This window comes from Convolutriloba macropyga, chromosome 10 (assembly GCF_964194025.1).
Source record: "Convolutriloba macropyga chromosome 10, txConMacr16.3, whole genome shotgun sequence".
Lineage (NCBI taxonomy): Eukaryota > Metazoa > Xenacoelomorpha > Acoela > Convolutidae > Convolutriloba > Convolutriloba macropyga.
In genome coordinates, this window is record NC_134477.1 from 49,240,920 (window position 1) to 49,313,008 (window position 72,089).

The following is a 72,089-nucleotide window of genomic DNA, read 5'->3' on the forward strand; positions in this document are numbered from 1 at the left end:
TTTTTGGATATTCTCATAAGACCAAAAGAGATCTTGATTAAATTCTCTTGAGGAAATGTCCCAAATTTTGTTTACCAAAAATGTCAAATCCAAGCAGCGCGTCAATGGAATCAAATAAATTCCATTTTTTTAAATTTTATTCATTCAGTTATCAGTGGTAATTGACAGAGTTAAAATCAGAAATTGTTCTTACCTTAGATCATGGGCTTTTTCGGATAAATTATTTCTTATGATTTTTTATCCAGTACTGTAGAGAATACTAAGACAAATCTTCAATGGAACAAATTTTCATAGACCATTTTTTCCTCAACCACGCAGTCTCAATTTAAATAAAGGAGTCAACTGTTTACAGATCGGGCTTTTGTTTGGCTTAATTTTAGTAAGGTCAGTGCTTTTTGCAATTATATTCAGTTTCACTCGCAGAAGCTTTATTGTGAAGCAAGCTGTCCTAAGTTGCAAGGCAAATGATGTTAGTTTTTTTGCATCAATTTGTCTGATGAAAAACACTTCGTCTCGAAAGAGTTTTTTTTCACGAACAGTTGGAGGCATTTTGATTATTGTTTTAGGAAAAAAATGCCTAGAACTCTAGAAAACCCAAAAAAGAATGAAAAGTTGTAATCAGTTTAGAGTTATTCTCACCAATTTGCTTCTTAATAAAAAAATGATCAAACGACAAATTTAACGACAAGAATTCTCATTGTTCTAGAATATAAGTTTTTTGTTATGTATAGCTTTTCAGTTCTCAGAACTTCGCCTCAAATATTAATATGAAAATTATGATAATTATGATTCATGATAACTAATTATGATAACCACTTATTATAACACTAATTATGATAATTACTGACAACTCAGATTGATTTTTTGGACTTTCTTTTAATGTATGGGACCTAACTCTACAATTATAAAGTCCTAAATTAACTAATTTTTCTTTTGGCAATTTTCTCAAAAGTTTATACAAAAGGAAATCGACAAAAATGTATCAGGATTTTTCACAATTTTGTCCCGCCTCTTGTACGGCAATCTAAGAGCCTGTTTTGCGTGCCAAAATTAGTTTTTGATCCTTTAAACGTTACTTGTTCCCCGCTCAGTGAATATTCAGCCTCTATTCAGTTGAATATCTGGTACTCCTTTTAGTTTCGTCAAAAAACTTGTTTCATCATCAGCTTCATAGAAAAAATTTGCGTTTCGTCTTTTTAATAGTTGTTTCAGTTCCCATTCTTACAATCTAAATTATTGTCTGAAACTTACTTGTATCATTCATGATGTGCTCTAAAATTCAATTGGACTACAGTTTCGTATTTTTCATAATTTGTGTTTGAGTTAATGTGAAAACTTTATTTGCTGACTCTGTTTGTTCAAATTTCTATTAATCTTTTTTCGTATAATTTAATCAAAATCTTAACTTATTTTGGATTACTCTAGGTTAAAATTTAGCGCATTGGTCTAGCAAAGATTTTTCTTGGAAATACCGCCTCGTGAAAAAATATTGTTTCCAAACCTTTCATATGGCAGTTGCGTGGCTTTTATTTTCAATTTCCAAAAGTTTTTGAAATTTTCTCAGAGAAAAAAACCGTTTTTATTTCCCATACCTTTTTTGTTTGCAAAAAATAATATACACATGCTTTAATTTCCTCCAATATTATAACGATGGTTCAAAAACTTTTATCAGTTTCGAACTTTCTGTAACAAAATTTCATTCTGACGACTGATTTAATTTGGCACGCGTTGATAACTCTTTGAGGTAAAAATGACAACCACTGATAAAATTAAAATTAACGCTAAAAAATTGTTGCTTCGCCATTGCGAAAAATTTACTTTTGATTAGTATATAGGTGGCTGTTCCGGAAAAAAAACAATATCAGAAATAACAATCTAAAGAATTGACAACACAAAGCCTGAGAGTCAACCTCATTAAAAAAACATTGAAAGTGAGCATAGCACATTCATCAGCGGCAATGCCAAAGAGAACAACTTTTAGAGTTAGATATGTATAAAAAAATACTAAGATTCCCACGTCTCATTATTTTCGAGAAATAGTGTGATCAATTTTCTGGAAACAGATAAATGCATTTTACGTAAAAGTTTTGCAGTATGGGATCTATGGCAAAAACAAAACATCCGCAGTACTAATAGAAAGTACAACAGATAAATATTGACCTCTTAGAAAGAAAAAATAGCACGCCAAAATAAGGAAAATTTAGTTTTAATAAGATAATTAAATAGTGCAATAATAATTGCATTCAAACATGCAACTGCACAGATTTAGACCTCAATATATGAAAAGACATTACAACTATAAAGGCCTACAAAAAGAACGATTCACACACGGCCCAGCAGCTAGTTAAAGTTGAGATAAAGTCCTTTCATTGGTACAGCTAATGTCTTTTTATAACAAGTTACGGTTGAGCACCGTCTTTTCATGGGTCAAGCTTGGTCATTTCATGAGTCAAAAACTACAATTTTTGGGATTGTTTTCAGCTTTTTTTCGATAATTCTTGCTCTTGTTGTTGCATGTATCTACTGGCAACACGCAATTAGCGTTGCAACAGGTATTTAGCTTCAAAAAAGTTGCAAGAGTTTTGTCAGAATCTTTTTAAAAGAAGATAAATTTTCTATTGCATGAAGGATATTATGCCATTATAATCCACTGAATTGAACTAAGAATCTAAACCTAATTAATCGTTTTTCAATAAAACATTAGGTATATTAAAAAATTGTAACGGTCAATTCCGTTGACAACATTATATTCAATAGCCGTTTCTCAACGTGCTTTTCAACGTAGATGTAAAAACTGTGTGCTCAGTTTGAACATTTGGGTTCAAACTAAAGCTGAGCATTATTTTCGATTATGCAAGAATTCTGACCGGATTCCTTAATCGTACACCTTCTCACACACATTCTTGATAGAATAGTTCTAGCTTTGATTAAAATTAAGTTGGGGGCTACACTATCTCATGATGACCGGGGAGCTCTACCGAGAAGACCCAAAGTCTACTCCTGGAGAAATTCTCGAGACATAGCGTGAAAAGGTAAGTGAAAATGATTTAACGTAATCTATATTAGATTCGAGGCTAAATTCACTCAGCCACTAACAAAGCATTAAACTGCGGTGGTTGTTCCCCTGTTTCTTAAACAACGTTTTCAAAAATTTGAAAATGTTTTCAGTCCCTTAAACACGCTGGATGGTCGCAGATCACACAATCAGTTTGGGATTTCATAGCGAAGTGTCCACAAGAATTTATTTCAAACTTTCACCAAAAATGCATTAACTTGCAACATTAATCGATTAATTTCATCAAGAAGTTATTTGCAATGATTTCTTTCTTCATGTTCGATTGTTGAGAGCTTGAAGGAATGCTTCGTTTTTAATTTGCTGCTCATAAAGAATCTGAATAATTTTATTCCGTAGAATGCGATCTTGAGGTGATCCAGATTGAGCTAGTTCATCCAGTTTGGCTAAAATGGCTTCATAAGCAGCTCCCTCGGAGAATGGACTTCTGGCATCGGCTGATTTCTGGACTGCGATGAACGCCAGGATTAAAACGATTGCAAAATTTTGCATAATCAACGAAGAAAACAGGTTCAGTTAACCTTTCACAGTGAATATGTTTAAAAGAATCGCAAATTCAAAATTAGAGTTCAATATGACTTCTGTTAAAAAAAATTTGCTTGCTTCAAAATTGAAATTAAAACATCTGGGCATTAAATTATTATTGTATAGCTCAATTAGCGTTCTGTGGGGATAACGTCCTTAGGAAAACTATCATTGAAAAAGTTTCAATTTGAAAATGACTCTCAAACATTTGAAGTGACAATAACCTGTTATCTTAAAAAGGCATTGAACTTTATGCTTGGTCTGTTTTGACGTCAATCAGTACATCAAGCCAGTGAAAGCAACATAGCAACATAAATAATTTCCATAAATCAACCCTTTTCCGCTTTAAATGCAAAAATGTTGTTAAAACTAAAAAAAGTTCAACGATAGTGTCACACAGAAGGCTATGTACGTTACATTTAGAACGCATCACCTCCTAATTGTGCTAATGTTTGCAATATTTTGTAATTTTTGAAAATACTGTCAAAGTAGAAAAGGAATGCTTGTGCCCTGTGGAAATATATTTGACTCAAACAACGTCTTTATAATTCCAAGAAAAGTGGCTCAAACTATTCCAACAAATGGGGCAATATTTGATTGAAGCCAGAGATTCTTCAGGTCATATTTTTGGTGTAAACAACCTTAATTTCAATCGTTTTTCATTAAGGTTTTTAAAAACCAAGCATACCGAAGATTGCAACTACGTTTTTGCTTTTGTTTATTCGTGGCCTCGTAAAACCCCACTAACGATCAAACGGTGCAAAATATTGGAATTGGGGTCATAATCGCAGGAACAATAATTCATCTGTTTTTCGATATATTTTTTCCAGTGAGCATGCGGCGAATGCGATGAAGCTTAGGTTTTGAATTTTTTTTTAAATTAGTAATGCTTTTGTAAATTTTTCTCGTGTATGTTGCTGGAATCAGGTTTTGAGAAACCTCAAACAGTATTTAGCCGCCAACACTGCAGGTTATAGGGGTTCCTACTGTTGACAACTTGCCCGTACATCAAGTCAACTCGAAAAGACTAACTTTTAAATCTGGCAAAATTAATCACTATAGGCTAAAGTCGAAAAAATCTGCATGAAAAGCGATTAGAAATTACTTATTTCTGAAAAATCTCCTTTTTGAAAAGTGATCATTAATTGTTCCTTATTTTTACCTCAGCTGTTTAAACTCTTTTTCTAACAAAACTTGATAATGTTACGTTGTTAGAAACTTTATTTAGAATTAAAACACTTTCCAGTCCGTTGTTTATGTCTTGTTGTTGGAAGGCCCGTAGATTGTACAATTTTAATTGCTGTTATGTTAGGGAATTTCATTGCTACTATTTGATCCAAATTCCGGCCGTAACATAAATAAGGTACCATTTAACTGTACGTCACTTACACCGAAGGCTTGAAAAATAAATTACGGAAAGAGAGGGGTCAAACAGACTGCTTTTATTCAAAAAGTATGATAGAAAACATATAATTGGTTTAGTTTTAAAATTTCCCCAGAGCTAATATAAACACAGCTAAAACGGAAACAGTTTTTCGAATTGAAATTGTCGGATTGGGTTTACAATTACAACTAGCTTTCAAAATGGATTGGTCACACTAAGGCACAATAGACGCTAAATAGACAAAACTAATCTGCCAAAATTTTTCTCACATACCTAATTGTGGAACATGGTGACAAAAGTTGTCACCAGATTCAACAAAAAAAAGCATTTTGTGGAATTTGTGCTAATTTAGTACAATTTCCATTTGGTAGGGGCGCTAGTCGGTAATATAATAGTGATCTGATACATTTTGAGTATTAAGTTTTAAATTTTACTAAAAAAAAATTTCGGGCATCCAGTCTGAGCTCCTCATTGAAGCAAAATGGCGGATGCAAAGATCAATTCAATTCTTTTTCATGAAGCAACGGTGGGACCTCTTTGCAAGTGCAGAAGCAATTTGGAGAAATTGAGCTTCTGAGCTAACAAAATTAGAGAAAAATAAAAATGAATATTTAAGAAAAAGTTGTAGCTGATAAATTGACGTAAGATAAGAAACTATTAGTGATTTTGTTTTCTTAATGTTACGAAAAATGAAGACAGTGAAAATTTTAAGTTGGCCTTAAAAATGCATTATCAACTATGAATATTAGTTTTCAATCCAATTTTACATTTTTTTTGTCAAATCAACGGAGACATAAATATAAGAAATTATTGTCACTAGATATTTTCGAGTAACTTTTGAAATTCCAAAATCTTCATCGATATTTTCTCCTAGAACAGTAAATGACTAATCTAGGAACGCTACACGTGCTGATTGACCTAGGATTAAAATCAGAAAATTCCGACGTCAGAACTCTAAGTACCCTTCAGCCAATAAATCGTGTTATCCATTCACCCAGGTCTAGACCTCGACTCATGAAAAGACAATGCTCGACAAAAATGTGCTATGAAAAGACCATATAGGACTCATTTGAGCTATGAAAAGACTTTAGCTGGACTTTAAGGCATTCTGGACTTTAGCTCGACTCAGATTTTTTGCAAAAGACTTTAGCTGGACCCTAAATTTTACAAAAGACTTTGGCTTGACCCAAAGTTTGTGCTGGACTTAAGCTCGACACAATGTTTGAAAACAAAGTCGAGTTAAAGTCTTTTCATGGGTCCATCATTAGTCTTTTCATGGGTCCATCATTAGTCTTTTCATAAGTCTGTTTTTCTGCCATTAACGTTTTGCGTGCAATATTGCATATAACGTAGTCAGCATATGTGATCATGCACCTTTTAAGGAAAACAAACTGAATAGCGCCGAAATTTTTTCATGGCTAATGGGACTAGGACCAATATTCTTAAGCTAGCTGGTTTCATTGAATCAAGTAATGTGGTAATATACTCGATCTGAAAAAACTCTTTAACTTAAGAATTGACAAAATTCTTAAGGCTTTTGGCAGATTTCCAACTGATTCTTAAGTTGGACTGCTCTGGTGCAAAACTATTTAGTCTTGCTCCGGTTCTGCTTCTGTATGTACAGAAGCAGGAAACAAATAAAAAATTTGAATATTGAAAAAAAAACAGACTTATGAAAAGACTAATGGTGGACCCATGAAAAGACCTTAACTCGACTTTGCTGGTTATTAAAAGACTAATGCTGGACCCATGAAAAGACCTTAGCTGGACTTTCTTCGTTATGAAAAGACTTTAGCTCGACCCATGAAAAGATATTAGCTCGACTTTTACTAGGAACCTCGACCGTGTAATTATAGTCAATATTGCCCCCCCCCCCCTACTAGACTTTTAAAGTCTTTTCATAAGTCGAGGTCTAGGCCTGGGCACTGTTTGATATAACATTAATTATTTTTTATCTTTGTGGGTGTACTAAATGATTCAGTTGCAATATTACCAGCTGATAAAAACCTGTAATCACTTTTTTATTATACCTCAATCAACTACGCGGATTATTAGCAAATTTTTGTGAAAGTTGCTTTTTATCTTTTTCGTTCTCAGATGAGTTGTAATAAAATGAGGTGAGAATAATGAGTTAGTTTTTTTTGCCAATTTAGAAGTCATTGTTTCAAATTCTGTCAACATCTCGATATTTTCATGAGGCAAGATCTCGTCGTCTAGGGAACACGTGTTTCAGTTCAAAAGATTCGGTGATGAAGTTTGCATGATTACGGCATGATGAGTTGAATGATTACAGCACTTCCTGCTCCGACCCGATATAGGATATATTTAGATATGCTCAACTGTGTTTATTTTGTTTAGTCACAATAAATGCATCGTAAAGAGTTGTGAGTGTTATCAAAAGAAGGCCTGTACAGCGTTGAGTAAGAAGTATTCAAGAATTTTTTGAATTCCGTTTTTTCTAAACCGTTATCGAAATCTCAAATTTTGTGAACATTCGAATGATATCTGTTGTTTTTGGTCAATTTTTCCGTAGTTTTTGCGCAACATTTTCTCGACTTTGCTGAAACTTGTACAATTTATTAGCAACAGCGTTTCTGGTTTTGCCATTAAACACAGAGGAGAGCTTCAAAATTATTGATTCAAAATTTTTAGTTTGAGTTTCCATTTTCAAATTTTAGCTTTAGTCCAAATTGTTTCAATTTGCCGGAAGTGGACAACAAAGAAAATTGTACATTGACAACTTGCAGAAAATTGACTTTCGCTATTTATAAGAAAGTTCGGGTATAAAAATTTTGCCGGTTTATCGCCAACTTGAAGCCTTTATTAACCAAAATGAATCATTTATTTTTGATATATTGAATTTATGTTGCCAAATTACCTATTCGACTAATTGGAACAAGCACTTGTCATTATAAAACTCGCCGCAATATCATGTCTAGTTCAATCAGGGCTCAGAACGCGCAGCAATTTCAAAAAAGTTCTGATTCTATTGGGGCGATTTCTATTTAAAAAAAGGCAATTTTTCAATTTTTTCTCTATGTTAAACACTAAAAAACTTTCCTATCACTTTCAATTATTTACAGCACAGATAACTGTTAAATTGAGGACACTTGATAATCTTTTGTTTTTGAGAGGAAAGTTTAGGGATCTTCCGCTCCGACGATTTTTTCGTAAATCTTAAGTATCTTCTCCTTCCTCTTGTGTTTTTCCCGCATTTGTTGTTCTTTTTGAAACATCATTAGTGAGTTTGTTTGTTTTTCTTTTGATTTTTTGAGCTTTTTCAATCATTTTTTTTTCAATATTGTATATCTGATTTTGAGGACGTATAAGATTCATAAAGTGGAGCAATTTGTTAGTAGAATTAGGATAATTTTTTTGTTTAATTTCTGATATTTTTTTTGCTCCTTTTGTCTCTTATTCCCAAAGTTTTCTGCTAGATTTCATGTTAGTTGTTCTTTAGACATTGGCTAAAGAAATTTATGTTTTGCAGTCAAATGAAAGAAGAAATTAGAGCAAATAGTCATAAATTTTTGTCATTTTTCTCTCAAATTCTCAATTTTTTCAATTATTTTGATACCTTTTTAGCCTTTCGAGCCATTAATTGCTTTCATACTTAAAATTTGGAAATACAAACTGTGTTGAAAAGGTATTAATATTGTGGCCTCCTTTGCTCACCTCCGATAGGTTTATCACAAGTTTTGTTGAACGCAAAGTTTTCTGTTCTCACATCTGAAATATTTGAAAATCAACCCCTGGTCTCAAAAAACTTAAAAACCGAAACCTAAACCGCAAGTCAAGTGAAATAGTAATTAATTTTCCCTCCAGTACCTTTGATTGTATTTCAATTTAAAGTTTTGTGCAGTTGTTTTTTAACAATCTAAAATTTAACAATTCGTAACTATTCGACATAGTTGAAATAGAATCTCAAAGTTTCAAATTTTTTCAATATCTAATTATTGAATTTAATTTCAATATGTAATTTTTCCTCCTAAATCATCTATTTTTTGATGAATTATTATTGCCTATCACCCATTAAGTTTATACCAAGTCCCAGATCACGCCATTTTTTTCATGCTGTTCATTTCACAAGCAGACAAAACACATAATATTCAGTGAATTTACAGAAATGGAATTCATTATATTCAGACCAAGTATAAAATTGCACTCCGAATTTCACAATGAAATGGTTTATCAGTGCCTTGATCAGAGAAAATCAGAATGAATTCTTCATGATTCAATACCGAAATATAATGAGACTCTGATTTGATATCTGGTTTGAATGGTAAAGTTCAACTCAAGGACTCAAATTGTGCAAAAATATGACGATTTTTATCAAAACGTTTCCAATCACAACGGTCAAGTTATTATATGGAAGAAAATTTTTCTCAAAATAATTTTTATTCATATAATAATGACGAACAGACAATATTTTCCAACACTTCCCCAATTAAACAATCTGCTGCATTATCCAAATTCATTTTAGAAGTTTCAGATTTATACGTTATTCTAATCTCAAAACATATTGCAATTAAACTATTCATGGCTGCTGTTTGACGGCTGAAGTTGTGAATGCCGTTGCAAATGGGGAATTGTTCAGTTGTATTTTTTTTCAAAGTCGTCCGCTCAGCATTTGTTCGACTGCCTCTGATTGTTGCGCATGTGCATACATTATCTCCATAATCTGATTTGCTTCCGCAATATCTTCGGGGTTTTGAGACTGCAGCAATTCGTAATATCTGGCGAGGAGCATTTCATAATATTCTGCCGAATATCTCTCCTCTGCGAAGACTTGCGCTGCAAAAAGCACAGCTAGCACAGCTATAATGGCAAACTTCTGCATTTTGGACTAGAAAAGAGGTCTGGTTTTTTTTATATTGGTTGAGATGGAATAGATTCAGTGCTAAAATTTAGTGTTGCGAATGATTGTTTGGATTACGTTTGTGGTATTTATATCGAAAACGCATGTGTGCCATAATTAGCTCAATTAGCTTAAATGTCAACATGGCGATAACGCCACGTGCATTGTAATAATTATTTAGAGTTTAGAGTGTCACTCAAACTTTTAGTTGAAATTCAATTTAGTTGAACATTCAATTCAAGAAATTTGACTGGTTGACAGCTCAGCTTGTGACAGAACAGTTTGTGGTTAATTTCCATTAAATCTTTTGATCTTTCCCTGTCTTAAATCAAAAAATATATTATAAATATCCCATACATAGGCTCTTTATATAAAGGTCCTAAAATAATTTGGCCAAAAAAGTAGAGGAACACTATTAAGAAGAAAAACAAAATATTTCAGTTTTCTTCGGCCGTTTCTCTGAACTGATTGTTTTCTATACTTGCTCGTCAAGAGTATCAAGGTTGCTTGTTCAGATCCAGTTTTGGTAAGCAAAATAATAAAATCTAATTTTGAGGTACTATATTTTTTTGGTGAGTTACTATGATTTCAAAAGAAGAAAGAAGATTTTATAGCCTTTTCATTTCTTTCTTCTTTTTATCAGAAGATGAACTTAATAACTTTTCAATTTACACGGTTTAATTTTTTTGTTGGTGAATAGGGGATTTTTTTAAATTACAGAAAAATAAAAAAACTATAATTTTTGTCAAGAAGAGCTTTAATGGCTGCGTTTTGTAACAATTAATTGTATCAGTACTATTTTTATTATTTCTTTGCTTCCAGTTTTTGAACTCATTTCTCTTTCTCTTTGTTTTCTCCCACGCGAAGGCAAAAAGTTAATTTTTGACAAAAGCATGAAAATCCGCCTCGGATGTTTATTTCCTCATTTTTTGAAAAATTTTTTGGATCATCAACCGAAGCTGATTAAGTTTCAAGTTAAAAGACAATTTTTAATAATATGAAAACAAAAATCGCGAGTCAACTGAAGCGAGTAAGCGTAAGTGAGAGGCTAAGTTATAGAAATAAAAGTTTTAGACTGGTTAGGTTCTGGACCGATGATATTGTGTCTGGGTTCCAGCTCAGAATTAGACCCTATTGATTGAAGGAGGCTGAGATTTGGGTCAAAGGTCGCGTTGTTTGAGGGGGCGTTCGTTTCCGATTGGCTCAAATTTTTCCGTTCTTAGTCGCTAACAATGATGAATTAGATGTTCCATGGAGCCGGGTATCAGACACACCCACAGACACACCCGTTTCTTTTTCTGATGTAACAACTACTTTCTCTGGATCAACCATGCCATTAAACTAGATTACTCGTCTGAGTTCATGTGTTTTATATTCATCGATCGTTAAAATTCGCCTAACTCCTATTGTTTTGTTTATCTTATTCGAAATTTTTGCTTAAGTTTGGGTCAATTTTTGGCAAAATATGAAACATTTGTAAACAATAATCTCGTTGGTTTTACGTTTAAGGATAAAATAAATTAAATGAAATTGGATCTGGCACAACTTTTAGCTACATTTGTGAAAATTCAGCCGTTTTCTTTTTTTTCATAAAAATTGGCATCAAAAAAGCGTTTTTGGCCAAACTTGTCCAGTTTTATCGGTGGTGCAGACATAAAAACCACTGACCAAATTCATCAATTAGTTTAATTTGGGCTATTTTATCTCTGGTTTCTAAAAAAAAAGTTCTGAAAAACACTTCTGCTGTTTTTCACTAAATTAAAACGATGAATTGTTTAATGTATTTTTGAAATATTAAGATGTTCATTTGCCAAAAAATAGGGTTTGTTGAAAGCCGGAACAATTGGGTTTGTTGAGAGCCGAACGGCAATAGCAACGCCAGTTTTGGTCTAATTGTTAATTTTTGCATTGAAAATGGATGCGGATTGGATTTATAGTCCGTCCTTTTCGAGTTTTCTTCTGCATTTTTTTCACCCCCTAAGAAGAAGGAAAAGCATTTTGATTTCAAGTTTGATTTAATAAGATGTCCCTATATGTTCCAATAAGTTCCAATATTGTGTTTTTTGACTACAAGTCATTGTTTGTATGGCTTCGATAAAATGATTTCGTAAATTTTCAATCACTTCATGAGATGAGCCACTAAATGAAGTAATTTTGTAGTGAACAGTTGAAGAAGTTAAATGCCGTTTTTTCACACGTTAGAGAAGAACTGCTTTGGCTGGATATATTTTAAAACTGATCTTCTGCAACATTAAAGTTCGTTTTTGAAAAAAAAGACATGCTGCTAACATGGAACTGATTAAAAGAATGTAGAGTGCCAAACTGTTTTTCTGCTTTCATTTCAACGTTAAAATCTGATGCTCTTAAGTCAACCTACTGGCGTTGGATGTAGATATGAATATTGTGGTTAGATGATAGTGATTTGACAGTTGTGGCTTTGGCGTTGTTGGAGTTAATTGTTGTAGTGGTCGTGTTTGTGGCCGTCCTATTAGTGACTAGTATCAGCCCAAAAAGCACACAATGAAAAAAGTAGCCGGAAAAATTGACAAAAAAGCATACTAAAAAATTGCAAAAGAGGGGGATTTAAAATAGGGAGGCATGGATATTATGTGAGTGAGAGCAAAAAAATGAAAGAGTTACTTCTGAAAGATTTAAATTTTTCTAGCAAACGTCCCTTTCTTCGAAACTGAGGGTGTTGGAGAAATAAATATCACAGTTTGACAAAAAAATAGCACTCAACTTGCTGGATATTTACCGTTTTCCAACATCAAAATTAAAGTTTTCTCTGTTCGAATTTTCTTGAAATCAACGTTATCTGACAATACCTATTTCATTGTGAGCTGAAAATTAGAGAAAAAAAATTTTGTCATAGTGCATTTTTTTATTTCTGACACGAAGATATTTTATATCAAAGCTCCAATTAAGCAATAAGGCAGATTTTAAAATTTCAATCAAAACTTCAGCTGAGCAATATTTTTTAAATATTTTTGAATCTTTAACAGTTAGTTTTCAAACATTAACATCAAAAGGTTTCAGATTTACTTCAATTTAATTTTTGTTTTCAATGTAAGAAAAAATATTTTCTCAAAATAAAAACCTTTAATTTAAAATGAGCAGAAATTTTTTTGCAAGTGAAAAACAACAGTGTTCTGCTAAAAACCACTCTACGAATGATTTGTAAAAACAAACGTCATAGAAGTTGTTTTGTAGACAAATGCTGTTTTTGTCTCTATTTAGACCGAAAATTTCACTTCAATTTTATTTTTGTTTTAAATGTAAAAAAAAGACGTTTTCTTATAATCAGAATCTTTAATTTCAAATGAGCAGGTTTTCTCGCTTGTGAAAAATATCTGTGTTGTGCAAAAAGCCACTCTACGATTGATTTGTAGTAGAGCAGCAGAGAGGATGAAAACTGGTTCAATTAATGATCAAGTTTTCTTTCCAGAATTGCACTTTATGAAATGTAAAAAAACTTCTTGGAAGTTATTTTGTTTACAAAAGGTTTTTTGTCTTTATTTCGACAGAATATTTGCTTCAAATGTTGAATCACTTTTTGAAGACATGCGGAAATTTTATCATTCGAACATTCAGAAAAAGGAATTCGACTTGTAAGATGAGCATAAGCAGTAAGTAGTGACGAAACAAGTGGAATTCAACTTGCGATCGAGGTTGTTTATTTTTTTTAATTCAAAACCAACCATGGTTTTCTGTTTTTTGGGGACCAAAAAAGTGGCGAAAATTTGGATGTCGACAAAATCCAATAAAATGACTTAACGCCGATTTATGGAAGCAAATTGAAGGTATTTTTTGCCTGCTTGGTGCCGCCCTTTCTTCTTCCAAAAGAACTTCTTGCAAGTTCTCGCGAAAATCGTCTATTAAGAAGTTTACTCTTTCAAAACTCTTTCAAAACAATTTATTATTGCAAGATTTTGTCAAAAAAGTTTACTCTTGCAAGATTGTAACAAGATTTTGCAAGAAAACTTAAATCGGAAGGATCATGTAAGATTTTTGTTCGATTTCGAGTCGGGCATTCAATAAAAGGATAACATAATTACTATGACTGTGATCAGAGGAAAGTCGTCTCGTTCTTCAATGAACAGTTTTTTTCACAATGGAGCAGTGTTGAAAAGTAATTTGAGACATTGCATCAGACAGCAAGATCTTTGTTCGAAAGTTGTCAATTTGTTAAAAATAACCAATCATAATACATGGTAATCAGAACATGGTTGAGTTCAATCAGCATATGACAAGGAAATTGTTTTCTGAAACTTTTCATCATTGTTGAATAGGTTTAAATAAATTTGTTATTCGACGTAAAATGTAAAATGAAATAATTCAGCCGAGGAATATCTAAATCTAAGTCCAAGGATACAAAATCTTGTTTTTTTGTCACACAAAACAAGAACAAAATTGAAGCCACGAATTATGAATCCTTAGGCACAAAAATGCAGACATATTCATTTCAAAAATTTGAAAACCAGAGCGGTGTTTCGAGAGAAAATTAAAATTTTGAGGAATAAGTGAAAATTCAAAGCATTTTTCATTTATCTTTTTGTTAAATTTTTATTAGATCAAGCTTTCTCATTGGTCAAGCTGGATCTAGATAGTTCAAAAGTTCGAATTATTGTTGTAGTGAACAGTTGAAGAAGTTAAATGCCGTTTTTTCACACGTTAGAGAAGAACTGCTTTTGGCTGGATATATTTTAAACCTGGTCTTCTGCGGCATTAATTCTCATTTTTGCTGCGATTAAAGAACTGATTAAAAAAGTAGTGTAGAGTGCCAAGCTGTTTTTCTGCTTTCAATTCAACGTTAAAATCGGATGCTCTTAAGTCAACCTACTGTCGTTGGATATAGTCGTCTGATGAATATTGCGGATGAGTTGATAATGATGTGATAGATGTAACTTTAGCGTTGGTGGAGTTTGTTGTTATAGTGACCGTGTTTGTGGCCGTCATTATAGTGACTAATATCAGCCAAAAAAGCACACCTTGAAAAAAGTAGGTAGAAACATTCACAAAAAGAATGCTAAAATTTCGCAAAAGACGGGTTTTAAAAAATAGAGAGGCATGGATAATACGTGATTGAGGATAAAAAATTGAAAAATTTATTTCTGAAAGATTGGAATTTGTTCTAGCAAACGTCCCTTACTTCTAAACTGAGGGTTCTGCAGATTTAAATATCACAGCTTGACAAAAAAATAGCACTCAACTTGCTGGATATTTCCCGTTTTCTAGCATCAAAAATGAATTATTCTGTGTTCGAATTTCCTTGAAATCAACGTTTTGTAACTATACTTATTTCATTGTGAACTGAAAATTAGAGAAAAAAATTGTGTCAGATTTTATTTTTTTCTTACACCAATATACTTTATATCAACGCACCAATTAAGCAATAATGTAGTTTTAGAAATTTTAATCAAAACTTTGGCTGAGCCATTTTTTGACTTTTTTGTGAATCTTTAACAGTTAGTTTTTGAACCTTAACGTCACAAAAATTAGTGTCCACGAATCAGTCATTCAGTTTTGGTCTAACCTATGAACAACAGTATTAACATTCAGATTTCACTTCAATTTATTTTTTGTTTTCAATGTAAAAAAAAACATTTTCTTAAAATCAAAATCTTTAATTTCAAATGAGCAGAAGTTTTTTTGCTTGTGAAAAACAACTGTGTTCTGCTAAACACCACTCTACGAATGATTTGTTGTAGAACAGCAGAGAGGATAAAAACTGGTTCAATTAATGATCAAGTTTTCTTTCCAGAATTGCACTTCATGAAATGTAAAAAAAACTTCTTGGAAGCTATTTTGTTGACAAAAAGTTTTTTTGTCTTTATACAGAGTATTTTTTAGACAGAGTATTTAGTCTTTAGACAGAGTATTTGCTTCATATGTTGAGTCACAATTTGAAGACATGCGGAAATTTTATCATTCGAAGATTCAGAAAACTGAATTCGACTTGTTAGATCAGCATAAGAAATAAGTAGAGAAGAAACTAGTGAAGGTCAACTTGCAATCGAAATTGTTTATTTTAAATTAAAACCAACCATGATTTTCTGTTTTTTGAGGACCAAATAAATGAAATGTGGTACATATGCGGATGTAGACGAAATCCAACAATTGAGTTAACGCTGAGTTATGGAAGCAAATTGAAGGTATTTTTTGCCTGCTTTGTGCCACCCTTTCTTCTTCCAAAAGAACTTCTTGCATTTTCTCGGGAATATCTTCTATTAAGAAGTTTACTCTTTCAAAATTTTTTCAAAAAATTTAATATTGCAAGATTCTATCCAAAATTGATCTTGTAAGATTTTTGTTTGTTTTCAACTAGGGCTGCCAATTTCAAGAAAAGGTAAAAAAACTTTGGAGAGTTGTCTCATCCTTTAATGAACAGTTTTTTTCACAAATGAAACGTGTTGAAAAATAATTTGAGACATTGCATCAGACAGCAAGAAATTTGTTTGAAAGTTACCAAGGAAATTGTTTTCTGTAACTTTTCATCATTGTTGAATAAATTTAAATAAAATTTGTTTCCGACTCAAAATGTAAAATGAAATCATTCAACAGATGAATATCTAGATCTAAATCCAATGATACAAGAAACACAAAATTAAAGCCATGAATTATGACTCTTTAGGCACAAAAATGCAGATCTATATTCATTTCAAAACTTTGAAAATCCTTGCGGTGTTTCGAGAGCAATATTAAAATTTTGAGGAATGCGTGAAAATTTAAAGCTTTTCTCAATTATCTTTTTGTTAATTTTCATTACCTCAAGCTTGCTCATTGGGCAAACTAGATCTAGATAGTTCAAAAGTAAGATTTTTTGTTGTAGTGAACGGTTGAAGAAGTTAAATGCCGTTTTTTCACAATTTAGAGAAGAACTTCTTTTGGCTGGATATATTTTAAACCTGGTCTTCTGCAACATTAATATTCGTTTTTGAAAAAAAAATTGATTTGCTGCCAAAATAGAACTGATTAAAAAATTGTAGAGCGCCAAACTGTTTTTCTGCTTTCATTTCAACGTTGAAATCTGATGCTCCTAAGTCAACCTACTGTCTGTCGTTGGATGTAGATTTGATGAATATTATGGATCAGTTGACAGTGATGTGATAGTTGTAAATTTAGCGTTGGTGGAGTTTGTTGTTGTAGTGGCCGTGTTTGTGGCCGTCATGATAGTGACTCTTATCAGCCGAAAAAGCACACCATGAAAAAAGCAGGTAGAAACATTCACAAAAAGCACACTAAAAAGTTGGCAAAAGAGGGGTTTTTAAAACAGAGAGGCATGGATATTCGGTGATTGAGAGCAAAAAATGGAAAAAGTTATTTCTGAAAGAATTGAATTTGTTCTGGCAAACGTCCTTACTTCGAAACTGAGAGTTTTGCAGAATTAAATATCACAGTTTGACAAAAAATAGCACTCAACTTGCTGGATATTTCCCGTTTTCTAGCTTCAAAAATGAATTATTTTGTGTCCAAATTTCCTTGAAATCAACGTGTTCTGACTATACTTATTTCATAGTGAGCTGAAAATTAGAGAAAAAAGGTTTGTCAGATTTTATTTTTTTTCTTACACCAATATACTTTATATCAACGCACCAATTAAGCAATAATGTAGTTTTAGAAATTTTAATCAAGACTTCGGCAGTTTATTGACTATTTTTTGAACCTTTAACAGTCAGTCATTCAGTTTTGGTGAGACCAATGAACAACAGTATTAACATTCAGATTTCACTTCAATTTTAATTTTTTTAAATGTAAAAAAAACATTTTCTTAAAATCAGAATCTTTAATTTCAAAAGAGCAGAAGTTTTTCATGCTTGTGAAAAAAACTGTATTGTGCTAAAAGCCACTCTACGAATGATTTGTAGTAGAACAGCAGAGAGGAGAAAAATTGGTTCAATTAATGATCAAGTTTTCTTTCCAGAATTGCATTTTATGAAATGTAAAAAAACTTCTTGGAAGTTATTTTGTTGACAAAAGTTTTTTGTCTTTATTTAGACAGAATATTTGCTTCATATGTTGAGTCACCTTTTGAAGACATGCAGAAATTTTATCATTCGAAGATTCAGAAAACGGAATTCGACTTGTTAGATCTGCATAAGAAGTAAGTAGAGAAGAAACTAGTGAAGTTCAACTTGCAATCGAAGTTGTTTATTTTTAATTAAAAACCAACCATGATTTTCTGCTTTGGGGACCAAATGAATGAAATGTGGTACGTATGCGGATGTAGAAAAAATCCAACAATTGAGTTAACGCTGAGTTATGGAAGAAAATTGAAGGTATTTTTTGCCTGCTTGGTGCCGACCTTTCTTCTTCCAACAGAACTTCTTGCAATTTCTCGCGAATATCTTCTATTAAAAAGTTTACTCTTTAAAAACTCTTTCAGAAAAATTTAATATTGCAAGATTCTATCAAAAAATTTACTTCTGCAAGATTGTAACAAGATCTTGCAAGAAAACTTAATTCGGAAAGATCTTGTAAGATTTCTGTTTGTTTTCAACTCGGGCAGCCAATTTCAAAAAAGGTAAAAGAACTGTGGAGAGCAAGAGGTCTCGTCCTTCATTGAACAGTTTTTTTCAGAATGGAATAGTGTTGAAAAGTAATTTGAGACATTGCATCAGACGGCAATATTTTTGTTCGAAAGTTGTCAATTTGTGAAAAATTACCAATCATAATAAAATGTTAATCAGAACATGGTTGAGTTCAATCAGCATATGACAAGGAAATTGTTTTCTGTAACTTTTCATCATTGTTGAATAAATTTAAATAAATTTTGTTTCCGACTCAAAATTTAAATGAAATGATTCAACAGAGGTATATCTAGATCTAAATCCAATGATACAAAAAACATAAAATTAAAGCCATGAATTATGACTCTTTAGGAACAAAAATGCAGATCTATATTCATTTCAAAACTTTGAAAATCCGTGCGGTGTTTCGAGAGCAATATTAAAATTTTGAGGAATGCGTGAAAATTTAAAGCGTTTTTCATTTATCTTTTTTGTTAAATTTTCATTACTTCAAGCTTGCTTATTGGGCAAGCTAGATCTAGATAGATCAAAATTTAGAATTATTGTTGTAGTGTACAGTAAAGCAGTTAAATGCCGTTTTTTACACGTTAGAGAAGAATTGCTATTGGCTGTATATATTTTAAAACTGTTCTTCTGCAACATTAAAATTGGTTTTTATAAAAAACTACATGCTGCAAACATGGAACTGATTAAAAAAATGGAGAGCGTCAAAGTGTTTTCCTGCTTTCTTTTCAGCGTTAAAATCTGGTGCTCCTATAAATGTGATGAAAACTGTGGTTGAAATGATGGTGATATGATAGTTGTGGCTTTGGCGTTGGTGGAGTTTGTTGTTGTAGTGGCCGCGTTTGTGGCCGTCATGATAGTGACCAGTATCAACCCAAAAAACACACCATGAAAAAAAGGTGGAAATATTGACAAAAAAAGCATACTAAAAAATTTGTAAAAGAGGGGGATTTAAAACAGGGAGGCATAGATATTATGTGATTGAGAGCAAAAAAACAGAAAGACTTATTTCTGGAAGATTTATATTTGTTCCGGCAGACGTCCTTTACTTCGACACTGAGGGTGTTGCAGAAATATATATCACAGTTTGACGAAAAATAGCACTCAAGTTGCTGGATTTTTACCGTTTCCTGAAATCAAAATTAAAAATTAGTCTCTGTTCAAATTTCCTTGAAATAACCGTTATCTGATTATACTTATTTCATTGTGAGCTGCAAATTAAAGAAAAAAATCTGTCAGAAGTCATTTTTTTTATTTTTGACACGAAGATATTTTTTATCAACTCTCCAATTATGCAATAACGCAGGTTTAAAATTTTTAATCAAAACTTTGATAGTTTATTGACTATTTTTTGAACCTTTAACAGTTAGTTTCTGAACGTTAAGGTCACAATTTTTAGTGTCCACGCATCAGTCTTTCAGTTTTGGTCAGACCAATGAACAACAGTATTAACATTCATATTTCACTTCAAATTTGTTTTAGTTTTAAATGTTAAAAAAGACATTTTCTTTAAATCAGAATTTTCAATTTCAAATAAGCAGAAGTTTTTCTTGCTTGCGAGAAATGACTGTGTTGTGCTAAAAGCCACTCTACGAATGATTTGTAGTAGAACAGCAGAAAGGATAAAAACCGGTTCAATTAATGAGCAAATTTTCTTTCCAGAATTGCACTTTATGAAATGTAAAAAAACTTCTTGGAAGTTATTTTGTTGACAAAAGTTTTTTGTCTTTATTTAGACAGAATATTTGCTTCATATGTTGAGTCACCTTTTGAAGACATGCGGAAATTTTATCATTAGAAGATTCAGAAAATGGAATTCGACTGGTTAGATCAGCATAAGAAGTAAGTAGAGAAGAAACTAGTGAAGTTCAACTTGCAATCGAAGTTGTTTATTTTGAATTAAAAACCAACCATGATTTTCTGCTTTTGGGGACCAAATAAATGAAATGTGGTACGTATGCGGATGTAGACAAATTCCAACAATTGAGATAACGCTGAGTTATGGAAGCAAATTAAAGGTATTTTTTGCCTGCTTGGTGCCACCCTTTCTTCTTCCAAAAGAACTTCTTGCATTTTCTCGGGAATATCTTCTATTAAGAAGTTTACTCTTTCAAAATTTTTTCAAAAAATTTAATATTGCAAGATTCTATCCAAAATTGATCTTGTAAGATTTGTGTTTGTTTTCAACTAGGGCAGCCAATTTCAAGAAAAGGTAAAAAAAAAACTGTAGAGAGTTGTCTCGTCCTTCAATGAACAGTTTTTTGCAAAAATGAAAAGTGTTGAAAAGTAATTTGAGACAATGGTTGAGTTCAATCAGCATATAACAAAAAATTAGATTTCTGTTAATATTCATCATTGTTGAAAAAATTTAGATAAGTTTTGTTTCCGACTCAAAATGTAAAATGAAATACTTCAACACAGGAAAATCTAGATCTATGTCCAAGTATAAAAACAACTAAATATAACTGCTTTTGTCACAATAAACAAACACAAAACTGAAGCCATGAAAAACGAATCTTTAGGCACAAAAATACAAAATACAGACCTATATTCATTTCGAAAATTAGAAAATCCGTGCGGTGTTTCGAAAGCAAATTTGAAATTTTGAGGAATGCGTGAAAATTCAAATCTTTTTTAATTTAGTTTTCTGTTAAATTTTCATTAGATCAAGCTTGGTCACACAAAATTTAGAAGTGTTGTTGTAGTGAACAGTTGAAGAAGTTAAATCCCGTTTTTTACACGTTAGAGAGGAACTGCTGTTGGCTGGATATATTTTAAAACTGATCTTCTGCAACATTAAAATTGGTTTTTGAAAAAAAACTACATGCTGAGTTAGTACAAAAAAAAGTACAAACTAAAACTAGAACTGATTAAAAAAATGTAGAGCGCCAAATTGTTTTTCTGTTTTTTTTTCAGCGTTAAAATCTGATGCTCTTATAAATGTGATGAAAACTGTGGTTGAAATGATAGTGATATGATAGTTGTGGCTTCGGCGTTGGTGGAGTTTGCTGTTGTAGTGGCCGCGTTTATGGCCGTCATGATAGTGACTAGTATCAACCCAAAAAGCACACCATGAAAAAAAGTAGGTGGAGACATTGACAAAAAAAGCCTACTAAAAAATTTGCAAAAGAGGGGGATTTAAAACAGGGAGGCATAGATATTATGTGATTGAGAGCAAAAAAATAGAAAGACTTATTTCTGGAAGATTTAAAATTGTTCCGGCAAACGTCCTTTACTTCAAAACTGAGGGTGTTGCAGAAATATATATCACATTTTGACAAAAATTAACACTCAACTTGCTGGATATTTACCGTTTTCTGAAATCAAAATTGAATTATTCTCTGTTCAAATTTCCTTGAAATAAACGTTATCTGATTATACTTATTTCATTGTGAGCTGCAAATTAAAGAAAAAAATCTGTCAGAAGGCATTTTTTTTATTTTTGACCCGAAAATATTTTATATCAACGCTTCAATTAGGCAATAACGCAGGCTTAAAATTTTTAATCAAAACTTTGGCTGAGCATTTTTTTGACATTTTTTTTCGATCTTTAACATATAGTTTTTGAACTTTAATGCCACAAATTTTGTTTTCCACGCATCAGTAATTCGGTTGTGGTCAAATCCATGAACAACAGTTTTGAAATTCAGTGTTCCTTCAATTTATTTTTGTTTTCTATGTAAGAAAAAAACAACTTTGTTCTGCTAAAAACCACTCTAGGAATTATTTGTGGTAAAAGAGCAGAGAGGACAAAAACAGGTTCAATTAATGCTCAAGTTTTTTCCAGAACTGCATTTTATGCAATGTAAAAATGTCTTCGAAGTTATTTTGTTGACAAAGGTTGTTTTTGTCTTTATTTATAAAGAATATTTGCTTCATATGTTTAGTAAATTTTGAACACATGCGGAAATTTTATCATTCGAACATTCCGAAAAAGGAATTTGACTTGTTAGATGAGTATAGACAGTAATTAGAGAAGAAACTAAGGAGTTTGAACTTGCAATCGAAATTTTTAATTTTTAAATCAAAACCAACAATGGTTTTCTGTTTTTTCGGGACCAAATAAAAGGAATATGGTACCTACTTGGATGTAGACAAAATCGAATAGAATTGAGTTAACGCTGAGTTATGGAAACAGATTGAATGTTTTTTTGCCTACTTGGTGCCGGCTTTTCATCTTTCAAAAGATGCTTGCAAGTTCTCGCAAAAATATTTCTATTAAGAGGTTCACTCGTTCAAAAATCTTTCAAAAACGTTTAATTTTGCAAGATTCTATGAAAAAAGTTTACCATTTGCAAGATTGTAACAAGATCTTGCAAGAGAACTTAATTCGGAAAGATCTTGTAAGATTTCTGTTTGCTTTGGACTTGGGCAGCCAGTTTCAATAAAAAGAAAAGAATATGAACAAAGGAAAGTTGTCTCGTCTTTCAAAGAACTTTTTTCACAATAAAATAGTATTGAAAAATATTTTGAGACATTGCATCAGACAGCAAGATCTTTGTTCGGAAGTTGTCAATTTGTGAAAAAATAACCATTAATAATACATTGAAATCAGAACATGGCTCAGTTCAATCAGCTTATGATAAGGACATTTTTTTCTGTAATTTTTTATCATGGTTGGAAAAGTTTAAAGAAGTTTTGTGTTCGACGTAAAATGTAAGATGAAAAAAAGCAACAGAGGAATGTCTAAATCTAAATCCAACGATACAAAAAATACAAAATCAAAGCCATGAATTTTGACTCTTTAGGCACAAAAATGCAGATCTAAATTCATTTCAAACTTTTGAAAATCCGTGCGGTGTTTCGAGAGCAATTTTAAAATTTTGAGGAACGCGTGAAAATTTAAAGCTTTTTTCATTTATCTTTTTGTTAAATTTTCATTACTTCAAGCTCCGTCATTGGCCAAGCTAGATCTAGACTGTTCAAAAGTTAGAAGTAATTTTGTAGTGAGCAGATGAAGAAGTTAAATGCCGTTTCGTCACACGTTAGAGGAGAATTGGTTCTGGCTGGATATATTTTAAAACTGGTCTTCTGCCATATTAAATTTTGTTTTTTGAAAAAAAAATGACATGCTGCAAACATAGAACTGATTAAAAAAGGTAAAGTGACGAAGTGTTTTTCAGCTTTCATTTCAACGTTAAAGTTTGATGCTCTTAAGTCAACCTACTGGCGTTGGATGTAGATGTGATGAATATTGTGGTTGAGATAATAGTTATGTGATAATCTTTGATGTGCTTTGGCCTTGGTGGAGTTTGTTGTTGTATTGGTGTTTCTGGCCGTCGTAATATTTACTAGTATCAGCCCAAAAAGCACACCATGAGAAAAAAATAGGTAGAAACATTGACAAAAAACACGCTAAAGATTTTGCATAAGAGAGGGATTTAAAACAGAGATGCGAGGATATTACAAGATTGAGAGCAAAAAATATAAAGAGATATTTTCGAAAGTTTCAAATTTTTTCTGGCAAACGTCCCTTATTTTGAAACTTACGTTGTTGCAGAAATAAATATTAAAGTTTGACAAGAAAAATAGCATTTCCCGTTTTCTAACTTCGAAATTGAAATTTTCTCTGAACAAACACAAAACTAAAGCCATGAAATATGAGTATTTAGGCACAAAAATACAGACCTATGTTCATTTCAAAAATTAGAAACTACATGCGATGTTTCGAAAGCAAATTTAAAAATTTGAGGAATGCGTGAAAATTTAAAGCCTTTTTCATTTATCTTTCTGTTAAATTCTCTCCAGTTTAAACTTTGTCATTGGTTAAAGAATTGCTCTTGGCTGGATATATTTGAAACTGATCTTTTGCAACTTTAAGATTGGTTTTTTTTTAAAAAAAATGATATGCTGCAAACAAAGAACTAACTAAAAAAGTGTAGAGCGCCAAACTATTTTTCTGCTTCATTTCAACGTTAAAATCGAATGCTTATAAGTCAACCTACTGGCGTTGGATGTAGATGTGATGAATATTGTGGTTACATGATAGTGATTTGATAGTTGTGGCTTTGGCGTTGGTGAAGTTTGTTGTTGTAGTGGCCGTGTTTGTGGCCGTACTGATAGTGACTGATATCAACCCAAAAAGCACATCATAAAATTTAGTACGTAGAAATATTGACAAAAAAGCATACTAAAAATCTGAAAAAAGAGGGGGACCTAATTTAGAGAGGCATGGATATTAAGTGATTGAGAGCAAAAATTTTAAAGGGTTTTTTCTGAAAGATATAAATTTGTTCCGGCAAATGTCCCTTACTTCGAAACTGAGGGTTTTGCAAAATTAAATATCAGTTTGATAAAAAAAATAACACTCAACTTGCTGGGTATTTCCCGTTTTCTAATTTCAAAAATGAACTAATCTTTGTTCGAATTTCCTTGAAATCAACGTTATCTCATTGTTTTTATTTCATTGTGAGCTGTAAATTAAAGAAAAAAATCTGTCAGAATGCAATTTTTTATATCTGTTACCGACATATTTTACGTCAACGCACCAATTAAGCAATAATGTAGGTTTTAAAGTTTTTATCAAAACTTTGGCTGAGCATTTGTTTTTTGCTATTTTCGAATCTTTAGTTGGTTTTTGAACCTTAACGTTACAAACTATAGTGTCCACGAGTCACTCATTCAGTTTTGATCAAAACTACGAACAACAGTTTCTAACAGTCAGATTTTACTTCAATTTAATTTTTGTTTCCAATGTAACAAAAAATATTTTTTTAAAGTAAAAATCTTTAATTTCAAATGAGCAGAAGTTTTTTTTTGCTTGTGAAAAACAACTGTGTTTTTCTAAAAACCACTCTACGAATGATTTGTTGTAGAACCGCAGAGAGGAAAACAACTGGTTCAATTAATGCTCAAGTGTTTCTTTTTTCCATCTTTGCATTTTATGAAAAGAAAATAAAACAAGTTGGGAGTTATTTTGTTGACAAAAGGTTGCTTTTTTCGTTATTTAGACACAAAATTTGCTTCATATGTTGAGTCACCTTTTGAAGACATGCAGAAAGTTTATCATTCGGACATTCAGAAAATGGTATTCGACTTGTTAGATCAGCATAAGATGTAAGTAGAGAAGAAACTAGTGAAATTCAATTTGAAATTGAAGTTGTTTATTTTTAATCAAAAACCAACCCTGGTTTTCTGTTTTTTGGGGAATAAATAAATGAAATGAGGTATATTTGTGGATGTAGACAAAATCCAATAATTGAGTTAACGCTGAATTATGGAAGCAGATTGAAGGTATTTTTTGCCTGCTTCCTGCCGCCCTTCCTTCAAAAAAATTTTGCAAGTTCTCGCGAAAATCTTCTATTAAGAAGTATAATCTTTCAAATTTCTTTCAAAAAAGTTTAATATTTCAAGATTCTATCGAAAAAGTTTTTATTTGCAGGCTGGTAACAAGATCTCACACAAAACAAACACAAAACTAAAGCCATGAAATATGAGTATTTAGGCACAAAAATACAGACCTATATTCATTTCAAAAATTAGAAATTACGTGCGATGTTTCGAAAGCAAATTTAAAAATTTGAGGAATGCGTGAAAATTTAAAGCTTTTTTCATTTTTCTTTCTGTTAAATTCTCTCCAGTTCAAGCTTTGTCATTGGCCAAGCTCGATCTAGATAGTTAAAAAGTTATACGTAATGTTGTAGTAAACAGTTGAAGAAGTTGAATTCCCTTTTTACACGATAAAGAATTGCTCTTGGTTGGATATATTTTGAAACTGATCTTTTGCAACTTTAAGTTTGTTTTTTTAAAAAAAAATGATATGCTGCAAACAAAGAACTAACTAAAAAAGTGTAGAGCGCCAAACTGTTTTTCTGCTTCATTTCAACGTTAAAATCTAATGCTTTTAAGTCAACCTACTGGCGTTGGATGTAGATGTGATGAATATTGTGGTTAGATGATAGTGATTTGATAGTTGTGGCTTTGGCGTTGGTGGAGTTTGTTGTTGTAGGGGACGTCTTTTTGGCCGTCCTGATAGTGACTGGTATCAGCCCAAAAAGCACACCATAAAATTTAGTACGTGGAATTATTGACAAAAAAAGCATACTAAAAAATCTGCAAAAGAGGGGGGCTCAATTTAGAGAGGCATGGATATTAAGTGATTGAGAGCAAAAATTTTAAAGGTTTTTTTCTGAAAGATTGAAATTTGTTCCGGCAAATGTCTCTTACTTCGAAACTGAGGGTTTTGCAAAATTAAATGTCACTGTTTGATAAAAATAATAACACTCAACTTGCTGGGTATTTCCCGTTTTCTAATTTCAAAATTGAACTATTCTTTGCTAGAATTTCCTTGAAATCAACGTCTTCTGACTATGATTATTTCATTGCGAGCTGAAAATTAGAGAAAAAAATTCCGCCATTTTTTTCTTTTCTGACATCAAGATATTTTATGTCAACGCACCTGCTTCCTGTCGCCCTTTCTTCTTCAAAAACACTTTGCAAGTTCTCGTGAAAATCTTCTATTAAGTAGTATAATTTTTCAAATTTCTTTCAAAAAAGTTTAATATAGGAAAATTCTATCTAAAAAGTTTATTCTTGCAGGATTGTAACAAAATCTTGAAAGCAAACCTAATTCCGGAAGATCATGTAAGATTTTTGTTTGTTTTCGACTCGGCCAACCGATTTCAAGAAAAGGTTAAAAAAACTATGACTATGATCAGAGAAAAGTCGTCTCGCCCTTCAATGAACAGTTTTTTTCACAATGGAATAGTGTTGAAAAGTAATCTGAGACATTGCATCAGACTGCAAGATCTTTGTTCAAAAGTTGTCAAAATGTGAAAAATAACCAATCATAATACATGGTAATCAGAACATGGTTGATGTCAATCAGCATATAACAAAAAATTTGTTTTCTGTAAATTTTCATCAATGTTGAAAAAATTTAATTAAATTTTCTTTCTCACTCAAAATGTAAAATGAAATAAATCAACCGAGGAATATCTAGATCTAAGTCCAAGTTTAAAAACAACTTGTTTTTGTCAGACAAAACAAACACAAAACTAAAGCCATGAAATATGAGTATTTAGGCACAAAAATACAGACCTATATTCATCTCAAAAATTAGAAAATCCGTGCGGTGTTTCGAAAACAAATTTAAAATTTTGAGCAATGCGTGAAAATTTAAAGCTTTTTTCATTTATCTTTTTGTTAAATTTTCTCTAGTTCAAGCTTTGCCATTGGCCAAGCTAGATCCAGATAGTTAAAAAGTTATACGTAATGTTGTAGTAAACAGTTGAAGAAAATGAATGCCCTTTTTTACACGTTAAAGAATTGCTTTTGGCTGGATATAATTTGAAACTGATCTTTTGCAACAATAAGTTCGTTGTTTTAAAAAAATGATATGCTGCAAACAAAGAACTAACTAAAAAAGTGTAGAGCGTCAAACTATTTTTTTGCCTCATTTCAACGTTAAAATCTAATGCTTTTAAGTCAACCTACTGGCGTTGGATGTCGATGTGATGAATATTGTGATTACATGATAGTGATTTGATAGTTGTGACTTTGGCGTTGGTGGAGTTTGTTGTTGTAGGGGCCGTGTTTGTGGCCGTCCTGATAGTGACTGGTATCAGCCCAAAAAGCACACCATGAAATTTAGTACGTGGAATTATTGACAAAAAAGCATACTAAAAAATCTGCAAAAGAGGGGGGCTCAATTTAGAGAGGCATGGATATTAAGTGATTGAGAGCAAAAATTTTAAAGGTTTTTTTCTGAAAGATATAAATTTGTTCCGGCAAATGTCTCTTACTTCGAAACTGAGGGTTTTGCAAAATTAAATGTCACTGTTTGATAAAAATAATAACACTCAACTTGCTGGGTATTTCCCGTTTTCTAATTTCAAAATTGAACTATTCTTTGCTCGAATTTCCTCGAAATCAACGTCTTCTGACTATGATTGTTTCATTGTGAGCTGAAAATTAGAGAAAAAATTTCTGTCATTTTTTTCATTTCTAACATCAAGATATTTTATGTCAACGCACCTGCTTCCTGTCGCTTTTTCTTCTTCAAAAAAACCTTGCAATTTCTCGCGAAAATCGTCTATTAAGCAGTATAATCTTTCAAATTTCTTTCAAAAAAGGTTAAATATAGGAATATTCTATCAAAAAAGTTTACTCTTGCAGGATTGTAACAAAATCTTGCAAGAAAACCTAATTCGGAAACATCATGTCAGATTTCTGTTTGTTTTCGACTCGGGCCACCAATTTCGTGAAAAGGTTAAAAAAAACTATGACTATGACCAGAGAAAAGTCGTCTCGTCCTTCAATGAACAGTTTTTTTCACAATGGAATAGTATTGAAAAGTAATTTGAGATATTGCATCAGACAGGAAGATCTTTGTTCGAAAGTTGTCAATTTGTTAAAAATAACCAATCATAATACATGGTAATCAGAACATGGTTGAGTTCAATCAGCATATGACAAGGAAATTGTTTTCTGTAACTTTTCATCATTGTTGAATAGGTTTAAATAAATTTGTTATTCGACGTAAAATGTAAAATGAAATAATTCAGCCGAGGAATATCTAAATCTAAGTCCAAGAATACAAAATCTTGTTTTTTTGTCACACAAAACAAGAACAAAATTGAAGACACGAATTATGGATCCTTGGGCACAAAAATGCAGACATATTCATTTCAAAAATTTGAAAACCAGTGCGGTGTTTCGAGAGAAAATTAAAATTTTGAGGAATAAGTGAAAATTCAAAGCATTTTTCATTTATCTTTTTGTTAAATTTTTATTAGATCAAGCTTGCTCATTGGTCAAGCTGGATCTAGATAGTTCAAAAGTTAGAATTATTGTTGTAGTGAACAGTTGAAGAAGTTAAATGCCGTTTTTTCACACGTTAGAGAAGAACTGCTTTTGGCTGGATATATTTTAAACCTGGTCTTCTGCGGCATTAATTCTCATTTTTGCTGCGAACAAAGAACTGATTAAAAAAGTGTAGAGTGCCAAGCTGTTTTTCTGCTTTCAGTTCAACGTTAAAATCTGATCCTCTAAAATAGATGATAGTGATTTGATAGTTGTGTCTTTGGCGTTGGTGGAATTTGTTGTTGTAGTGGCCGTGTTTGTGGCCGTCCTGATAGTGACTAGTATCAGCCCAAAAAGCACACCTTGAAAATTATTATGTGGAGATATTGACAAAAAAGCATGCTAAAAAATTTGCAAAAGAGGGGGACTTAAATTAGAGAGGCATGGATATTATGCGATTGAGAGCAAAAAATTTAAAGAGTTGTTTCTGAAAGATTTGAATTTGTTCCGGCAAATGTCCCTTACTTCGAAACTGAGGGTTTTGCAGAATTAAATATCAGTTTGACAAAAAAAATAACACTCAACTTGCTGGATATTTCCCGTTTTCTAACTTCAAAATTGAATTATTCTCTGTTCGAATTTCCTTGAAATCAACGTCTTCTGACTATGATTATTTCATTGTGAGCTGACAATTATAGAAAAAAATTCTGTCTTTTTTTTCATTTCTGACATCAAGATATTTTATGTCAACGCACCAATTAAGCAATAATGCAGGTTTAAAAATTTTAATCAAAACTTTGGCTGAGCATTCTTTTGTACAACTTTTAGAATCTTTAACAGTTAGTTTCTGAATCTTAACGTAACAAATTTTAGTGCCGACGAGTCAGACATTCAGTTTTGGTCAAAACTATGAATAACAGTTTCAACATTCAGATTTTACTTCAATTTAATTTTTGTTTTCAATGTAAGAAAAAACTTTTTCTTAAAATCAAAATCTTTAATTTCAAGTGAGCAGAAGTTTCTTTTGCTTGTGAAAAACAACTGTGTTCTGCTAAAAACCACTCTACGAATGATTTGTTGTAGAACAGCAGAGAGGACAAAAACAGGTTGAATTACTGCTCAAGTGTTTCTTTTTTTCCATAATTGCATTTTACGAAATGAAAAAAAGGGAGTTATTTTGTTGACAAAAGGTTGTTTTTGTCTTTTTTTAGAAAAAAAATTTGCTTCTTAAGTTGAGTCACCTTTTGAAGACATGCGAAAAAGTTTATCATTCGGACATTCAGAAGATGGAATTCGACTTGTTAGATCAGCATAAGAAGTAAGTAGAGAAGAAACTAGTAAAATTCAACTTGCAATCGAAGTTGTTTATTTTTAATTAAAAACCAACCATGGTTTTCTGTTTTTTGGTGACCAAATAAATGAAAAGTGGTACATACGCGGATGTAGACAAAAGCCAATAAAATTTAGTTAACGCTGAGTTATGGAAGCAGATTAAAGGTTTTTTTTAGCCTGCTTCGTGCCGCCCTTTCTTCTTCCAAAAGAACTTGGCAATTTCTCGCGAAAATCTTCTATTAAAAAGTATAATCTTTCAAATCTCTTTCAAAAAAGTTTAATATTGCAAGATTCTGTCAAAAAAGTTTACTTTTGCGGGATTGTAGCAAGATCTTGCAAGAGAACTTAATTCGGAAAGATCTTCTAGGATCTTTTGTTTCTTTTCGGCAGCCAATTTAAAGAAAAGGTAAAAAAGCTATGATCAGAAGAAAGTTATCAAATTTTTTTGTAACTTTCACCTTTGAGCATAGACCTAGGTATGAAAAATGATCTGCTCAAAAATTTCTCCAGTCAAACAAATCGAACAAAAATTTTCAAGATGTGATCCGGTGTTTTAAAACCGTTACCGCCCTAGTCGGTTCAAGATGTTCACCTTGCAAGAAGAAAAGTATTTGTAAGGATTTTCTTGCAAGATTAACATCCTCTTGCAAGATATCGCCAGACTAACAACAGATTTTGCATTTCTTGCCCCCTAAACCTACCCTAAACAAAAATGCGCCTGAAAAGCCGCAGAAGTCATTTCCTATCCCAGTTTTGTAACAAAAAGCACCAGAGTATAAAGTAAACAAACAGTTATTAAAATTAGTTTTCTGATAACCAATTTTAAAATACGTTATCAACTGTAACGTACAAATGAAATATTTGTTCAGACCGGATATAAAATATTTTGAGGTAATAAAGAGTCAAACCCCGATTTTTTAAAAATTTCAGCTGCGTTTTGGCCTCAGTTAGAAGCCGTTCTCTTATAAAAAGTTTTCGAAAAAGAATGGCTAACAAAAACGACCATTAACTATTTTCATTATGAAAGATAAAACTTGTGTTTTTGTACCATAATCAATACCTGCATGTCTCAAGTGATATTCATGGTAATACATTTCCAATCTCTGCTTTGAAAGCATGCTGAGCTCTAAATTGAGTCATACTTGACTTCTTTAGGACCAATACGTGTATACCGACCACACCTCAAACTGATTTCCTCAATTTTTAGTTTCGCATTAGATTTTCCAAAGGGGGCGTAGCGTGCGTAACTTGTCTCAAAGTGGCAGTTTTTTTCTTTGCATCGTTGCATACATAAGAGGTTTCTAGAAAATTTTGAACGGACAGCGCGCATTTCAAATAGTTTTTCGGAACAGCTACTATTTATCACATCATCACTGCAATTGAAAAAGTTAGTACAAAAAATGTTGCCTTCGTTATTCAAAACCGTGATTAAGATTATCGTGTTTGCGTCCTTCAAGTGGTTTGCTTAACTCAACTTGCTATTTAAAAACTTTTCTCTGTATTTGAACACCGTTTTTAATTCAACTTGACCGGAGTCAGTGAAACGACCTATTTCAAGTGGAAAAAACTTTGTTAACTATATTAAAGACCAAGCTGCAACCCCCTGGAGGCCTTATAATCACGTTTCTAGCGCTTACTAAACTAGTCACAACAGATGTATGCAATAAAAAAGCAATTATTGAATCGTTTTTCTGGAAATCAGTATTTTGATGCGTTATCACTGGTAATGTACATATGAAACTTTCTGTCCAACAACTACTAATACTAGTACTACTACTACTGCTACACTCGTTTTAAGGGGTCTTCCTGGCACGACTAACTAATGATTAATTAGGCAAGATCTTCGATGCTAATCTTGCAAGATCTTGCAAGACGATGTTAATCGTGCAGTAATATTGCAAGATCTTTCAAGATCTTGCAATATTTAGATACTTTTGCAAGATCTTGCAAGATTAACATCTTTTGGCAAGAATCTTGCAAGATCTTGCAAGGTTAACATCCTGTATCGACTAGGGCAGAAAAGACCAAAGTCTGTAGGATTGCATGCTTAGAGGTGTTTTTAACCTTTCGCGATCCCGCTAATCAAAAACCATTATGTGGGAAATATTATCCTTTGTCTTTAAGATACTCTGAAAACTTGTTCACAATAAAAATACGAGGATAAAATTGTTCAAAACTGGTTGATGTTCACTCTTAATCTATGAACATAGCCGAATGACTTGTCCGTATCATCCAACTCCAACACGAGCTTTAAAGTTTTGAACTGTTTTGTTTTTCATGTTGTTTATACAAAATTAGCTGTCTAGTATTATTATATGGTTGGAAAATATGGGTGGGAAATATTTTTTTATTTCTCGACTAAACTCACCAACGGCCTTCTCGGATTGTTTTAGGTCACTTCTAACAAATGAATTGGTATAGTTGTAGCCAAAATTGGAAATTTTCATAAATTGCCCTGAGTAGTTGCATTTTGATTTGAAAATTTGAAATTTATGATGCAAAAGGGCAGTTTAATCATGTTCCTGCACAATTTTGTTGTCTCGCTCTTTATATAATTTCAAGTCATCAAATATGCTTAAATTGATCACGTATGCCAAAAGGGCTGCAAAACTGTATTAACTTCATTGTACAACTGATATTTCATACGCTATCACAGCCGGGATATAAACATACATACACACTAATCACAAACCAACACAAATGAAATTAACGAACAATAAGGTTCAATGAATTGGGTTTGATTATTAATTTTCACGGAAGCAGATGGTCAACAGAGTCTTTTGAAATCTATGTTTCTTCATTACTTCATGACTATAATTTGATATGGGTAAAATTAGAACATAGGTATTCATTTTTTAAAGAAGAGAATGACACTATTACAAACACAATCAGGATAATTTCAGTCCCAGTAGTTTATATAAAGTGCCTGGAACAAGTGAAAGAAGAAGATGATCAATTCAAAGAGAGCAAAAATACTCCATCCAAGCCACAGGCTGATGTTCCCTCCGAAATCACTAAGAAGATCCAAGAACTCATATGAGGCTGTTTCCTTCAAACTACGAAATCTGAGAGAATTGTAAAACACTTCCAATCTCACGAAGTTTTCACGAACGTCCTCTTTGATCAATCTGTCAAAATCTTTTGTGCTATTTGCAAATTTCCGGGCAAACGCGACAAGACGTCCTGACTTCTGTTTGAAGAGTTTTGACACAAAGTAAGGTCCATACTCAATTGATGGCCAGTGCGACCTTGAAACGGAGTAGAGAAATTCTCTAGAAGAACATGGAGGTAAGCAAAATGGACACCTAATTTTCATGTTAGTGAAGTCATCGTAAACTTGTTTCCGACACATTCTGGCTTCTTTATCTGTGTGCGAACACAAAACAAACTGCCCATTTTTCATTTTTCCGAGCAATGTTCTGTTAGAGCTAAAGTTGAAATCGTAAGAATCAATACAACCACACTTCTCGAGGAGGTTATTTAAGATGCAAAGCTGTACACACTTTTCCGTAGTGTAATCTTTCAACTTAAATTCGTCACTCAGCACTAAATCTGTCGTCCAATTCATGTTACAAGAACTATATTTTGAGCCCAGGCGATTAACATGTTGAAGTTTTAAGGAAAGAAAAGTTGCTTCACCAACAGAAACGGAAATGCTTTGAGTTTCCATAATTGGTTGACTTTTTGGGTCGTGTATGGAAACACGGGCTCCAGTGTTTTGCGCCAACAAGCCTAGATATTCTTCCGAATCAACAAAAAGCGTTAATTTCAGTCCAAACTTTTTCCCAGTACGACTTGTATTGTGAACAGAGGCATGCCTTCATTTCAAATATTCAAACGTAAGTTCTTGAAGAAGATGTAATACAATTAATTACCTGAATTGTATTCAAAAAAAGGTTGATTTGACGTCTCTACAAAAACCATAAAACCTTTTAGTGACATTTTGATTTCGAATCCCGTACTTAACGCCATGCCAATATCAGTCCTGGGCAAGTCTAATTCCAAGTCTAGATATCAGTACTGATTCACAGCTATCATCATAACACATTTAAGACTTGTCAGACATGGCCAAGACTTGGCAAGTCTTAATCCAAGTGCGAAAAAAAGTAGGTGCGGGGATCGAACCCACGATATTCATCTCCCGAGATGTTTGTCCTTCTTAATGCTCCACCGTGACTATTGAAGCGTTGTGTTTTGCGCCGTTGTAATACACTTGAAAGAAGCAAATTGTGAGCGAAAACGCGAGCAATTTTTATTACTTGGGGGACTTGCATTTACAATTGCCCACTACTGATTTACACTTGGAGTTCGGTACGGGATTGCTAAAACACCATGAAACTTTGAACGAAAATTCTTTCATTATAGGGTAAAGGATTTGAACAGCAAATATTTTAAATGGGCCCACAATCTTAAGGACAGCTTTTTGCACAATGAATTCATTTTTTCTTCACAGCTTTGGTGAATCATTTTCTTCAAGACTAAATGGAACTCTAGGAATATAGCTCAGAGTCTTCAAGATTTCCTGGAATCTTTTGTTTGTCTTGTTTACGTGCAGACAAACTGATAAGGTGTCAGAAGAAAAAGAAAATTAACAGAGAAACTGTTGGATATGCGAGAAACTGCAGTAAAAAATACACATGAGGAAAACTGCTAACAACTGCTAATAAATTTAGTATAGAGCGATAAAAAAATACATTCTTTGACAATGAGCAAAGTATTAGCTCGTTCAACATTTTGCCAGTAAACGTCAAAAACGTTGCTTCTCCTGCATTATAATTTTGTTTTTAAAAAAAGTCGAGGATTCTTTTTTGAGCCATTCGAATACACTCATAGATGGAATCAACAATCACAGATCATAAACTGGTTAATTAATGGTAAAATAATTGTAAATTCTTTTTTTTCTCCGTACAGTTTTGAACAAAAATTTGCAATGCTTGTAAAAGTTTTAACAATTTTTAACAGCAGACAGTTTTGATAATCAAAATTTATATGATAACCAAAAAATACTGCTTTCAAAAATGATTGCTCTAATGCGTGTAAAATTTTACAGCCGATTCAAACAACATTTTAGTTAATAGCTTCATCTTTTTATTTAATTTGGAGCTTCAATTAGGAACTTTTAGGTTAACAGTTTTGAAAAATTATTTAAAAAATAAACTTCCGTCGGATTAGTGGCTCCCATGAAAGGCGAGAGATCAACGAGTATGCAAGATTAAAGTGCGAAGAGAATTAGTGGGAGAAAACTTAATTCTCCGCAAAAACAGACTCATGCAAAGGGCGTTCTTCAACCCATGACTAAGGTCGACTTTCAAACTTTACTCACGCTATTGTTCAGCAGCAAAGTTTGGATTGAGGTAAAAGGGAGTACCCGAAGTTTGTGTTGAGCTAAAACAAGATGAAATCTTTTCATGATCAATTTGATTTCAGCATAGCCTTCTCCTACCAATTTGTTTTTAGAACTGGTGTTTTAGAAGCCGAGGCAACTGTGTCTCCAGATCCACTTTTGTCGAAAATCAGAGTAGGTCTATGCGGGTTAGTAATCTAGAATACCTGTATATTAAGGGAATTATAACGGAGATAGCATTAATACATTTTTTCATGTAAAACCTTACGTGGCATTTAGATTCTTGTGTTTGATGCCTATTTTGTCAACGTTTCGTTTGCTTCACGTTTTTTCAGTTGTTTCACTAGTGATGATAGGCTAGGCTTATTGTTAAACATTTTGAATTGCATAGAAATTCTTGTTTAGTAATTTTATTGACTATTGGTTGGGTTTGTCAAAACCCTGATTGAGATGCTTTAAAACTTTCACGTCAAAAAATTTTTTGATTGAACATGATGCCCTTTGGCCTGTAAAGCACGAAATTATTTTTCTGTACTTCAGCTGCTACCTATATATAAAGACTTGAATGTTTTTTAATGCAACGCAAAACACTGAGTGCAATTCTTTCGCATTTGACACTTCGCGATTTATTTTTCAATTAAGTGAGCTTCAGTTTTCTGCAATGACGTTTGCCATTTAAGTCGACACCATTGTGTAAAAGTGTTACGAATCATCAGAGTAGAAGTAATTCATTAACAAGGTTAAAAAGATTTTGCATTCATGTCCCGACTTTTTAATATAGAAATGTTTACATTAAAGTCTTTCGTTTTTCGATGTTGTCAGACTACGTAACTTTGAGCACACAACTCCCCATCTGGACATATTTGATTTCGGCAGTGACGGCAACCTGGGGGTATTAATGTCAGCTCTTGAATTTACTTCAGCATGCACTTCCTGTCAATTAGTTCGTCATTAATATCCAACTAGCCGTCTGGATTTCAATATGGAAACCAGATGTATCAGGGGTGGGTTATGTTTGAAAAACATTTTCAAAGTTTTTGAAACAAATAAGGTATACATTTTTCCATATAGATATTGAATGCAAAATTGACAGCGACAACTCTCAACTTGACTTCAAGATGCTTATATGAAGTACAGCGGAGATAAACCGAAGTTCCAGAAGCACAAGTAGCTTTAGGAGAAAGCATTACAGTAATTTTTACAAATGAGGCGTTTTGTGAAATTCATCATAAGTAAACGGCAGCCCAAATTGCGTTAGAAAGTAAAATGGGAAAAAGATTTGTTTGATTCTACAGTAAATTATTCATCAAATTATTAAACCAAAAAATAAAAAAACACTCCGATGAAACTACTTTACTGCAAACTTTGTCACTTTAAACTTTTTCCTGAAAATGTTAAGTATTTGAACAATCAAAAATTTGGTATATGGCATCGGCTATTTTTGTCGGGAGTTGGCATGGTCAGTGGAAGCAAAAATAATTTTTGTTGTTGGTATGCTAAATCCTGAATAGTTTACATGTGTATCCGCTGAGTTTATGGCACTTACTGTTTATAGGTTTTTCTTTTAAAAAACAAGCTTTGCTTAAAATGTCTCTGGGAACTTTATAGAGCACTCTGTGAGAATTTTCTCTCTTTGTGAAAAACCCAAAGATCCTTAGTGACGAAAATCGGAACTTTCAGATTACGGAAAACTCGTACAGTACCAAATCAAAACTAGGTTTTTATTGTGAAATAGCAGTTACAAAACGCTGATTACTACTTTCACCGCTGTTGCAAAATTGTCTTCTTCTGAATCGTTCAACTTCAACCCTATTTAGCAATCGTCGCATGTAAACGTAAAAAAAACAGTCGGCATGTTTAGTTTTATCACCGATTCGCCGTTATGCTTTGTTTTGAACCGAAAAAACCTTCAGTTTCTTCGGTTTCTTAAATAAGCTATGTTGAGTTTCTTCCACCTGGCATGTTTGGCTTTAAACCTAATAAATCGTCTGTTTGGCCTATTTCAATTAACAGCTTCTCATGATTATTTCAAGACAGTGAGTATGGTTTAAATAACTGAATCTTTAAAAACGTTTAATATGTCATTCAGATTTTTAACTAAAAACAGGCAAAAGTGTAAAAAAATTTTCACCGCTTCCTTTTAGTAGCGCTTATTTTTTTTCATGGCTTAAGCGACCAAAAATTGACCGCCAAAAACTGCTAATCCTACAAAATTTAAACACAGATGTTTTATTTGAATTCTATGGATTCTGATTTACTCTACCAGAAAATTTAGTGCATTATGTTACAGATGGCGCAGAAGGAGAAGTGGTTGACACGCAGGAAAATAAAATATTCACCGCAGGTCTTTCAAAAATTCGCCGCTATGATCCGCAAATTTTACAAAAAAAATACGATTTTCAAAGCGTTCATCAGAAAAGGTTGCAATAAGACTTAACTATTATTTTTTTTCTTTTCACCGTTTTTCACTGCAATTCTTATTAATTTTTTTGACAAAAACCTTGAGCCGGGACAGATTTGGCACTCAAGCAAAAATAATTTTTGTTGTTGGTATGCTAAATCCTGAATAGTTTACATGTGTATCCGCTGAGTTTATGGCACTTACTGTTTATAGGTTTTTCTTTTAAAAAACAAGCTTTGCTTAAAATGTCTCTGGGAACTTTATAGAGCACTCTGTGAGAATTTTCTCTCTTTGTGAAAAACCCAAAAATCCTTAGTGACGAAAATCGGAACTTTCAGATTACGGAAAACTCGTACAGTACCAAATCAAAACTAGGTTTTTATTGTGAAATAGCAGTTACAAAACGCTGATTACTACTTTCACCGCTGTTGCAAAATTGTCTTCTTCTGAATCGTTCAACTTCAACCCTATTTAGCAATCGTCGCATGTAAACGTAAAAAAAACAGTCGGCATGTTTAGTTTTATCACCGATTCGCCGGTATGCTTTGTTTTGAACCGAAAAAACCTTCAGTTTCTTCGGTTTCTTAAAAAAGTTATGTTGAGTTTCTTCCACCTGGCATGTTTGGCTTTAAACCTAATAAATCGTCTGTTTGGCCTATTTCAATTAACAGCTTCTCATGATTATTTCAAGACAGTGAGTATGGTTTAAATAACTGAATCTTTAAAAACGTTTAATATGTCATTCAGATTTTTAACTAAAAACAGGCAAAAGTGTAAAAAAATTTTCACCGCTTCCTTTTAGTAGCGCTTATTTTTTTTCATGGCTTAAGCGACCAAAAAATTGACCGCCAAAAACTGCTAATCCTACAAAATTTAAACACAGATGTTTTATTTGAATTCTATGGATTCTGATTTGCTCTACCAGAAAATTTAGTGCATTATGTTACAGATGGCGCAGAAGGAGAAGTGGTTGACACGCAGGAAAATAAAATATTCACCGCAGGTCTTTCAAAAATTCGCCGCTATGATCCGCAAATTTTACAAAAAAAATACGATTTTCAAAGCGTTCATCAGAAAAGGTTGCAATAAGACTTAACTATTATTTTTTTTCTTTTCACCGTTTTTCACTGCAATTCTTATTAATTTTTTTGACAAAAACATTGAGCCGGGACAGATTTGGCACTCAAGTGCATTACAAAATTCCTGACGCAATTAACTTTTGAAACTTTTGAAATGCACGGAATTTTTTGTGCAAGAACTGACATCTGCGAGTTGAATGTAAAACATTTTCCGTAGGTCGGGTCTTCGATTTCCAAAAAGTTGTCGAGCCCGCAATTTTCATTGTCAAACGAACACTGAACAATAAAGTCGCTTTTCTGATTACCATACTGTCTAATTGTGTGCTGATCGAAAAAAACCGTTTGCTGAAAATCAGCAAAATCGTCACGTACAGAGTTTTGGTAGACATCAAAGTAACTGAATGGAATCGACTCGTCTACTGAGTCATTATTCGACTGTTTGTATTTAATGGAACGCTTTCCTCGGCTTCCATTGTCAGTTTTGTGGGAAGTGTCCCAGGTGTCTCGATAACCCGGACAGGTATCATTTCTACTCTCTATCAAATTTATTTCTGTTGCATTGAGGTCTCGACCTTTAATAAAAGAAAATTCGAAACCTGCAGAATTGTAGCTGATATCACTGAAGAAAAATATGGTAGCATTATTCAGAAATTTTCTCTCGAAAAACAGTGGGGCGTTGTCATTAGGCAATGAGCAAAAATGATTTGGGCTTTCTGGAAGGCATCTCGAATTCTTCTCTTCCATTCGGTTTTCCCATTCTGTTGAAACCTTGAAAAACATAATTCGATGAGCAAAGGTAGACATCCAAAACTTTTTGAACCTGCTAAGAGATCAAATTATAACCTCAAACAACGGCGTTAGTGAAAATGGCAGACATACCAAAGTAAAGAAATTTTATTACTGGCCACTCACAATTGAGATAATGGGAATATTGTTTTCTGATTGGCTGATTGCTCAAAAAATTCTCCATTGTTTAAAATAGGATATGAACATTACGGTAAAATTGCACAGAAATCGCGATAAGCCGAAAGAGAAAAATTGGGAGATACTGGTCTCACTTTTGGTTGTGATAGATTCATATTAAGTCCCACGGGCCGCTGAGGCATGGCCATATGTGGTAATCAACTTAATCTTAGTCTATGTCCAATATTTAGGCTAATTGAACGCATAGAGGTACAATGTTTTAAAATTCTCAATCAATCAGATACATTGAAAATTCTACATTTTGGTACGTCTATTTGTTAAGACGTCACCTCAAACAACAGATGAAAATATTAATAAGCATTTTTCTTATATGTCGGAGAAAAACTAATAGAATACGGAAACATATTCTTGGACGAATTCAGCCTTAGTATTAGGCTGGAATGACAACTAATATTTAAGGTAACGTTCAATTAATGCTCACTAACTTTTTTCACGATTTGGCAACTTATTTTGGTTATGACTACCATCAGAACGTGAACAACGTAGATTAGATGAAACAAAACTCAAACTAGCATTTAGAGTAATCTTAATTCACTATACTGGTAGAGCCACGTCAGCAAAACTCTGAAAATTCATTGAAACACGATATCCACGACCAGTTTGTAATGAGTTAGTGAGCTAGTTCATCGTTGGCATACAAAAGTTTACACAATTATCATTTTCTTACATAACTTCAAATTTAAGTACGGTCACCTGAGAGGGGGGAGTGTTTATCCCCATCTATTAAAATTTTAAAATAGGATTTAGCGTAACTTTCCCGATTAGTGTCTCCCTCTATGTATTAAGATAGGCTACAGAATCTCGCATCGACTACATTTTTTAAGTTTGTGTTTATCTTACTACATGTATTAAGATACGTTATAGCCGAGTACATTTACTAAGACTGGTTATAGGCGCCTCAATGTATTAGGATAAGTTATCGCAGCCGTCATGTACAAAGATTAGTTGTAGCTTCCATGTATTAAGAGCAGGTATAGCTGGCATGTTTTAAAAATATGTAAAACCGCCATGTATTAAAATTAGGTATAGCTCCAATGTATTGGGAATAGGCAGAGCTTCATGTGATTGAATTAGTATTGCTCCCCTGTACTAAGATCAGGTATAGCTTCCTTGATTTGAGATTTGGAATAGTGCCCATGTATTGAGATCAGATTAAGCCGAGTTCTCATTTTTGAGTTAATGAGTTCTAATTTTTGTGTATGACAACGTGTGCGTGTGTGCGTGTGTAAAAGGAGTATATATAGTATATCGTTTGTAAAGTAATAGTATACACGCGTTAATGTGTTAGTGATCAATTTTTGAATGTCCCTTCCAGTAGTAGAGGTTAGGTAAGGGAGGTAGAAGGCGGTACCTGTGTATCAGGGATACTTATAGCCTGTTTTTTTTCAACTTTTGAAAGAAGTGTCTTTGTATTGAAATAGGATATGGGTTTCACCTATTGCTATTGCTTATATCAGCTATGACTATATCTTATCTTCTATTTAGTCTATGCGCGCTCATAAATGAAAAAAAAATTGTTTAACTTTTCAAAAAAATAAAATGAATCCGTAAAAAATCACAGACATAAATTATGCACATAAAACTGCAAAATCACGCAAACAAATTCATTTAAAAAAAATAAGAATAACAAAACCGAGGGACAATTAGACTGGTTGAATAACAAAGTCGATAAAAAGAACTTGCGTAGACTTCTGAGAAATTGGGACGATTGTTTAAAACTGATAACACATTCATTTGCCATCAGCTTAGTGTATGCCAGAGTAATCATTTTTAAATATAAAAAACAATGAAAATCAACACATTAAAAAATCACGAAACTTGTCCAAATTTCCTTGTAAAATTTAAAAAAGATGATAAGCAGCATCAATAGCATAGAATGCACACAATTTCAGCGTTTTATTGGAGTGGTTCGTGTATCATTTTTTGATACCTTACATTAAAAAATTTGTAATGTGTTTAAATATCGTGCTAGAGAATCCCCGTAGTAGTAATTTCTCTAGGTCTGAACAATTTTTATCCAATGCTCTTCTTTTTTACTGCTCAGATAATTGTTGATGACAGCAAAGCTGTATTTGGGCAAAATTATTGAAACAATGTGGTGGAAAAGATTCATTACACCGTAACTTGAGCTCTGGTATTTGTTCATTAATCCGTCTCAGGGAATTGTTTTTCATGGCACGTTAAGATACGTTATAGCCGAGTACATTTACGATGACTGGTTATAGCCGCCTCAATGTATTAGGTTAAGTTAGCGCAGCCATCATTTACAAAGATTAGGTGTAGCTTCCATGTATTAAGAGCTGGTATAGCCGGCTTGTTTTAAAAATATGTATAACCGCCATGTATTATAATTAGGTATAGCTCCAATGTATTAGGAATAGGCAGAGCTTCCATGTGATTGAATTAGTACTGCTCCCCTGTATTGAGATTAGGTATAGCTTCCTTGATTTGAGATTTGGAATAGCGCCGATGTATTGAGATCAGATTTAGCCGAGTTCTCATTTTTGAGTTAATGAGTTCTAATTTTTTGTGTATGACAAAGTGTGCATATGTGTGTGTGTAAAAGGGGTATATACAGTATATCGTTTTTAAAGTAATAGTATAAACGCGTTAATGTGTTAGTGATCAATTTTTGAACGTCCCTTCCAGTAGTAGAGGTTAGGTAAAGGAGGTAGAAGGCGGTACCTGTGTATCAGGGATATTTATAACCTGTTTTCTTCTACTTTTGAAAGAATTGTCTTTGTATTGAAATAGGATATGGGTTTCACCTATTGCTATTGCTTTGATCAACTATGACTATAGCTTATCTTCTACTTAGTCTATGCGCGCTCATAAATGAAAAAAAATTGTTAAACTTTTCAAAAAATTAAAATGAAACCGTAAAAAATCGCAGACATAAATTATGCACATATAACTGCAAAATCACGCAAACAATTTCATTTTAAAAAAATTAAGAATAACTCAAAACCGAGGGACAATTACACTGGTTGAATAACAAAGTCGATAAAAAGAAGAACTTGTGTAGACTTCTGAGAAATTGAAACAATTGTTTAAAACTAATAACAAATTTATTTGCCCTCAGCTTAGTGTATGCCACAGTAATCATTTTTAAATATAAAAAACAATGAAAATCAACGCATGCAAATCACGAAACTTGTTCAAATTTCATTGTAAAATTTAAAAAAGATGATAAGCCGCATCAATAGCATAAAATGCACACAATTTCAGCGTTTTTTTGGAGTGGTTCGTGTATCATTCTTTAATACCTTACATTAAAAAATTTGTAATGTGTTTAAATATCGTGCTAGAGAATCCCCGTAGTAGTAATTTCTCTTGGTCTGACAAATTTTTATCCAATGCTCTTCTTTTTTACTGCTCAGATAATTGTTGATGACAGCAAAGCTGTATTTGGGCAAAATTATTGAAACAATGTGGTGAAAAAGATTCAAGATACTGGAACTTGAGCTCTGGTATTCGTTCATTAATCCGTCTCAGGGGATTGTTATTCAAGGCAAACAGTTGATTTTTTTTCTCAATACCACACTTGCACGGATTTCTAACGTTACAACCAACAAAAATGTTATGGGAGCTGGAAATATAACTGAAAAAACTACCAGAAAAATAGTAACGGAACATAGATTTAAAAAGTTGTTCAGTTCTCGCCCGTTTCCGTCCTTTTCTTTTTCAAGAAGTTATGTGGTCAATAGAATGGCAACTAGCTGATGAAAACAAATAACCAACAAGTGTTCAATTACAATTTGCATTAATGTAAAACTCATAAAAAAAGTGAACAAAAAAACTTCTTTAACCCAAAATTTCAGACAATTTTTTGCAAAAAAAACTAAACAGATCAAATTTCACTATGGACATTGTTTTTTCTAGAGCCGCAAATTTTATCACGTTTTTTCGTTTTTTAGAAAAACATTTTTTAACGAATACGTTCACTGCTGAGCTCAATATAATTAAAATTTTACTAAAAAATGTAATGTTTCTGAAAAAGATGATTAGGCAAAGCGGGAATTTCTTTGTTGAAATTTATTGTTCTCAATGTTTTTGTGAGTCCTACAGTAATTAGTTGTATCAACAATTACTATCGCTGTACCTACTCAAAAAATTCTAAATTCATGCAACCCATTTTTCTGGTATCGTAAAAAACTTTCCGAAAACTTCCTGTGAATGCTATCGGGGCATTTTTAAACACTTTTTACAAAACAAACAGGTTCTGTCCTGAAGGAGCAAGACTTGTACGGTGAATTGTTTCCATATTGGTCCAGCAGGCAGGTTGATGAGTTAACTGGTATTCGAAAGTCTGATGATACACATCATTAACAATAATATTTTGTGTAAAAAAGGAAAAGCCAAGAAGTTTATGTAAAACGTGAGGATGAGAGAAATCTGGTGAAATTTTTGCATCAGACGATTTCAATCCAACTTTTGAGTTTGGAAGTATTAATTTTTCACATTTGAATATACCAATATTCAGGTTACCGTTGTAAGTCTTTCATTTCTTAGCGAAATTTCTTCCTCTCGAAATGGACTGTTAAATTGACTATAAATGGACTGTTCCCAAAATTGAATCAACGATAATCCAAATTGCATTCATTTTTTTCCTGTTGAAGGATTAATTTCATTGAAAAAATGTTCTTCAGTCCATTTGACTTGTAATATTGTTGATTGTTCAGATACATTTCACGTTTGGAGAACAGTGAGTGTAATTAATTGTTGATGTGAGTTGGATAGTTCAAATCATCATCTCTCAAACTCATGCGCAAAGCTGCTTTTCCATGTTCATCTTTTTTCATAAAATCGTCTAACCATTTCCCTTTTAAGCGCATCTTTGTTTTGAAGAGTCATATCTCTCATATCAAGATAGTCACTTCTATCTAATTCAATTTGAATTTCAATGATGACTTCATGCAATTAAGTGTTGCGATAAACTGCCTGAAAGTGTGTCCATATTGAAAAAAAACTTTTCTTTGTTGATCTAGCCGTCTTTTTGGGTTTGAAAAATATCAATTGTTTCACTACCCTGACTTTTTTAGAGGTGATCTACAAAATATGCGGCATTTTTTTTATTCCAGCACCTATCTGTTTGCGGAAAGTTTTTTTCAACATCAGCAGCAAAAGATTTGAGTTCCTGCTTTCCAGTCAAAACTTTCCCACTTGAGGAGCAGTCATTTCAATTAAATCAGCACCCACTCTTTTTGCTGCAGGGACAAAATATTGCCTCAAAAGGAATTGCTGGCCTCTCAATTGTTTGCACTAAAATTTCGAATCACCTACCACAAAGAGTCCCTTACCCATGTTCACAAAAAATTGGGAAATCCCCAATCCATATCCACACAAAACTTGTAAATCCTTATCAGTAACTAATTTTTAAAATTTCAAATCTCATAGTGATTGTGAGAAGTTTTTCTAAACAAATTTTTCTAGTTCCGTTTCTGTTCTTCCAACAGATATTAATGGTACCTTTTCATCATAAGAGTCGTAGAGAAAATGTTATTACTTTTGATCGAACTTCCTAAATTTTTTTTTATACTGCAGGTTTAAAACGATTTGATAGTTCATGCGCATTGTCAAACAAGCTCCCCTTCTTAAGCGCATCTTTGTTTTTTTAGAAGGTGGATATCTCCTATATCAAGATAGACACTTCCATTTGCTCGAAATTGAAATTCAATGCTGATTTCGTCCAATTACGTACTGGGATAAAAGTAACCTGTTTACAAAAGAATTTTTTCCAACATCAGCAGCATAAGTTTTGAGTTTCTTCTTTCCTGTCAGAACTTTCCAACCTGAGGAGCAGCCATTCCAACTAAATCAGCACCCACTGTTTTTGCTGCTGTGACAAAATATCGCCTCCAAAACGGAAATGCTGTCCTCCCAATTGTGTGCACTAAGGCTTCGGATAAGTTGATAGTTCTTGCGCATCGTCAAACAATCTTGCCTTTTTAGCGCAACTTTGAATGGAAGGCGTATATCTCTGATGTCAAGATAGACACATCTATCTGTTTTAAGTGCAAATTCAATGCTGATTTTATCCAATGAAGTCCTGGGATACATTTCCTGATTATTTGTAATCATTCGTGAACTTTGATTGAAACGGAGTGTAGCGTAAAAAAGCAGCGTTTGTATCACCCACAAAATTTTATTCAACAATATCACTCTATATTCAAAAGTTATGTGTTCATAAAATGTCTTCAGGGAACCTGGCAAATTTGGACGAGCTTCACTCAATAAAAGATTCATCCCATAAACAGAATCTTTGCACTCAAAAACATTACAGAGGTTTGCATTGAAAAGGATTTTTAAAGATTTTTCACTAGCAAGACTGAAAGATTTTCTGTGTAATTTTGTTAACGTGTAATTTGATTAGCGTTTTTTCATTTTTCTATTTTGTGATTTTTTTCGTTTAAATTCGTTTGCAGTGTCAGCGATCCAGAGATTTACACCTGGATCAAGAGTGAAATAGTTCGAATGTTTCCTCTGGTGTTGCTCATCTAGATAGAAGATTTTTTTTCTTCCATGAAGATTTGGCCTGAGGAAGGATAAAAAGTTTCTGTTATTGCAACCTCCCAATCTCTATCAAGGTTTATTTGTCCCGGAAGAAAGGTTGTAGTAAAAGAACTCAATTTGTTATTTGAAAAACATTCAAATGACGCATTAGAAACCAAATCTACAAAGAAACAATTCATCTCTAAACGATACTCATCGGAAGCTCAGGTTCATAAAATCTGCCTTATTTTCATCATTTTGCTCGGCTTAATGCTTGTGACTTTTTTAAATTTAGCATAACACCTTTGGAAAGTCGAACAATTTCACTAATAATAAAGTGTGGATTTTTGTACCCATTTATAGAAAATTTTTTTTGTAGTAAATTGAAAAAAGAACTGAATTTTCCGCGTTTTTGGGAGATTTACATATAGATCTTTTAATCTTTGTGTTCACAATGCTAACAAAAATATCCACTTTGTTGACGTTTTTTCACCGTTTTCCTATTGTAGCCATAAATAAAATTTTTCAAAGATCCAATAGCTGTTTCTGATACAGCAGCTTTGGTTTGGCTTCATGTAGAGCAGATTTTGATTAATTTGCCCTTACAAAATTTCGATTCTTGCAAATTGACTTAGTTTTCCCGAACTCAGTACCTTGCTCAATCAACGCTCTAAAAGCAGTTATAACATCAGAAGAAAACTTCGACTCCCGAGAAAAGACGTCAACACATACCAACAAACTCTTCAAGCGCTTATTAAGTTTGGCAATTTATCAATGTACATTGAGACATGAACTCTCATTGATGCGCTTCGCAAAAAGAGGTAGTGATTTGAAAATCAAATTTTGTGTCGAAATTTACTAAAAAAGAACTCCTCCTGTATAAAAAGTTACTACCCTTCTTCTTTAAAGATCCACTAGCTTTCTGAAAGTTTTCGAACAACCACATTCAGATGCCCCTCCTTCTATTCTGTGTAGCTTGTGTAGCATAGCTCTTTTGAGATTTCTGAAGGGATCCAGCTTCCTCGGTCTTTGCTTCTGGATTGTTTGTTGATAATTTTATGTGGATTCAAACTAACTGCGTCAAGAACTGTGTAATATATATATATATATATATATATATATATATTTATATATATATATATATATACATATATATATATATATATATATATACATATATATATATATATATATATATATATATATATATATATATACATATACATATATATATATATATATATATATATATAATTGTATATGTATATATATATATATATATGTATGTATGTATATGTATGTGTATATATATATATATATATATATATATATATATATATATATTATATATATATATATATATATATATATATATCAGGGTATTCAACATTTTCCTCTTCAGAGCGTACAGAAAATCGACGAAGGAAGCGTTTATGTCTCTTCCATCTAACAGATTAGAATATATCAATGCGAGGTGAATTCAAATTTTGATTGATAAAGGCTTCGTTGCTGGATGACTGTCTTAGCGTAATTTTTTCTATAGACAGGTTCAATTTTTTTAGACCAAATCTTGTTTTTTGCCACTTTCGTCCAACATTGAAGTTGACATGGGTTTCTTTTCAGAGATGTTAACGAGCCAAAACAAACTGATCCGTTTCATGAGAGATGATTAATGCAATAATACAGCCATAAGACTGATCTCCTTTTGGAGAGCTCATAGTTTTTCTTCTTTTACTCAGACTAATTTTTTATAATAAACAGACAAATGTTGTTCCTAGTTTCATAACACCTTATTTTAGATATTTTCTCTTAACTTTCTCCTAGAAGACTTACAATATAATCATTTAGAAATTGGTTAAAGTCTTTGAGACAATTTTGGAGAAAAGTTGTACTACAGCTATGGGAAAATTATTCAAACGCAATCTGGAAAATTTCTGACCAACTTTCAAATATGTAATTCGTGGCTTGCTTTAGGTACAAAATTAGTGACGTTGGTGATTCACTTGGTGTTGAGGGTGTTGAAAAAAATTAAAATTATTACAAAATCTTAGAGATTCATTGTTTTCGGAGTCAACAGAACAAGTAAATGACCATGGGGAACAAAATTTGCTTTCCTGTGCCAGTCTTCGAAATGAGATCCCAACCAAAACTGTTCATTGATTGTCTTTAATTGTAGGACGTCTCTGCGTGGTTTGAATAAAACAAAAAGAGTTTTCTGTAGTTCTATATCTCCTCCTATTCGGCTTTGACGGAAGAGATTGTGTCTTATTTATGTTGTACTTAAGCATTCTTCTCTTAGAGTGGAAGCTATTTTGACAAAATCTTTAGAACTAGAAACTTTTGGCAAAAATTCTCAAAATAAGTGAAAAGTTTATTCTATTGCTATGTTTCAAAACTAACCAATCATGGACGAGGTGAGAATTCTTAGTCTTATTTGTTCCAAAAGAATTAAAGACTTGTTCTTTTCCGGAAACTTTTTTGTACATAATTCTCGTGAAGGTGAATGAAATTTATTCAAATTTACTCAACAAAAAGATAATCCAAGCTGTTGTCTTTTCACCAGTATCAACCAAGGTAGTTACTGCGAAACAAAACTATAATGATAGCAATATAACAAAAATTGGGGCATGAACAATACTAAAGATAGATACTAATGCAATTATCAACGAAATGAACATAACACAAAACCAAAAAAAACTTTTTCAGTACGAGAGTAATTGAAAAAGCAAAAGGAACTGAAGATTGTACCTGAAGCAAGGTCAAAAATGAGAAGCAAGATATACGAAACAAACAAATTCAAGCCACACATCACGTAAACATAGGCCTTTTCTGCAAAATGAATTGATTTTTTATGTCTTTACTGTTAATTAATGCAACAGTATGCAACTGTTGCAACTGTCATGCAACTGTGCAGCCTTCGAACAACAAATTTTGTCAAGACTTTCCACATCCGCAAACAATTATGAAGATAAAACTTACATTTTTTGCTGGAGAAGTTGGTTTGTAGTTGTGCGGTGTACCGCCTTCAGTTAATTTTGAATGTGTAGTGTTGGTGGTGCTGCGGCCGGACGTCAGAGAAGCAAACTAATCAGCTTGCTTCACTGACGCCAGTGTTGGTGGTGTTTCAAAAAAGACCCTTGAGTTATAGTTACTTTGGCACGATATGCCTGGGCTACCCTTTGCCCACTGTTGTTCATTTTCAACAGTTATAACTTTCTTGAGATTTGCTTCACAAATCTTTTTTTGCTACCGTGAAAAAGTCATCCATTTCCTAAGCATTGAATTATATCTATATAATCAACGTTATGACTTGGTGTTCAAAGTTACAGTTTTTTAGCACGTGCCACTCCTGGTACACTGGGCCCCCATTTTTGGGCGCCAAAAATCAGAAAGTTTGTGGTCGATCTGTTGTTGTTGTTGACGTCTGTTTGAAGTTGCTCTTTGTCGTCTCGTCGTGTTTTCTTTTGCTCTGTTGTGTCTTTTGTGTAGCTGAACTGTATTTCTTACTTCATCTGCTGATGATTATGTTGAAATGTTGTAATGAGTTGTGTCCTCAATAAAACGATGATCTTGAAGTTATGGACTCGTCCATATCTACAAGTATGTCTGTCCTGACTTTGATAATGTCTGCTGTTGATGAGTGTGTTGACTGCTGTTCAAAAAATGCTGTTGCTTCTTCTGAAGTAATTCTTGCTGAAGTGTTTGTTGTTGTGAAATTTCTGCTGATGTCTTCCGTCGGTGTTGTCTGTAGATTGTGTCTGTGTACTGGTTGTCAACGTGCTGCTTGTAGTGTTTAAGAAAGAATTGTATGGTGGTAAGTTGAATTGCTTTTGCGCTGATTGCGTTTGACTGTTACAATTTATTTGTTCTGAATCAACTTTTGTATTGGCTGATTGGCGAATGTCAAAAAACTGATCGATGTCTGGAAATCTTGTTGTTGCTTTTCTGCTCGTTGAAAGATGCTGGTTGACAAAATGATGCTCCCCGTGTTCCCTACGTGCCTAAATCTACCACTACTTTGTACCTGTTGCCTACCTTTTAACTGTTTTTCCCTAATTAGGGTTTTGTCGGAATACCAAATGTTTTGTAATACTTTTTACCACTGATGTCTGGTTTAACCTAAGCTGTTTAGTGTCATATAACTATTCAACCTACTTTTATCCTGTCGGTTCAACTCTCTGCTGTTTTGCAATAAGCTAATTAATTGTGCATTTGAATTCCAAAACCTACCTAATGTCTATCCAGATTTTGTCTTCCTGTTAAACCTACCTACCTAAATTTTCCCGTTTGAATGTATTTATCTAAAGTACGATAAGTTTTGCTAATCTTAGTTGCCTTGTGAGTTACTTATTGAAATTCCTAATTGTACCTGAATAATACCTAATAGTCCCTTTGAATTGCTAATTCATTGAATTGAACATTTTCATCTTTCACTTTACCCTAAACCCAAAACTGATATCAAATTTGTTTCAAATTGTGTTTGAATTATTGTTCTCCATTCAATATTGATAATCTTTATGTTGATTTGTCGCTAATCAAACTAAGTTTAATAGCCGGTTTAACAAAATCCCCTTTTGTTGTTTTAACCAGGCAAGACCTTACCACATTATCCTTACCTTTATTTACCTTTTGTACTCTACCTACCGGCCAAATACCCCTGGGTGTGTTGTTTTCTAGTATCCATACCTTGCCCCCTACTTCTATCCCATCTACTGTTGAATGCCATTTTCGACGTTGTCTGAGTGTTGGCAGATATGCCTTTAAAAGGCGTGTCCAAAACTCGTTCATAATACTGTTGACGTTGTTCCACAGTTTTCCTGTCCCTCTGTCGTTGCTGCTAATTGTAGTATCTGAAGGCAGTCCTGTTGTCATTCCTGTCAAAAAATGTCCTGGTGTCAGGCTTTCCACATCGCGTATGTCACTGCTGACTGATGTTAGAGGTCTGCTGTTGAGTAGAGCTTCGACTTGGCAAATAAGGGTTGAGAAACTGTCTTCCTGGAGTTTCCTAGATCCGGCGATATTGAAGAACAGGCGTTTGCTCATCCCAATGAGGCGTTCCCACGTTCCGCCAAAATGTGGTGCTCCTGGTGGAATAAATTTCCATGCAATCTTTTTCGATTCCGCATATTTCTGTATCTCTGTAGTTGTGAAGCTGCTTTCTTCGAAGGTCTTTGCTGTACTGGTGAAATATAAAGCGTTGTCGCTGTGAATTCTTTCCGGTAGTCCTCGTCGGTTGAAGAATCGTTGGAATGCCCTTATGCATGATTCTTTTTGCAAGTTCCTGGTCACTTCGATATGAACGGCTCGTATCGTCAGACAGGTGAATAAGCAACAGTATACTTTCATGGCTGTGTTGATCTGGCTGTAGATTTCGAATGGCCCAAAAAAGTCTACTCCGGTTTCCTTGAAGGCTACAGGTTTGACTGAGAATCGGTAGCTCGGAAGACCTGACATCTGAGGCTGGCTGTTGAGTTGTCTCTGTCGTCGGCATTCGTAGCATCTGTTCGAGATCTTCTTCATTACTGTTTTGCATTGAAGAACAAAAAAGTTCAGCAGAATGATGTGTATGTGCTGTTCAACTCCAACATGACCATTGATGTTGTGTTGCAGTTCCAGAAAAAGACGAATAATCCTGTTCCTACCGTCTAAGATTATTAGCTTCTTTGTTGCTGTTGAAACTGGTGCGTTGGCAAGTCTGCTATTTGATCGAAGGATACCATCTTCGTCTATTGAAGGTGTCAACTGAATCAATCTACTCCGTTTTTGAATTGGCTTGTTGTGTGCTAGTTGATTTATGTCCTCGTCGAATGATTGTTGCTGAGATAGACGGAAAAGAAAGTTCTCTGCATCTATGATCTGCTGGTCCCGTGTTCTCGTTTTGTTTCGGAGGTTTTTCATTTTGATGATGACGGCTCTTAGTTTCAACCACTGGCTAAACCTGTTGGCATCAATTAGGTCTTTGTCAATTGGCTGTCGTCGTGTTCCCTGAGGCTTGTGTTCTGCGCTGTTCAAGAAAGCAGTTTCGTGTTGTTGTTCGTCTGTTGTCGAGTTTTCGCTAGAAGATAGAAGAAACTGTGGTCCCTGTAACCAAAGAGATTTTTCTGTCATTTCTGTTGCTGTTAGTCCCCTCGTTCCTTGATCTGCTGGGTTGTCCTTGGTGTTGACGTAGTTCCCTTGATTGGTGTTTGTGAGATCCCTTATATCGGCAATTCGGTTTCCGATGTACATCTTGTGTTTCAATTTGAAGTTCTTTATCCAACTGAGAACGGTTGTGCTGTCACTCCACAGAAAGATTTTGTCAAACTTGAAATCCATTTCATCTTCAATTGTTTTCTTCAATCTTGCCACGTAAAGTGCTGCTTGCAGTTCTAGTCTGGGAATTGTTGTTTGACGTAAGGGTGCCACTCTTGTTTTTCCCATGAGAAAACGAGTGGTGATTTCTTGGTTCTTGGTTGTCTTGATGTATGCTACTGCTGCTGTTGCTTCCAATGATGCGTCGCAGAATACATGAAGTTCCATTGTGTCCCCAAGTGCTGTACCACCTACCAACCTGTTTACCCCTACCGTACCTATCTGTTCCGTTTCATGTACCCAATCTTTGATGGCCTTTCCATAGTCTCCACCGATAGCTTTGTCCCATTCGAGTCCATGTTTCCACAGCTCTTGCAGTAGAATCTTGGCTCGGATGAGGAATGGCGATATGATTCTCAAAGGATTGTAGAAACTTGACACGAAAGAGAGAAACTTGCGTTGGGTCCAAGTTTTACTGTCCAGGTTCCTTCTGTCTTTTGCTTTGAACATTATTTTGTCTTCATCTAAGCTCCAGTAAACTCCAAGTACTCTTTGATGAAAACCTTTACTGAAGAGCTCCTCCACTGGTTTGCATAGATCATCTTGCATCTGCTCACAAAACTCACGGCTGTTGCTGCACCATTTTTTCAGATTGAATTTACCATTCTTCACAGTATCCTTGACATCCTTGGCTGTGGTGAAAGCTGTGATGGCGTCGCTAAAAGATGAAACCATGTCATCCATATAGAATGTCCGTTGAATGATCTCTAGAGAATTTGGGTGATCTTCGATGTCGTCTTTGGCTGTCTGTTGCAAAACAAAATTTGCGCATACTGGTGAGTCCCTGGCTCCAAAGATGTGTCGTTGGTATTCGTACACCTCTAATTCTGAGCTGTTGGGTTTTCTCCACATGAATCGTAGACAACGTCGGTCCTGTTGTCGTACTCCGATTTGCATAAACATCGCTTCGATGTCTCCCGTGATGGCGATGGCTCCCTGTCGGAATCGTAGCAAAATTCCAAGCATATTCCCGAGGAGGTCAGGTCCAGCTAAGAGTTTGTCATTGAGGTTTGTTCCGCTTTGTGGTGCTTTGGCATTGCAGATTCTTCGTATCTTGTCGGGTTTGTTTGGGCTGACAAGACCATAGTGTGGTATGTACCATCCTGTATCTTTCTGTCTATGTAAAGGTACTTTTGCAATGTAACCTTTTTCCGGGTCTGCTTGAATGCCCTCATTGTATTTCTTGTACTGTTCAGGTTTCTTCTGTAGTCTGTTGACAAGATGGTTCAAATGAGTCAAGGCTTGCGACCGGTTGTCTGGTAAACTGCTGTCGTCTTTCCAGAGAAGTCCCGTTTCATAACGTCCATCTGCTTGTCTCACGCATGTTGTGTTAAGTATCTTGGTGGCTAACAAGACTTCTGGATCATAAGACTTGGTTTTGGATTCCAATGGAATTGTCTCTGCTTTCCACCAATGAGAAACTTCTTCGTTGAGGTCATTGTCTTGTTCAAGGCAATTGCTGCAAAACAAAGCAGTATGATGCATTGAGTGTTGTTTTTTGCTGTCATCCAATACTGTATGAGGTCCAGAAATAGTCCAACCAAGTTTGAAAAGACTTGCGCTTGGTGCTGATGATGGTCCTTGTTCCACTCTGACTGGTGAGATATGGTTAATGTTGTCCTGTCCAATCAGTACTGTGACTTCGAGATTATCCAGGGTTGGCATATTGTCTAAGGTGGTCATACCTTCTGGCAATGTCTCCCGGGTGCTCCCTCAGCTTTGGCAAATTGATGTTTTCCACAACGTATATCTGTTTGAGGTTGTAGCGATCGTCGTCTTACAAATTCGAATTTCTGTTGACGTTGTGTAACACGATTTTGTGTCTGTTCAGTTGGCTCCCTCCAAGACAAATTGTTGACGTGTTTCTTTCTGAAGGCGTAGTTCGTCGGCTGTCTTCGAGAGGAGTACTGTCAAGCTGCTTCCTGGGTCAATGAAGGCGTATGTGCGAACTTTATTCTCCTTGTTATGTAAAATAACTGGCATGACATAGAGAAGATTCGTTGTTTTAATTGCTGCTGTCGTGTCCTTTGTTGTGGTTGTATCTTTGTTGCTGATGACTGCAAATGAGTTATCATTTCCTCTCGAGTTGTTCGATTGAGAGTTTGGTAGAACAACTGAGGTCAGTGTTCGTCCGTATCTACAGTTGGCACCGTGAAAAATAGTGTTGTGTCGTTGTCCGCATCCTTGCTCCCTGCAATTAGAGATTGAAGAACAGTTGTTGGCTCGATGGTTCGCTCCCAAACAATTTCTGCAAAGGTTCAACTGATAAACTGTTTATAGTCTTTCGTCTGCTGTCTTTGCTTTAAACGTTGGGCAATGGAATAACTGATGATTACCGTCGTTGAAGACACAAGGCAGAGGCTGGTTGTTGCTGTTGCTTCCTCTTGTTGCTTGAAACATTTGTGTTGTGCTCCGCTGGTTATACTGGTTCTTCTTGTTGTTGTTGCTAAAGTTGTTTATGTTCTGTGTTGGTTGATTGAATGTTTGTGTGTCCCCCATTCCAGTAACTCTGTTCTGCTGATCGTTTAGCTGCTTGAGTAAGCTAGTCTATCATACCAAAAACTGTTGAGGTTGTCACTTTGAGCGAAATTGCTAGTTTCTGGTTGTTCGTTGTGTAAACTTCTGTTAACGGATGTTTGCTGTTGTCCAATTGCTCTAGTGTTGATGTTGTTGTTCGTTGCTGAGTTATCCGCTGTCGAGTTGGCTGTTACTGTTGTCTCGTTGTTGTCTTGTGTGTTGTAGTTTGTTGGGGTGTTTTCTTGCGAAAGGTGATCCTGAATTTTAATTCTCATGTCGTCGATGTTGTTCCACGTGTCAGTGATTTTTCGCATGTACTCCTCGTGCTGATCTTCGTCAAGCTGTGAAATCAACTCGTAACTGGTTTCCTTGAACTCCGAAAATGTTTCCGCCGCCTTTTCATGAACATTCTTCGCTGCGTTTATGTTCCCACTGTCAATCAGTTCGCTCATGGTTTGCAGGTTCTTCGCAATTTTCTCCCCCATCACCCTGATTTTTGCTTTTAAAACCGTTGGTTGCATGGTTCTGTTCGGCATTGCTGTCAGGAGGTTTGTTTTCTGCTTTGTGTATTGTGTTGTTGAAATGTTGACTGTGTTGGGGGGTCTTTATTGTCCGGTGGGGGGATGGGTCTTGGTCTTTGGGGATGATTCGTGGTCTTTGTCTTTGCCTTTGCCCTTGCCTTTGCCTTGAGGTTGCGCGTTCGAGCTTGGTTAGGTGGGGTCACCAGAAAAAAACTGTGCTGTGTTCCGCCCTCAGTTAATTTTGAATGTGTAGTGTTGGTGGTGCTGCGGCCGGACGTCAGAGAAGCAAACTAATCAGCTTGCTTCACTGACGCCAGTGTTGGTGGTGTTTCAAAAAAGATCCTTGAGTTATAGTTACTTTGGCACGATATGCCTGGGCTACCCTTTGCCCACTATTGTTCCTTTTCAACAGTTATAACTTTCTTGAGATTTGCTTCACAAATCTTCTTTTGCTACCGTGAAAAGGTCATCCATTTCCTAACCATTGAATTATATCTATATAATCATTATTATGACTTGGTGTTCAAAGTTAAATTTTTAGCACGTACCTCTCCTGGTACAGTAGTATTTAGAAGGGACAAAACTGTATCCCAGCATACTTCCGTCAATAAAATTTTTTTAAATTCGTTTACATTGTTTTCCTCTAAGCATTCAATTTTTAGCTCAACGAGAAGCCTCTTTTCTTTTAGAACGTTTTCTCAAAAAAAGATCAACAGCCCATTTTTCGAAAAATGCAATGATGTTGATATTTTATAAAGATAAGGGGTATTAGAGCAGTAATACGACGCAAGAGACAAGATCAGGTAATGTGTAACAGTAACCAGGTCCATTGTTTGTTGTTGTTTTCACAGCGCCAGCAGAAGTTTGTAAAATTGCATGTAAACGAAGTATTTTTTTGTCTGGCTAGAAAAAATTTACAGTATTGAATTACCATATCCAATCAGATCTAGTGGAAAAATCCAATCAATTTCTTCTAAATTAATTTTTTCGTCACAAATTTATCATTCTGCCAAGTGAAAATTTTACTTTTCTGTTTTTCGTCTGTGTTAAAGGTGAAAACCACTCTTTCGAAGATTCAATTTGCTATAATAAGCAACAGTAAGCCATATCAAGTAACGTATTAGCATTAGGACGTACAAAGCCACAAGTGAAACTTAGGCGGCAAGGTTTTTTCGATGCTCTTTTACTGGTTTTTTTGTCTGATGTTATTGACGTAAAATCAGTTCGTATTCAATCGGCAATTGTCTAGAAAACCTAAAAATATTAAGCCGAAAACCACCTCAATCGGTACATATCGTGGTTATATTTACTTAAAATTAGGTTAATTGAACTTTTTCGGAACTTTCTACGTATATTAGAACGTATTTAAATCTTATTTTAAAGTTTAGAAATACTCGATTCTGATTGGATGAAATTCGTTCATTTACTGCGTAACATCCTCCGGCCCGGAAGAAGATGTTGGGAAAACTGGTACAAGTTTTACAAGCGGGCGGACGAGTGAACCGGTCGACGTACGTAAAACGGCGGAGCGCGCGACGCTATCGGAGCCGTATCGTAGTTCCACAATCCGAGCGGTTGAGTAGTAACCTCTAGGTTTGGTTTCCTCAACTATCCAAACCAAGTAACCCGTCTTAAGGTGTTGCTCGGCAGGCGTATGCCACTTAGAGCGTCGGCTCAGCGTCGGTACGTACTCTTTGATCCAACGGGACCAGATCGCATTAGCGTACGACTGCGCACGGGCGTAACGTTTACGATGGTCAAACTCATTATTGCCGACAACAGACGGAATACCGGTAGAGTATTCTCCTAAAAGAAAGTGGTTGGGCGTTAAAGCGTTCAAATCGCACGGATCAGCGCTTACGGGTGTTAAAGGACGCGAATTGAGAGCATTCTCCACGAGACAAAAGGTGGTAAGCAGTACCTCATCCGTGAGGCGACGCGTGCCAAGAATAGTATACAACACGCGTTTGAAGCTGCGTACCAACCTCTCCCAGACACCACCTTGATGTGGTGCGCTGGGTGGATTGAATCTCCACTTTATAACTTTGTGAGCGAGCTCAGTTGCAATGTTGACAACGTTCCACTTTTCAATACTTTCTCGGAGTTCTTTCTCCGCTTCAATAAAGTTAGTGGCATTGTCCGACCAAATCATGGCAGGTGTACCCCTGCGTGACACAAACCGCTCAACTCCCATAACACAAGAACTGGTGTCCATGGATGTAACTATCTCGACATGGACAGCGCGAGTAGTGAGACAGGTGAAGAGGAAGCCCCACCTTTTCTCAATAGTACGGCGGACAGTAACATAGAACGGCCCAAAGTAGTCAACGCCAGTGTTCGTGAAGGGATGAGACTGTCAGCAAGTCTCTCCTTAGGTAAATCAGACATGATTGGTTGCATAGTTACAGCTTGGAATTCTCGGCATCTCAGGCAGTGTGCTTTGATGGAACGCAAAGATGATCTTAGTTTCAGTACTGTATAATGTTCCTGCACAATTGATCTTAGGTATTCAACGCCCTGATGATAATACTTTACGTGCGTGTAGTCAAGGAACAGTTTTACAAACGGATGACGTGCATCTAAGATGATTGGGTACTTTATTTTAAACCCAACTTCAATTAAGCGCTTGATGCGGCCCGAGGAACGTATTAGCCCCTTTTGGACTAATAAACGATGAACGTGGAGCAATTCGGCTACTCCGTTTAATGAATTTATTGTCAAGAAGATCTTTTCTTTCGGCTTCAAAAGACTCTCCTTGCACCAAGTACTGTAGATGACGCTCGGCTTCGTCAAGCTCAGTAGGGTCAGTAACGCTACCATCGGGGTTACGGTAGCCGGCATGTTTCGGCAGAAGCCGGAGAACGTATGCGGCAGTGCGCAAGTACTTTTGATAAGAACTAAACTTATCAAATGGGAATAACGACGGAACGGGAGTTGTCTGTTTTTTAACAGATGTAGCGAGAGAGACAGTGTCTTCTCTGATGACTGCTTGGTTGACGCCAAGTTTGAGGTTTTTAATGACGTCTTTGTTCGGTGCGAAAGGGAAACTTGAGTTAGATAAGAAATGTGGACCATTGACCCAACTGCTTAGTTGCAAAACCTCAGCGGACATTCCACGCGTGCCAGCGTCAGCTGGATTATCCTTAGTTGCGACGTGGTTCCATTGGTCAACGCTGGTACACTACAAAATTTCACAAACGCGGTTTGCAACAAAGATTGGTTGCTTTTCATTAGAGTTTATCCACTGAAGAACGGTCGTGCTGTCTGTCCACATGAATACTTGGTTAACAGTTACAGTAAGTGCCTGAATAATTTCGTTCTTCAGCCGAGCGGCAAGTAGAGCTGCTTGCAATTCCAATTTAGGGAAAGTCATTACTTTCATTGGCGCCACGCGCGCTTTCCCCAAAACAAACGCAAGCTCTGTTTTTATCTTGCCCGTAGGAGTTGTTACTCGGGCTCGAAGAAATGCGACCGCACTGAAAATATCCTGGGAACTGTCACCGAACATATGCAACTCTATATTATCAAAGGGTCCACTAAAGTAACTTCGAGGGATTTTGATGTTTTCAAGCTTTGGTAAGTCCGCACTCCAAATCAAAAATCTTTGAACCATTTCTTGTGGGAGCTCATCCTCCCATTGTTGTCCTGTGACGCGCCAGATGTCTTTTAAGAGCAGCCGAGCACCAACAGTAAAAGATGCGCCAAGGCCAATAGGGTCAAAGAATTTCGAGACAAGACTTAGGACCAAGCGCTGGGTGAATGACTTTGTGATAGCGCAGCTTGTACCCCTGCTCACATCTAAAGTGTCATTAGTGTGATCCCACTTTAGCCCTAGCACATGCAATGAATCCTCCTGAAATGAAACAATAACCTTGGGCTCAGTAGATTGAGGGGAACCATCAATTCGGTCAGCCATATTTGGTACTTTGCTCACGAACTTTGCAAGCTTGAACCCACCGAGATGGAGAAGACGTACCAATTCCTTTGATCTATTGATCGTTTTCTCAAAAGATTCCTCTGAGTCAAGGTAATCGTCCATGTAGAAGTTTTCAAGGACGGCTTTTGCAGCTTCGGTGTAAAACTTTGCATTGTCTCTCGCAGTGCGATGTAATGCATAGTTGGCGCATATGGGCGAGTCTTTAGCCCCGAATATATGGCGCGTATATTGATACACTACAACGTTAGTTATGGGGTCCTCCCGCACAGAAAGCGAAGTGATGGTTGATCTGATGGTACAACACCAACCTGTAGAAACATTCCCTCGATGTCGGCAGAGACGGCATATGGATGTTGTCGGAAGCGAAGAAGTACGTAAATAAGGTTTTGGAGCATATCAGGGCCAGTGAGCAAAGATTTATTCAGTGAGGCGCCATGAAGTTTTGCTGCTCCATTGAGCACCCTACGCACCTTACCTGGTTTGTTCGGGTTTAAAACTGGATGGTGGGGTAGGTACCACTCTTTATCAGACCGGCTCTCAACCTTGTGAGCGTCCGGAACCTCAATTACATTACCCTTATTTAGGTCTTCCTTGATGGTACTAGTATACTTCTCTCCGAGGTCTTCATCCTTGGCCAAACGTTTTTCGAGCGATTTTCGTTGCACAAGGGAGGAGAAGTAATTATTTGGGAGCTGGATGTTGTCTGCAGCCCACAGCATTCCGACATCGTATCTCAGGCCATTGTGTATGGTGGTACTCTCAAGAATTTCGTGAGCCCTTGCGTCTGCTGCAGATCTTGAGTCTACCTGCTTGTTTGCTCCGAATGATTCAATGTCGTACCATGATTTTACTTGACTTGCTAACTCATTGTCCTATTCGATATTCACTTTAAAGCACGTTGAGGTTAAACACGAACTTGATGGTAACGGACCGCTTAAGACCCAACCTAAGGGTAAGCGTACGGCAACGGGTGAACGCTTCTCATCGGCAGAGAAGTATTCTAACGGGCGGATGGCGTGATAGACATCTTGTCCGAGTATCATCTCAATGTCTTTATAGGAATATGTCACGGGATCAAGGACCGCTAAGTGTGGGTAAGTCTCTTGCAGGGCCTGTACATTAATTATATCAGAGCCGACGTTCAGACTCTCTTTAACGAAAGGGTTGATGGTAAATGGTTCGAAATCTTGATGTTCTCTTGGTTTCACAGTAACTTTAACAATCCTAGTGTCAACTACTTCTTCGGTATTGATACCCTTGACAGTTAGCTTTAGTGCTTTACCGTGCAAACCGAGTCTATCTGCGAGACTACCGGCCACCCAAGAGTTACTGCAGGCGGTATCACACAATACTAAAGCCTTGGTATCTAAACCGGACGAATTGACCAACTGCATTTCCGTAACCTGAAGGAGCCCCTTAACATCAGTAACAGATGACATTGTTGTGGTCTTATTAGACGGTTGTTGACTAGTAGTGGCTTTACTTTGACCTGTGTTGCCAGAAGACTGGATATTATTGGGATTTGTTGACTGTTTTGTTGGGAAAACCCTATCTGCTCCATGCAATAGTGAGTTATGCGAACTATTACACCCCTCTGCTCGGCACTTTCTTGGCTGAGGGCACTGGCGGAACGTGTGCTTGTCCCTTAAGCACGAAAAGCAAAGTTTGTTATCCGCCACCAACTTAGCTCTCTGGGTTGGAGTCTTTTCCTTGAAAACTCGACACTCCCATAGCCGGTGGTTACCTTTGCATGCAATGCACCGAGAGTAAGTGTTTGTGGAAGAAGATGGCAATTGCTTCTTTGTTTCCCTTTGTTGTGAATTTGATGCAAACCCTTTTGAGGCTGATTTGGTCTTGGTTACTGAAGTGCTGTTATCTTCAGGTTTTGCCTTGGTTGCGCTTTGTTTCATAAGATCATGGGCCTCTGCCTTTTCTTTAAGCCAATCGTTAAAGTCAAGGAGGGTAGGCTTAACCAGCGCTTTTTAACCGTAAAGAGCGACCATGACTCTTTCATGTTTGGTGGTAACTTCTGTACCGCTTGGTTAAGTAGGGAAGCGCTCCTCAAGTCAGCATCATATGATAGTGACTTGAAAACCCCAACGAGGTTGGATATGGCTGCAGAATAGTTGATGATGTTATCACTATTGTGCATTTTAAGAGGCGGAAAATTGCTTAGTTTATCCAAGTGTGCACTTACGACTGCCTGTGGCTGGCCAAATTTACGTTCTAAAGTCCTTAGTGCATCCTTGTACATTAAACCACAGTAAGCAAACTCGGTGATTGCAATCTTTGCTTTACCGGTGACGAGGGTTTTGAGGTATGTCAATTTAACGTCATCAGTTAGCGATTGCGAGTCAATCGCGTTTTTGAATTGACCATACCACTCGTGCCATTGTAATGGATCGCCATTATACTGAGCAAGTTTCCATTCTGGCAAGGGGTCATTTTTCGTGCTGGTTATTGCATCAGCTAATTCCCTAATCAATGACGCATTGTCCGGTATCGGAGGGGCAGGTGCAGACACCTGCGGACCACTCCAACTCAACGGAGTGGGCCCAACATAAGGGTATGTTGGCTGAAAAACCGGAGTGGCCAGACCAGGTACAATATTACTTGTAGTTGCAATCGGGTTTTCCTGATGTGTGCCGGATGGTGATTGCATATCAATCAAAAGGGGTGAATTCGAATATATTTGTTGTGGAAAATTAGTAACTGATAGTGCGATGTGTGCTTGTAAATTTGGAGCAACATTATTTACGGTAGTAATGTCTTGGTTGACTAATGACGGTCTGTGCTGCGGAAAACGCCAATGACTCATATTTGGCACAAAACTTTGGCCGAGAGGGATATTGGGCTTATTTGGGAAAGGAGGAGCAACAGAACGTACAACTTTGTTTACTCGGTTTTTACTATTCTGAAAATTGTTGTTGTCGAGAGGCTGGTTAATCAAAGGGGCGTGTGGGATGGGAGCAGTGAGATTAGGTGCGAAGACTGGGTTCGGAATGGGAAGGTCTTTAGGATGAGCGTGTTGGGTGTTGTGCTGTTGAGTGTTTGGACATGGTGGGGCGCTTGGGTGCAAGGGAACGTTTATTACGGGAGCTGGATGATTTGTTGTCGGAAAGGAGGAAGAGTGGCGTTTGGTGCTCGGGGGACACAATTAATTTGTTTTCGGGAGCATATTTGCTGGGCCAAATTATTCTTCGTCAGACTTGATGTTTCAGGTCCCCTGGATTGTGCGTGTGGAAAAAACTCGGATGCATTATTTTGATTTTCTTGTGGTGCGAACGTCTGTGGTGGAATGGGCTGTTGAATGGGTGGTGAAGAAGCCCCTGGGGCGTGCATAGAAGACGGCTGACTATCCGCGGTTCCTTGGTTAGTTATGCTTGGGAGCGCCGTGCCTTGCTGGCCTGTTTGATTCATTTGCGCCCTTAGGTGCGCCTGGTACAACGCCTGTGTGTTAGCAGCAGCCAAAAAATTTTCAGGTGGAGTATAATAGGGGTCGAGTTGCTGCAAGGTCTCATTGCTTAAAATGTAATTGCCTCGACAATTTTTTGGAATGGAATGCCTTGAAATTTCAGTGTTCTGATCTTCCACTGTTTTGCCGCTGTTGTGGCTAGGACATTCTGGAGGGTCAATCATAACCTGTCGTTCGCTAGTTTTCTCCCCATTGTGAAAACTTAAAGCAAGTGAGGTGTTGATCCAGTCTTGGACAGCCTGTTCACTTCTCATTGAGCTCCTAGCACTTGCAGTTGTTTCAGATTGGCTACCTTTAGAAAAGGCCTCCAGCAATTCAAATTCTTGCAGAGTTGCCTCTGCCAACCGTTTCCTGTTGTTTTCCTCCAGTTCATCCAATTCCATTTGCTTTTTCTGTTTAGCAATGCGAATGGCTGCCTCATTCTGTTTTTCAATTTCTTCACGCTTCATCTTAGCAATTACGTAATCATGTTTACGCTGAATAGATGTTTTTGACGATGTCATAATTGAGGGAAGTCTAGAACGAATGGAAGCCCTCGGTTCTTGAAACTCACTCACTTTATCATCAGCAGAGTTGATGTAGTTTCGTGCTGAAGTGAGGATCTTGTCGTTCTTGGTTATCATTGCCTCTAAGTAAGACTCTAGTGAAGGAACAAGTGCACTTGGATCCTCGGTTTTTCCATTAAATGCAATCAGGTCCTCATTTTTGTCTACAACGGTCATAAATGCTTCGTTGCACTTTGTTACTAGGCGTTCCACTTTCACTCGCCTACTTTGACTATTTATACAATGAAGGATATCTTCATGTATAGCATGCAATTCAGCCTCACGCTTTGACCTGGCAGCGTACAACTTTTTGACTTTTTGATCAAGACTATTAGACATCATGATGTTATTATTTCCAAAGACCAGCAATCCTACCACTGCACACGGTTATTTTTTATATGCACACTCCAAACAAACCTAATACACGCAAAGCGAACTCAACGCAAAAGACACCAAACAGCACACTTTAGACAGTCTGTAAAACAAACCACCCAAAGAGCAAAGAAGGTCGTCGAGCACACTATGCCCGACAAAAACAGCAGTGGAGCGCTGAACGCTATGCGCTCAACGCGGAGGGCGGCAAAGGACACACGGGAAGTTGAGCGAGCAACGCGCGACGAAACGGAGACGTTACGGACGGAAAGTCGAGCGAGCAACGCGCAACGCGACGGAAACGGGACAAACGAGAATTCGAGCGAGCAATGCGCGACAGAACGGAAACGGGACGTGCGGGAAAACGAACGAAACGGGACGGTGGGAAAGAACGGGCGGGAAATGAGTTCGGAAAGAACTATTTTAGCAGACCACTCAAGCAAACAACCTAGCCGTAACACCAGAACAAACTTAAGTCACACCCTAGGAGGAAGGAGAGAAGCTACTGCAAGACAATCTAATATAGTTCATAGTGGGTCTTTAACGACAAATTTAACGACAAACTATTTTACGGCAATGCAGTAGTACACTAAAAGGATGAAAAGGTCGAGAAATTTACTAGCCGTAACTCCAGAATAAACTTAAGTCACATCCTAGCAAAACCCAAACCAAAACAAACAATCAGCATACTAACGGTATTAAACAAACTACAGCAAAATTGAATGAACTACAATAGTGTATTTGTAGACTAAGACAGTTGGAAAAGTCAAGAAACAATCCAGCCGTAACTCGAGAATAAACTTAAGACACACCCTAGAAGGTAACAAGACCAAACCAACTAGCAATCATACAGGTACACACAAAAATAGAGCAGCAAAATCAAAATACTACAACAGGAGGGCTAGTAAATTAGTAAAGTTGAAAAGTCAAAGGACAATCCAGCCGTAACTCGAGAATAAACTTAAGTCACACCCTAAAAAGCTATAAGACTTAAACAACAAACCAGCATACTCAAAATACTACAGCAAAACAACAACATACTTTATCACATATGACATACTACACTGAAATCCGGAAAAATAGCAGAGAAAAACGGAAAGCAACGTTTTGGGAGAGCGACGTTTTTGAAAAGAAAAACGGAACACGGAGAATTGAAAAGTTAAAGGACGAAAAGGACGCGGACAAAAATGGTACATACACGAGCGATGAGAAAAATTATGGGAACTCGATAACTTTTTTTGTGGGCCGTAGGTTGTGAAGATTTTCACAGTTTTTTCTGTGTATTGAGTTTCACTCAATTAACGAACCTTCTTGTTGGAGAAATTGATTTTGACAACTTTGTCAAATGATTCGGCTTTTGTCCAATTTTTTTCTATTTTTTGGTCAACATTTCTGCAAGTTTTTGAATACGGAACGGTAATCCGGTAAATTGGACGATTTTATGCCTGAAAGTACGGTTTTTCAATATTCTATATTGATATTCTATGTTTTTTTTGCATCAAAATTGACCAAAAATTTTCAAAATTGGACAAATTAGCATAGTTTTCTTTCAATTTTCTCTTTATCAGAGGTTATTTTTTGATATACTAACAAATTATATCAATATTTTTGAATTTTTGGTAAATCTACCAAAAATTTTCAAAATCGATCTTTTTTCGTCTCAAAAATTATATTTGCGTGGGCCCCTCACCAATAATTTCTACAGAGAATTTTTTTTTTTGCTCCTCATTGCGAGATCGAACAAAAAATAGTTCACGGGTTGGGTTTCTTGCCGTCTAACCAACAATTAATTTACGGCGAACAAGTTAGAGTAATATTTTGGTTCTGTCTTACAGTTTTCAGTCCATTTGATTTCCATTCAGGTCCAACTCAAATTCTGTTGGGTAAAAGTCCACGATTGGCCCCTCGGTAAACAAGTGCATGTAAGCTTCTGGTAGAAGTATTTTTGACCATGTCTTAAAGTCTCTTTGGGAATAGCCCACTTATCATGTCTGTACTGTACAATGGCAGCTTCCATACAATGCAGTGTTCCATACAGTTGAACTGTGTAACACGTGGATACTCGTAGTCTTTAGAGTGATAGTATTTGAAAGAGAGGGTCTGCCAACACGCATTTCTCAGTTGCTCGTCTTTGGTCAGTCGACGACTGAACGTCGACATTGCGGCTAGAAGCCGCTTCTCATCTATCAATGGGATGAGGACTACTGCTTCCGAGACACCTCTCATGAAGAGGAAGCCATTGTTTTCAAATAATTTATCACAAACAAAAGGAAGCTATTTGATTATATTATCAATATGATTGGCTAAATGAAGGATAAATAATCTTAAGTTCCATTATCCTCTTTCATGGGAAAAATCAGAAAACTCCAAAGTTGTCCGCGGCACCAAAGTTAAAGGTGAAAACCACTCTTTCGAAGATTCAATTTGCTATAATAAGCAACAGTAAGCCATATCAAGTAATGTATTAGCATTAAGACGTACAAAGCCACAAGTGAAACTTAAGCGGCCAGGTTTTTTCGATGCTCTTTTACTGGTTTTTTGTCTGATGTTATTGACGTAAAATCAGTTCGTATTCAATCGGCAATTGTCTAGAAAACCTAAAAATATTAAGCCGAAAACCACCTCAATCGGTACATATCGTGGTTATATTTACTTAAAATTAGGTTAATTGAACTTTTTCGGAACTTTCTACGTATATTAGAACGTATTTAAATCTTATTTTAAAATTTAGAAATACTCGATTCTGATTGGATGAAATTCGTTCATTTACTGCGTAACAGTCTGTGGGAAATACTGGAGAAGTAATAGTGTATCAGTTGAAACAATTTTAAAGTAAGGCAATATCCGTCAAAATGTTGTTTAATTGTCTGAAAAATGATACTAGTCGTTTTGTCTTTCTTCTTTTTTCAAATCAACTTTTTTCAAGCAACTGCACTGAACTCCGTCCTCACGAAGTTGTGAAACAAAAATTTCTTGTATATCGGAATGATATTTTTAAGTAGTACGAAGTAGTCCATCATGAATAAACCACTCATTTTCCAAAAACTGGAACTCTTTTTGTGAATTTATCAAATTCGTTTAAATTTAAAGCTTCAAGAACTGACTAACAAGAATTTGTAGCACGCAGTTGAGTCTGACGAAGAATACTTTGTCTTTTTCCTAGACTCAGAATATTATCTTAGAGGAATTTTTATCTCATCCCATTTTCAGTTTGAAGCAATTAAGAATGATCAAAAATAGAAAAAAAATAGAGAAACACACAAAAAGACTCAGCATTTATTTATATGTACATTGTTGAATATTATTAAAGTCCTTCAATTTTTTTATCAGCTTGAATTCATCCGGAGTGTAGCCTACTTAAGTCTTTAATTTGAAATCGTTGTTTTCTTTTCGATAAAAGAGTCAAAATTGTACATAGGCTGAAGCTTGATTCTCCTTAGTGTATTAGAGGAAAATAACATGGTGTCTGCAATTCCGTCCAATGCTTATCTCGTCCACTTCTGACACTGTTCGAAATCTCTTTTCAACGTCTGTAAACTTGTCAAATTGAGTTTGGTTTCATTCATATCCAGTTAATGAGTGAGTAGATCCTTATTGAGGAATCGGAACTTTCGAAGTTCAAAGTCACCGCTTTGCAGTAGTTTTTACTTTTCAATGATTCCAGAACTGTCTTCTCTTAAGACTTGGAAGACAGGTTTAGCATAAAAGTGACTGTTTCTTAAAACATGAGACCTTTTATATTTTCAAAATCTTTTCGACTTAGATGCAAAGTCTATATGAAAAGGAACCGAATCACTTCCTGCTTTGGTCAGAACTGTGTGTATATAGAAGAAGAACTCGTCTGAAAAAGAGATACTTTAGAGAGAGAGAGAGAGATTTTTACCCCTTGGGCTTAGAGAAAAACCGCTTGATTTTTTTATCTCTAATGCTAGTCCCTCACTATTACCGAAAAAAAAACTCCTTTTAGGGTAATGATGCCATTTAAAAATTTTGACGGTAATGTTTACATTTAAAAGTACATCAAAATAACGTTACAATCAGAAACTTCAGTAAAAAGTTATAAATTAAAAAAATTTGCGATTTGCAAATTTTCATCCAAATTTCCGAAAGGTGTTAAGGCTTAGCACGTCTGTGTAGCATAAAAAAAACTAAAGAAAAACTAAACAAAACCTGACGAAAAATTAAAGAAAAAGTACAAGAACGAATTCTTGAAGCGATTTGTTACTTGATTGCGAAAATCACTTCTTAGAGTTTTTTATTTCCGACGTCGTTACCTCCAAACATAGAATTATGTCATCATACCTTTTGTTTCCTTCTACAATTTCTATTCCATCTTCACCATACAGTATCATGCAGCAATCATGTGTCAGTGTTAACCACAGTTTTAAGGAGATTATAACCGAAAAGCATTGTGCATTTTTGTATCCATCATTTAAAGCGTAAACATCATATCTACTTCCTTACAAATACACTCCTGCAACTTATATCTATGGGTTTAGTCCACTAAACAATTGTCGTCAACCAATATTCTCATTTTTGCCTCAATAAAAGACAAACTTTTAAAAAAGAAGAATTCTAATATTTTTATCAAACAGTAGATTGCTTGTAAAACTCTAAAAACATCTGTTCTTGGTTCCATTGAAGAGGAGTGAGGACTGGTCACTACTCAGTTAATCACTGCTGTAGAGCACAAATTGCAGTGTATATCTGTGAAAAAAAAAACCCACCGTGAGAAAACCCAATGAATTGAGCAAGAAGAAGTTCAAGCGTCGCCGAATACGCAAACCTCTGAATTATCTTTCTTGGATAGAGCTCAATCTCCTACAAATACAAAGTATGAGAGTGAATTATTAAAGATTGTTGATTGTTTGCTAGATAATCAAGGAAAAAATTATAACCGTTTTTTATACCTTGAAAATAATTAACGATGTGATTTGTTGTCTACGTTTTATGACTTGTTTGTTTATTTTGAATGGAAAATCAAAGTCATTTTAATTTGTATTGTTGAAAGTTAAATTTTGAAACTTTTCTTCTTGAATTTCTCAATTTAAAATACTTTTTTAATTTGAAAATGGATTTTTTCCAAGGAGTTTTTTTAAGTATCAAAATTTGAGCTGGGAAAAATCTCCTAAAAATCGTAAAAATCTCAAAAATGAAAATACCAAAAAACAAAAATCTTCAACTTTTTCTTCCCTTTACGGTATTTTAGCGCAAATAAAGAGATAAAGAGAAGCTTTATAATTTTTAAAAAGTCAAATTTTCAAACAAAAGATTTTGTTAAAACGAAATCTCAAAATCAATTTTATTTTCAGCCAAGAAAATTCTCCTGAAAATTGAAAAATTCACGAAAAAATCTCAAGAATCAAAAAATTCCGATGGTATGATTTAGCGCGAAATATGAATAACTTTTTAAATGTAAAACAACAACTTTTTTTCAAATTGTTTTGAATAGTTTAAAAATCAACTGTTGAATAAACTTTTTGATTTAAATCAAAGTTCATATCAATATCTCCTTCAAAATCAAATTTTTTGACAGTTTTCTTGTACTAAATATCAAAAAATGAGTTCGTCAGTTGTTATTGATTGGTAGCTGCATTTAATGCCGTAACTAACAACCAAAATCTTGCTTTTGAAAGTGTTCGATTTTTGAAAATTTTAGTTGAAACAAAAGCAGAAAAACATCACATATATTTTAACAAAAATCAAATTTAAAAATTACAACCTAATATGTCAATTTCAATCGAAAAGAGCACTCTTTTGCTTCTCATTTCTAATTTGCTTCTCTATTTGCACTATTTGCTTCTCATTTCTAAAAATTTCCGCTCATTCAACGATTGCTGGAGGTTCCTTAGATTGAAAAGTGTTGGGAGTTAAGTTTAAAGCCTTATCTCCAAGAAATGGATTCCAATTTGTTCCTCGCTCTCTGGATGGATTTGGCATGGAGAGAGTAGTCGAAGTCTCTGTTGATGTTGATGATTTGTACTGAGCTGGATCAAAGTTTTCCGAATCGTTGACCGAGAACGTTCCAGTAACGATACACTTTTGCTGTGCTTTCTGCCGCCATTTTTTTCAGCTCTGGTCTCGATACTTGGCTTGTCTCGGGTGTCTCGTCTACCCTTAGATAAAAAACGGGATAAAAGATGGGAATAAAAAACGGGAAAGGATTATCTTGGATAAAAGATGGGAATTTTTTCTCGATCTGTCTGTTGTTTCGATCATCCTAGACACACAGCAAAAGCAGGATAAGGATGTCCATTGACCACGGCAACTTCGTGCCTTTTAGCATGAGTTCCAGGCGGATTCTCGGTAATTGGAGCCCATCTTTGGTGAAACATCTCAAAATGTGGCCTCTGTGCTCCATAATGTGGCAAAGTGTAATAGGCAGGTTTACAACAGACTCATAGAGCCCTTTCAAAAAGTCTCTAATGCTTAATCGAGCAGTCTCCTGTGTAAAAGAAAGGGAGTAGAGAGGACTCATTTTGAGATGTATCACCAAAGGTGGGCTCCAATTACTGAGAATCCGCTTGGAACTTATGGTCAATGGACATCGGCGACTTCGTTTACAACAGACTCATAGAGCTTTTGTTTTGTGCTATAAATTTCAATTCTCGATGTGATGAGATGAGATGAAGAATTGAGACAACGGTAGTTGAGGATGATGAACAGAGATGAAGCTGTTATCAAGGAAAGGAGAGAGAGTGAGAGAAATATTTGTGACTTTTCCACCAGAATACATAACAAAACATGGCAATCAGAGCAAGGTTGCCTAACAAGTTTTTTAGGGGAAAATGACATTCTTCTCGGAAATTTTCCGAGAAGAGAAATGAAACAGTTTGTTTGCAGTAACCAGACAAAGAAGAAAATAAAATCCAACAACACAGGAAAATCAAAACTCACTAATTACCAAAAAGCTAATTTTCAAAAAATTTTATCGGACAAAACTAATCAACAGTCAAAGATTGAAAACTCAGAGGGAACGAGTTGACCTAGTATACCATAAAAAATTCTAGAATTACAGTGCATTGAGATAGTATTCTGTACTTTTCCATAATTTTTGGGACACAATTCAATAAGAAGAGCATTTCCTGCTTGTTTTTGTGTAAAACCTTACAATAATACAAAAGGTTGTTTTCTGATGTAGTCATCATACAAGATTTTTTGATAGAAAAGGTTGCAAATTCAAACCTTTTCCAAAGGGAATGATTTTGATGTGTTGAGTAGAAACGTTCAGAAAACTATACAAGAATGAAAAGTAAACATCAATTTTTTCAAGTTTTTAGGCGTCAGCGATTCCTACTTTCCTTTTGGAAGACAATTTTTTAAAATTGCAAGTGGCTCTTGACAATCTTCTTTCAAAAATGTTCAAAATCTAAAATAAAACTCTGCTAACATCGTTAAGATCTTATGAGCATCAGTCTTCTAAAGCTGGAATTCTTCGATTAGATGCGAGGTCCTAATACAACAACAGTAACTGTACAAGGAAGATTTGATCTTAGATAACAGATGGGAAATTTTTCTCGATCTCTCTATTGTTTTTACAAAAAACACATCTATTTGCTGTTTTCTATGTTCATTGAAAACAATTTGGAATTATGACAGTATATGAGACGAACATTCTCGAATAA

At 35.0% G+C, this 72,089-nt stretch overlaps 1 protein-coding gene across 1 annotated transcript; it reads right to left on the bottom strand.

Moving 5' to 3' along the window:
- Positions 1-9,591: 9,591 nt before the first annotated feature.
- Positions 9,592-54,780, bottom strand: LOC142348058 (uncharacterized). The gene is made up of 5 exons (XM_075399225.1): positions 51,433-54,780; positions 50,363-50,595; positions 39,455-39,889; positions 34,086-34,264; positions 9,592-9,776 (listed from the first exon to the last, which is right to left on the bottom strand). The coding sequence occupies exons 1-5, from the start codon at positions 54,778-54,780 to the stop codon at positions 9,592-9,594; spliced, it is 4,380 nt and encodes a 1,459-aa protein (XP_075255340.1).
- Between the last annotated feature and the right edge of the window lie 17,309 nt (positions 54,781-72,089).

What these genes read in the sequence shown, in the direction of transcription:
- LOC142348058 (XM_075399225.1), bottom strand. Translation starts at nt 54,780, where the DNA reads ATGACCACCTTAGACAATATGCCAACCCTGGATAATCTCGAAGTCACA. An exon ending in TTTACATTCAACTCGCAGAT is followed by an intron (nt 34,265 to 39,454) that starts GTCAGTTCTTGC and finishes TTTGAAATGAAG; the next exon opens with GCATGCCTCTGTTCACAATA. An exon ending in AAGCATTTCCGTTTCTGTTG is followed by an intron (nt 9,777 to 34,085) that starts GTGAAGCAACTT and finishes TGCTTTTTGCAG; the next exon opens with CGCAAGTCTTCGCAGAGGAG.